At 45.1% G+C, this 72089-nt stretch overlaps 2 protein-coding genes and 1 pseudogene across 2 annotated transcripts; 2 read left to right on the top strand and 1 right to left on the bottom strand.

The window, feature by feature from the left end:
- The first annotated feature begins 20545 nt into the window (after positions 1 to 20545).
- Positions 20546 to 28342, top strand: LOC144115848 (neprilysin-like; annotated as a pseudogene).
- A 32-nt stretch (positions 28343 to 28374) lies between these two features.
- LOC144115846 (uncharacterized) lies at positions 28375 to 29093 on the top strand. Its single transcript, XM_077650355.1, has 2 exons — positions 28375 to 28458; positions 28551 to 29093. The coding sequence occupies exons 1-2, from the start codon at positions 28375 to 28377 to the stop codon at positions 29091 to 29093; spliced, it is 627 nt and encodes a 208-aa protein (XP_077506481.1).
- An 8442-nt stretch (positions 29094 to 37535) lies between these two features.
- LOC144114671 (hydroxyacyl-coenzyme A dehydrogenase, mitochondrial-like) lies at positions 37536 to 66818 on the bottom strand. The gene is made up of 8 exons (XM_077648555.1): positions 66621 to 66818; positions 66285 to 66413; positions 64125 to 64282; positions 59953 to 60079; positions 48777 to 48866; positions 47628 to 47700; positions 40372 to 40488; positions 37536 to 37753 (listed from the first exon to the last, which is right to left on the bottom strand). Exons 1-8 carry the CDS (start codon positions 66732 to 66734, stop codon positions 37629 to 37631), a joined length of 933 nt encoding a protein of 310 aa, XP_077504681.1. The 5' UTR covers positions 66735 to 66818; the 3' UTR covers positions 37536 to 37628.
- Positions 66819 to 72089: the final 5271 nt, after the last annotated feature.

Below are 72089 nucleotides of genomic sequence, written 5' to 3'. Positions count from 1 at the left end.
ACATATATTTAAAATAGCTCACAGAGCGCCTTGTCAAAATCGACAGCCAATATCACCTGTAGAGGCAGGGCGTTCCATTCATCAATCGTTTGTGGAAAAAAAGAAAATTTAAAAGTGTTAGTATGCGCGAAGTATGGTGCTAAGGTGTGATCATGATGACGACGAGTTCTACGCGTTTCTGAAAACTGCACATGGGCGACTGGAGAAATGCCTAGTTTTCCATGGATTAGCTGGTGAAGGAAGGATAGGCGGGCTATCTTGCGTCTGACGTGGAGTGGTTTAATATAATTTGCTGCCATTAACGAAGATGGGGAATCAGTTCTCTTGTATCTATTAAGTATGAAACGTACTGCGCGTCTCTGTATTTTTTCTAATTCTGCTATGTCTTTTTTTGCATGGGGGTCCCAAACGATGGCGGCATATTCAAGTTTTGGTCTTATAAACGTATTATAGGCTAATAGCTTGCAGCTGCTAGGTGCGCCCCTAAGTTTATGGCGAAGAAAACCAAGTTTACGTAAAGCTGAGGATTTAATGTGGTCTATATGGTCATTCCATTTTAGTTGCGAGTTTATTACAATACCAAGGTACTTATACCTTGGCACTTCTTTAACCGGAACGCCATTAATGCAATAGTTGAAGGAAAACGGATTTTTCTTCCTTGTTATCCGCAAGAGCACAGTCTTCTGAGTATTTATTTCCATACCCCATTTTTCACTCCAGGAAACGACACTAAGCAGAGCATCATCTAAATGTTCCTGGTCAGAAACGGAACATACCGGAGTATATATCATGCAATCATCGGCAAACAGAGCAATCTTAACAGCTGGGTTAATACCGGAAACTAGATCATTTACATAAATTAAAAAAAGTAGAGGACCAAGCACACTTCCCTGAGGGACCCCAGAGGTTAAAGGGAGCGGGGGAGAACAACTACCGCCAATCTCCACAAACTGCGTCCTGTGTTGTAGATAAGCTGCAATCCAAGCAATGAGCGGAGGTGGTACACCAATGAGCTTCAGTTTTAAAAGAAGTTTGTTATGTGGCACCTTGTCAAAGGCTTTGGCAAAATCTAAAAATAAAACATCAATTTGGCCTGACTTGTCTAAAGCTGCACTGAAATTATGAATGGCTATTATCAGTTGGGTAGTAGTAGAGAATCCTTTCCTAAAGCCGTGCTGAGCAGGGTTTAACGCACCATTACTGTTTAATATGGCAAGTATATGATTGGCAATAATATGTTCAATAAGCTTACAACAGGATGTCGTTAGAGAGATTGGGCGGTAGTTGTTTACACAGAGTCGATCATCATTTTTATAAACAGGAATAACCTTCCCTGTCAGCCAATCAGGCGGCAAGGAGCAAGAAGATAAGGAAGCACGAAATATTTTGGACAAAAAACGAGACAATGATTCAGCATAGCGCCGCAAAAATGCATTAGGGATGCCGTCTGGACCTGAAGAACACTTCGTATCTAATCGGAGTAGCATTTCAATGACACCCCCATCAGATACAATGTCTAAAGGTTCAAAGAGATCACAAAGAAAACCGTCATTTCCATTTCCATCAGCTGAGAATACAGAGTGGAAATAATTATTAAAAGCTATGGCAATGCCCATTTGGCACCTAACAACGCATCCATTCGCAACTATTTGCTCGATCGGCTTATGAGACTCTCTGATATGATTCCAAAACTTAGCAGGGTTACTTTTTATGAATTCCGGGAGACATTCTGTGAAGTACCGTTTCCTGGCAAATCTAATATTCGAAGAAAGTTCAGCTGCAAGTTCTGCTAAAAGATTTATGTTTGCCCGTTTCGAGCGCTTCAGGCGCTTTACTTTACGTTTTAGATGAATAATGTGGCGATTAATCCACGGATTCTTTTTCTTTACAGCTTTTTTTTTGTCTGGAATGAAATTCAACAGAGAAAATTCACAGTGCTCCTTGAAAGTATCCCACAAAACTGAAACATCTTCACCCGAAAATCTGTCAAAAGCAATGTCTAAATAATCAAGTACTGATTCATCATTTGCACGTGAAAAGTCTTTTATATCTTTAAGCAAATTTTTGAGCGGTTTATCACAAAAAGAAAATATTACAGACACAAGTACCAGTCTGTGATCTGATATTCCCTCCAATACAGAAGACATGTGCACAGAAAACAAGCGGCTGACAAATACGAAGTCTAAAACGGAATTGCACATTCCTCGCACCCTTGTTTGCTCAGTTACAACTTGTACAAGGTCATGAGCAATCATTAGGTCTGAAATTATGTCTGCATTTTCAGAAGGTTCAAAAGATCCAGTACACCAATTCATATTTGGAATATTAAAGTCTCCAGAAATAATGATTTTACTGTTCCTAAATGAATACATATGATCCTGCAATTTGCGCATATAGTCAGGACCAGAATCTGGAGGCTTATACAGCGCTTTTACAGGGACACTGAGCCTTTTTGGAAAACACAGGTTGAAGAAACGCGTGAGAAAGCCGAAAAATGGAAAAGTGCTAATTTGTCTGTATTTGCAGAGCAACTGTGTGCAATTTGTTTTTGATAAGCAAGCTCTGGTACGTGATGCAAGTACTCCACTGCTCACGGTTAAATGTGCAAGAGCTGCACCGTATTTTCGCTATCTTTATATGAGCCTCAAAATGGGAGAGGTGCAGCCGGACAAATTTGTTCAGGAGCGTCAAGGTAGGGGGACTTGGTCTGGGCACTTGTTCATACGGCAGATACTAAACAGATTTTTGTTTCTCCGAGACGTTAAAGATCCCTTTCTACGTACCGTATGCCAAGTCAGGCTCGGGCGTGCTGTGCCAGATTTCATTGTTGGAACGGAGACTGACTGGAGGTATTTTTGGTTTTCTTAAAGAGGTTGTGTTTAGCGTCAGGTTTTCGACGGCGAGGTTTTCAAAAAATTATTTAAGTGGTGTTCAGCGGAAAACATTGTACAAGGATGTACATGACGTGTTATTGCCGGAACCAATGTACAGGGCAATATGCTCCGGAGGCCCAGGCCGAGGTGTCCTGAAACGGGTGAAAAAAATGCAGGTACCACCGGGAAGAAAAAATTTCTTCTTCAAGCTTCACACCGGGACTCTGTCTGTAAAATCTTTCCAAGAAAAAAGGGGTTTTACCTACCTTGGGGATCCCACTGCCTTATAAGTAAACAACCAGAAACAATCGACCACGTTTTCTTGCACTGTTGGGAAGGGGTATATTTTTGGGACGTCCTTCAAAGGACCATCAAAAAAGAATTACCATTGGATCCGTATGAAATCCGATTCCTGCCTATAGCAAAAGAAGATGGCATGCCGTTTGATTTAGTAATGCTCGCGGGCCTCCATAGCATATGGCGCTCGCGAATGGCAGGCTTTCATTGTGACCCGGATGCGCGGCCTGCGCGATTGTATTTCCGTGAGACAGTGCACAAGTTCATCGAGGTGCTGAAAACACAAGCATCGCCCCCTGAGTGGCTTTCAAAGCTCGAACCTTTGACGGAACTCAGGGAATTTTAAACCCACAAGGCCTGCCCCTCTGGGAGCTGTAGGCTACTTTTTTGTAGTTTGGGTGTCTACCCACGTATGCTTTTCGTTGTATTCTGTCGAAGCCCGGCAATAAAAAAAAAGTGTAGTTGTTAGGGAACTCGCTTTACACGCTGAAGACTAGGGTTCGATTCCCGCTGAACGAACTATTTGTTTTTGATTTTATATTTTATTTTAAATCACAATTTGTTTTCGTGCAAACAAGCCGTGGTAGAAAAAAAAAGCCAACCGAAACCGAACTGAAGTTTGTGCAGCGCCGCCTTGCTGCTCCCGTGGACTGCACCTTGTCAGAATGTCCAGAAACTCCGTGCCACGCAGCGCCAATTTTGAATGCGCGTTTATAAAGCACACCCGACGTTACTCTCCAAGCTCCGATCTGTGCTTTTAGCTGATGAGTAAGACAAACGCGCCCTTCAAACAGCGCTGGGAACTGTTTCGTTCAGCTTGACGTCTGCGAACTGCACGGAGTGTGTCACACAGACGTGCGCTGTAAATTTAGAATGACGGCCTTTGGGGTGAGTTGGTTCATGGCTGAAAAAACTGCGTAGCAATGAAGACAACACAAGGAAGAAAAAATAACATATGCTCACACTACCAACTGTTTATTGGAATAAAAGGGGCACATTTATAAGCTCATATTTTTTCTGCGCAACGGCACACAGTCAAAGAAAGGAAGAAGGAAGAGAAGGACGAACACAGCGCTGTTCTCTCTCTCTCTCTCTCTCTCTCTCTCTCTCTCTCTCTGTGTGTGTGTGTGTGTGTGTGTGTGTGTGTGTGTGTGTGTGTGTGTGTGTGTGTGTGTGTGTGTGTGTGTGTGTGTGTGTGTGTGTGTGTGTGTGTGTGTGTGTGTGTGTGTGTGTGTGTGTGTGCGTGTGTGTGCGCGTGCGTGTGTGCGTGTGTGCGTGTGTGCGTGCGTGTGTGCGTGTGCGTGTGTGTGCGTGTGCGTGTGCGTGCGCGTGTGTGCGTGTGCGTGTGCGTGTGCGCGTGTGTGCGTGCGTGCGTGCGTGCGTGTGTGCGTGTGTGCGTGCGTGCGTGTGCGCGTGTGTGCGTGTGTGTGTGTGTGCGCGCGTGTGTGTGTGTGTGTGTGTGTGCGCGCGTGTGTGTGTGTGCGCGCGTGTGTGTGTGTGCGCGCGTGTGTGTGTGTGCGCGCGTGTGTGTGTGTGCGCGCGTGTGTGTGTGTGCGCGCGTGTGTGTGCGCGTGTGTGCGCGCGTGTGTGTGCGCGTGTGTGTGTGTGTGTGTGTGCGCGCGTGTGCGGGGGGGTGTGCGCGCGTGTGTGTGTGTGCGGGGGGGGGTGCGCGCGCGTGTGTGTGTGTGTGCGCGCGTGTGCGCGCGTGTGCGCGCGTGTGCGTGCGTGTGCGTGCGCGTTTGTGTTTGTGTGCGCGTTTGTGTTTGTGTGCGCGTTTGTGTGCGTGTGCGCGTGTGTGCGTAAATACACTTGACCGATGGTTATCTCAAATTCACTTAAGTCTTAATGTAAACACGTGCGGTTTGTTACCTTTCCGATTTCTCAACAGGTAAACATTTCACTGGATTATCATCATCACGTGATTCCTCAGGTATGTTCTCTAAAGTATCTCGGGGTAACTTATGACACCTCTCTCTCTCTCTTGGCGGTCATATATAGATCAGGTTGCTGCGAAAGGGGTTCGGGCAGTAGGTCTTCTGCGAAGGCTGAGTAGTCCACGCTGTGGTATGCTCCGACATGCTCTTCTGATGATTTACAAAATGTATATCCGGTCTATCTTGTAATTTGGCTGCGTTCTGTTTTCTGGAGCTGCTGCATATAAACTGCGCTCACTTCTGCTCTTAGAGCGTGAAGCTTTGCTCCTCTGTTTGGGTCTCCTTAAATACGTGGCAATGTTTGGCATCTTATCTGGAAGCGCGGGTGCTGCCTCTTACTGCAAGGTTTCGTCTGTTGACGGTACAGACGTTTTTAAAATTTTGCGACTCGGAGCAGCATGCATCCCATTTGATCTTCCTAAGGCAGCGAGTGGAGTCTTGGGTGTCGGTTGGTCTCGGCTTCAATCTCCCCAAATCTGTTTCGTTGAATCCTTGCTGGGCCCACTTAATGTGCGAATACCTGAAATCGTTCCGGTGCGGTCCATACCCTCAACTGTGACCATCATCTTCGACGATATTTACCCTCGTAATGCCAAATTACTGCCTTTCTCTTTGTTAAATGGTATGTTGCAGTATTACTTGTCGATCTTATGCACACATGTTGCTATTGCGACTGATGGCTCGGTGTGTGACGAAAAGGCAGGTGTAGGCATTTACGCCAAGTCCCTTGACTGGTCTTTTTCTCTCCGTTTTCAAGATTTTACACCTATCTATCTGGCTGAGTTTCTAGCAGTGGTTCTGGCTCTGCGCAAGGTACCCATCTCTTTATCAGCGGTAATAATAGTTACGGACTCGTTATCCTTATGCACTTCCCTGTCTGCGTGCACTGAATCGCAACTCTTTTGGATACTAAAATTCCTGATCCCTCAACATATCAATTCAATTCGATTTATTTGGGTTCCTGGGCACAGGGGTCTTCTATTAAAGGAATCAGCTGATGCTCTAGCGTAGGCAGCCCTGCGTGGACCGATTGTTGACCCCCTTCCAACAACTGCGTACATCACGGCGGCACGATTTTGGATGTACACTGTAATGAAATAATTTGGCGCATCAGCGCTTACTTCATTGGACGACTTCCAACACCTCCTGTTCCCTTGTAGAAGCAGAGCATGGCGATCGCGCAAACTTGAAGTTTCCTTCACGCGTCTTCGTTGCCGGGTGCCGCAACTAAATTTTTACCTCTACAGGCCTGGTCTGGCGATCTCCCCATTGTGTCCGTATTGTGCTGAGCCGGAAACAATAGAGCACTTTCTTCTCTTTTGTCGTCGCTACTCATCGATCCGGGGGCGACTATTAGAAGTCCCAATGCAGAATCTCAATTTGCGTCTGTCTTCTGCGGTTGTTCTGTCCCTTGGCGCTTCTATGCTTGGCCATACCGATGGGAATGTTTGCTCTGCCGTTCAAAATTATCTCCTAGAATCAAAACGTCTACCATCATAAGCTTTCGTACTGCCCATATCATCATAAGCTTTCGTATTTGGGTAACAACATTTTGCAATTCCTACCTCTCTCTCTCACTCTCATTTTTTTACTGATTCCCTTACCTAATTTTCAGTTTGTTAGGTCGCCCTAACCTCCTGCAACCTCCTCTGCTACGGAAACAGAGTTACACAATTTTTGTTAGGTCATCCCACGCTTGCCATATGCAATCTGCAATTTAAATAGTCGCCGCCTGGTTATGACCAATCCCCCTTATGAGTATGTGCCATTTTGTGAGGGGAACAACAACAAAATGTTGGCCAGGCTGCGGGGTAGCGGCTAAGTACATGGCAGTGTTGCGCTAGCTTGCTAAATTTCTCCTCCTTCTTCTTCTTGTCCGTGCCTACTTGCTCCTGTTCTAGGGTGATTGGGCGCGGGACGAGAGCTTATGTCTACTTCTTCTCCCGGCCAGGGGTTTTCCCCTTGGTCGGCATCTCTTCCTCAAGACCAGCTCCCAATTGATCTCTTTTTCCGCAGTGGAGTTTCGAGCATTCCGGTCGCTTTCGTGCCTTCCGATGGAGGCGCGATCCGACTGAACAACCCGGAGGCAGTACAGGCGGCTCTGCAGTTCACATCGAAGCACTTTATGCACATTACCGATGTCCGGCAGTTCGGCATGGGTGGTATTTTGTGCAGGTCACCGGATAAGGACTGTATTGAAGACCTGCTGATGTGTACGTCGTTCGCCAACCACCCAGTGAGCGCATTCATTCCGCCTCATCTGGCGTGTTCCAAGGGCTTGGTCCGAGGGGTTGACTCCCGATTGAGCCCTGTGGAAACGTTTGAGAACCTCTCGCCTGCAGGAGTGATTGCTGTCCATCGATGCAGCAGGATGGTTGACGGAGTAAAAATTCCTTCGGAGTCCGTCATTGCCACATTTGCAGGAACATTCTGCCCGTCAGAGATTAAGGTGTGGCCATTGGTTTTTCGAGTAGATGCCTTTAACTCTCGGCCCCTTCAGTGTCAAAACTGCTGGCGATTTGGCCACAGCGGCAAAGCCTGCAAATCGGCCTTACGCTGCTGTGCTTGTGGGGAACGTCATTGCAGGGAGGAATGTCCTGAACAGCAAGAGAAATGTTGTTTGTGTAGTGGTGCTCACCCTGCTGATTCGCCTGACTGTCCTGCACGAGCACAAGAAGTTCAGGTGCTTGAGCTTATAGACAAGCGCAGATGCACGCGGAGAGAGGCTTTTGCCGCAGTCAAGGAGAGAGCCTCAGGCTACTCTAGTGTGGCCGCCAAATGCCCACCCATAATGGATTCTAGTTGGTCCCAGGCTATTACAGCTGCAGTTGAGAAAGCTGTTGCAAATGCAATGAATCGCATTATGGAAACCGTGTCCACGTGCATTTAGCAGGTAATAGCTACGCAGATGACCAATCTTCTGCAGGCGTCCACCGCTCCGCTCTTGTCTTCTTTGGCTTCGGAAGCTACCCCTCCTTCTGTAGTAATCGATTCCGCTCCACAGGGCCAAAAACAATGTGAGTAACAAAATACCTCTCAGCCCTCTCCTTTCAACAGCGTTATGGACGCATCCTCTATGGACTGTGTGGATATGGAGTCTGATCTCCGCGCCCAGAAACGAAGTGGCTCTACTTTGAATATTGCAGGTCCGTCTTGCCCCCCAGACAAAGACAAATAAATGTAACGCAGGTCAAAATCGTAAGACCAGGATTCTAGAAACGGCAGTCGCGGCTGTGGCACTCCCGCCAAGATAGGGTTCTTAAGTGTACTCCAGTGGAAATGCTGATCTATATTATCAGCTTCAACAGATTTAAATTGCCTATGCAATCAGCTTCTACCAGATTTAGTTGCATTACAGGAAACATGGCTAACTACAAATTTCAATTATAATCTCAAGAATTACCGTCCGTTCCGGCTTGACCGGTCATCACGAGGGGGAGGGTTGTTTGTGCTCATCACTACAAAGTTTTGCCACAGGGCTTGCATTTCTTTCCAATATGTGGACAATGAATGTGAAATACTTGCGGTCGACCTCAGTGTCCCAGGTTAACAGCCCTTTACGGTAGTTAATGCATATTTCCCGTCTGGTGTGCATGACACTCGGCCCCTTGACTCACTCATGTCTAGTAGCCGTTCTCAGGTTTTATTACTTGGAGACTTCAATTCGCACCATGTGACGTGGGGGTTTAAAACAGACAGTTTTGGTTCTAGACTATTTGATCGGGCTGCTGACAACAACTTGATCTGCAACAATTCCGGATTACCTACGTTTGTTCGGAGTCAATGCCGCTCTGCCTTGGATTTGACTTTTTCCTCCCCAGGAATCTCTGTTATGTCTTGGGCGCCTGTTGACTGTGCAACAAGCAGTGATCATCTTCCGATTAGTTTCAAGTTTTCGTGTAAATAAACTCTTCCTGAGCGACATCAGCGCACGTTAATAAATTACAGTTGCTTTAAAGACACGCTAAAGTCAGCTCTCCAAATCACTTCAGACCCTTGCGCTGAGACAAGTGCCGAAAGCAAGGCTAAACATCTATGTTCAGTACTGGATCATGCAAGGAAAAAGTCTGAATTTTCGGTTAAGGGAACCAAGGGTGCAATCGCGAACAATTGGTGGAATGCTGAGTGCACGCGTGCATATAGACGACGGAAAGCAGCTTGGAAGAAACTTCTCATCAATCAATGCCCCAAAAATTGGTTGGATTATAAGTATGTTGCAGCAACATTTAAGCGCACTGTCGCCCATGCAAAGGAGGAGTATAATACAAATAATTATGATTTCCTTTCGCAATCAGGAAATAAACGAGCTTTGTTTAATTTCATGAGGCGCAACAGGGTGATTCCACCGGATGTCAACATTGAATCCCTCGTTCAGTCCCCTGCTGACATCGCAAAGGCCTTAGAGGACATTGCGTGTGGCCTAGAGCTTCGCTTTACATCTGCTCTTCCTTCTCCTGCTATATTCACATGCACCTCAAGTGATTTCACTCAGGTCTCTATGTCTGAGCTGTCGCAAATTGTTCTGCGCTTATCCCCAGTGGCTCCTGGCCCCGATAAGGTCACTTCATCTATGATCAAAATTCTGTTCAATGAATCTCTTGCAGACCTGTTGGCTCTAGTTAACCATTCTATTAAAGGTCATTGGATACCGCATGAGTGGCGTCTTGCTGAAATAGTTCCACTGCTTAAAAAGCAAGGGGAGGGCTTAACTTTAAACATACGCCCTATTTCATTGACATCGCACCTAGTGAAATTGGTGGAAAGGGTCCTTCTCAGCCGTGTCATGTAATTCATTTCAAAAAATGCTCTCTTGAATCCGTGTCAAATTGGTTTCAGGCCGGGTTGTTCAATTTGGTGTGCCCATACTGACCTAGAGAGTCGTATTAAATTAGCTCGCAATAGAAAACAGTTTGCTGCGCTTGTCACCTTAAATGTCAGTAAACCATGCGACAGCGTTGAGCACTCGACTCGGTTACTCAGTTTACAGGAACTGAACTTTCCAAGCTATTTTGTAGCCTGGATTTCTGTTTTTGTTTTTGCAAATAGAGAATTTTATTGCTGCCAAAATGGTGTTTCCTCAAGGAGATTTCAACAGACAAGAAGTGTACCGCAAGGATCAGTTCTCTCACCTATTCTTTTTAACATTCTTCTAAGCTCAATTCCATGCATTCAAAATGTGAACTTATGCGTACGCCGACGATATTGCATTTTTTGCATCAGCAGGTGACATTCACACTCTTTATCGAACCCTGCAAAATTACCTCAATGTTCTTGACAACTGGTTAAGAAGAATTCATCTGTCCCTCAATGTGAGGAAATGCGCATTGTTGGTATTTCCGGTTTCTCTTCCTGTAAATATCTGCCTGGTCTATAGAAATAACATAATTCCTAAAGTTCAGACGGTAAAGTATCTGGGAGTAATATACGACTCTACTTATCCTGGCGGCCACACATTGAGCAAGTTTCTGCAAAAGGAGTTCGGGCCATTGGCATCCTGCGCAGGCTTTTTAGTGCTAGGTCAGGCATAAGAATGCATACACTTCTGATGATTTATAAAATGTACGTCGGCCCAATTTCGGAGTTCGGGTGCGTTTTATTCTCAGGAGCTCCTGCCTACAAACTTCGCCCTCTTGTGCTCTGTGAGGCGTTGCGCCTCTGTTTGGGGCTTCCAAAATATGTCGTCAATGCTGTTCTGCACCTTGAGGCGCGAATCCCATCGTTATCAGCTAGGTTCCGCCTTTTAACAGTTCAAACATTTTTAAAATTGTGCGACTCACCTCTTCACGCCTCCAGTATAATACTTCTTAGTCAACCGCCTTTTTTAGTGCCGCCTGGTCTCGTTTTCATTCTCCGCAGATATGTTACGTGCAGTCCCTCCTTGATCCCATAAACATTCATTCCACAGATGTCCGCCAAATGTATAACAACTCATCTTCTGTCCAGATTGAATTCGATGACATTTCCCATCGGATGCAAAGCTGCAGCTTTTCCCGCTTCTTCAGGGTCTGTTGCAGGACCACCTAAGGTCCTTTTCCTCTCATGTTCTTATTGCTACCGATGCCTCGCAGGATCGCGAAAAGGCTACGTTCCAATACTCTAGACGTCTAACAAGACATCTAGTGTGACGTCTAGTAAGCCGTCTACATGTCCATGTATTGAAACTTGTCTACTGCTAACGCCGCCTCGCGGCATAACATTGCAACTAAAGCTTATGAACAGTTGTACTGCAATTTTTCTAAAACTGTGCAATAACGATCATTAATAACGTGTTTTCAACAAGTTTGCACATTTTTTTCTACAATGACTGCGCGTAAACCGGACTGATGGATGTGCCTATCGGTCAGTCTACTTGTGGCAGACGGGGCCGCTCTCCGAAGACGACGCTAAAGAGATATGCGATAATTCTTTTATTATTGATGCTAAACTGTACATTCTCCTCGAACGTGCTCGTCCAAACGGCCCTGTAAACATAAGAAAGAATACGAAAGACTGTAATCAATATGCGCGAAATGCGATAAGGCTAATATACACTGCAACAGGAAAACACATGCGTGCCATTAAACCTGTCTGCCGTACGTGGTACTCGGAGACGGCGAGAAACCTAAAGACAGTAGCGAGCTTTAATCCTGCAAAGACTAAAATCAATTCGCAACATGCCGGTGTGTTTGTTCTGGGAGTGTAGAGATAAAAAAGAATGTACGCGAAAGAGTTGATGCAACTAATACAGCAACAGAAGAACACATTTGTTAACCGTCACGCCAGCCGTCTTAACGCCCATCGAGGAACCCAACGACAGCGACGAGTATTAATCTCTAAAATAAAGGTGCTAATTAAGATCCTGCATCGTCAGATGCATCGTCAGATGCCGGATCACGTAAACAGACCACGTAAACAGACCTACAGCGTCCGCTGCTGTAGCAAAGCTCTCAACTGCACGATTTTCTCCTGCGTGATTCACTGCTAGGAATCGCACGTCCACGAAGATTAATTAGCCACTAGTTTGCGTACCAAATAGCATAATGGAATGACTCACATTTTTCCTTTCCTATACTCCGTGTACAGTCCGATGCCCGCAAGAGCACGACTCGCTCATCCGCGTACATCAGCTCCGCCATCTTTAGACAGCAAGTTAACCTGCATCGATGTGGACTTCGGCGAAGCAGTCTTAGACTGCTTCGCCGAGAAATGGAACGCGTCCAAAGATGGCGGCTGTCCGGCTAGACGTCTACGTAGCCGTCTACTTGGGAGTATTGAAACGCAGCCGCAGACTGCTTCCTGTACGTCACACTAGACGTCTTGTTGGACGTCTAGAGTATTGGAACGCAGCCAATATATGGACATGTAGACGGCTTCCTAGACGTCACACTAGACGTCTTGTTAGACGTCTAGAGTTTTGGAACGCAGCCTAGTTATGACCGCGCGCGCTCGTTCTATCTGGCTCGCGCTTCGGCGCCGTTGTGAGAGGAGCCTGCTTCGCGCACGCTATGCTCTCTTCGCTCGTGCATGGACGCCATTGTGAGAGAAGAGCACGCCCGCTCGAGGGTTGTCTTCGCGCTTTGACACTGCTGCGGAAATTGTGCGTGTGCTCTCGTGCTTTAGACAGGGAGCAGCTAGTGTGCGCGGCGTCAGGCAAACAGCCCAAAAGGGCGCTGTTCTCGTCACAACTAGTTTTGTGCCCATAGTGCATAAGCACTTGGCGTATGGATTGAAAACTGGAATTGAAGGCTTCCTTCGAACGAAACTGCTTTTTTTTCTTCGTGTCTTCAAACTGTGCTTGTTCAGTTCGATCTGTTGTTATTGTTACCCTCATTGTTTCCGCCGTGCGTGCAGGTCACACATTTCTGCTACCTTTTTTCTTTTCTCTTTCTGCAGTGTTTCAATGGCTTTGGCGGTAGGCTGCTCCTCTCAGTTTCACAGGTCTAATCCCGCAGCATTTAGGTTTGTGCGAAATACGAAACCACATTTCGCGATGTCGGAGCGCGTTAATGATTCCCATTCTGTTCAAGTTTGAGAGTTTTAGCATTGACGTGCGACTGATACGACCAATTGGGTAACGCACTGCCGTTCCTACCGCTGTCGCGCTTGCCTACTTCTGCCGTGCGGTCGTAGTTATTGCAGATGGCATAATTACCATACAGATATCTAAAAAAATAGAGGACGCTTAAGCTTCGTCTTTCACATGGACACTAGTAAAACCGATGTGTTCAGATCTAGCTCGTTTTAGTCTAAAACAGCTTGGTTCTTTGTATTAAGCACGAATACATGCCTTTCGCGCAGTTATAAGAGCGTTTTGACTAAGTGTGGAACGCGACAGTGTGTTGCAGCACTGCCAGGGAGTCAACGGAACGCCATCGCCTGTTCGACGCGACGCCTTGCCCGTTAGACAAATCCCTCTGCTACAAACGGTGAAACTGACGCGCGGAGCGGCAAACCACGTAGAAGCGCTGCCAGGCGCCTTGCCGAAACGCGCGGGACTCAAGTTGCAGTCGTAGTTCGTCGGCACATCGTTCTCGACAAACCCGATGCCACGAACGCCAGCATAGCTTCCGCGCCGAGCGAACGGGCAGCAAGCCGCAAGCTTTGTGGTGAACGCGCTAAATTTGGATGTGCGCTGCGTTGTTCGCCGCTCACCGCGATTCCTGCAGGGTAAAAACCCTCGGCATTCTTTCAGATCTGCTAGTCAGCGCACGCGTTCCTAGCTTTTAGAGTCCCGTTTCTTTTCCCTTTCCAATCAGTGAGCGCTGTTAATTGATCCGTTTTTGACAAGTTTGTGATTCGATCGTCGATTACCTGCATGGAATCAGCGAAAAACTACAGTCGTCTGCGCGCACAATTTTCGTCGAGGCCGCGTTGAGAGGCTGTGCCATCTGGCGAACTGCGAGGCAACCAATGTGCCTGCTTGGAGCTGGTGCAGATCTCACGTACAGTACCCCAGATGACGCAACCTGTCAAATCTGTTGCTCTGTTCGCCTCGACGGAAGCTACAGAAGTTCTGCGCGCAAACGACTGCATATTCGCCTATTCGGGACAATCCTAGCAAGTTCCAATGTTAAATTACTATAAAAAAACACAGACTATCATAAGCTACCTTGTGGTCTGTAGTTAAGGTAGTTTGCGCTGGAGAATTTTCTACAACCCGGACACATACATTTTGCTAACGCTTTTCTGGAACAGACTACCCTAGCATTATCTTTATTCTGCTGAATTGATGGCAAACTTAGTATTATAAGCTAAACTGGTTTGGTTTGGTTTGGTTTATATGGGGGGTTTAACGTCCCAAAGCGACTCAGGCTATGAGAGACGCCGTAGTGAAGGGCTGCGGAAATTTTGACCACCTGGGGTTCTTTAACGTGCACTGACATCGCAGTGCAGCACACAGGCCTCTAGAATTTCGCCTCCATCGAAATTCGACCACCGCGGCCGGGATCCAAGCCGCGTCTTTCGGGCCAGCAGCCGAGCGCCATAACCACTCAGCCACCGCGGCGGCTTCAGAAGCTAAACTGCTCACCTGAGGTGCTGCATGCTGTTTAATGTCTTTTTGGCGTCATGCATGTGCTTTCTCTTGCGGTGTATTTTGCCCTTCATGCTTGGGCCGCTTGGTGCTCCAAGCCAAATAAAAACTAAAATCCAGACCATCTTGTAGTGTGCACAATATTTCAGTGCCCTTTCATGCACTTTGTGGTACTGAAGGGCTGATGTACCAAAGAACCAAAATTTGGCATTAAGATGTACAAATGCCAGTGCATGAGCATTCTGGAGCTGAGAAATCTCCATTGAAAGGTGGATGAGCTTTTCTGAGTCTGTAAAAGTGGTGCCGATAGATATACGCATCACAGGGATACTATGTGGGAATTGTAATTAAGGCAACTTTTGCTGACCAGCTACCCTGGCTTATGCTTTGTGACATTTTCTCCGCGAACCTGCATGCATGCAGGCATGCAGTAAGGCACTTGGGGCATCTCGGAGCCCTAAACTACAAAAGCCTTAAGGGTGAAAAGTTTTAGCCTTCCAGGGATTTGGAACACTGGGGAACAATGCAGCTGCGCTGGTTGGCCCATCAGTATAAAATCGTGCAGGAATATTTTACCAAGACTACAAACTAGGCGGGGTTCAAAAGTGGCCATGTTTATTCGTTATTCCATGAGCATGCAGCACATGACAGTGATGTATAACTGGCTGATGGATATGCACACTTTGGGCAAAAACATGAATCGCAGGCAAGGAAGAAAACTGTTTTGCTAATTGGCACTGTTTACATTTGATTTTGACCTGGTATTGGATCGTTTCCTGCACGGTCCTCAACAGTGGAATGATATGGGAGATATATAATAATTACTGATTAGCATCTACCCAAGCCAGCCGTATGTATAAAGGAAAGCTATACAGCTTTCACAAAACCTTCACAGTTGAAGAAAAATTAGTTCTGGTCTGGGGATTAAACCCAAGACCACCGCCTATGTAGGGCGATCGCTGTACCAGCTAAGCTAACCTGGACGGCCAGCATGTAGATGGTAGGGCAAGACCGAATTGATCAACTGCACGCTTCTGCACACCTTCGTGAGTGGACAGTATAATTCTCTCCTTTGACTTGCAGACGTATGTACAGACTACTGCAAACTGTATTTGTGGATAAGCTACCTGAACGGCCAAAACGTATTTAGCATAGCACTTTCTGGCTTCATTTATGCAGGCTAGTCGAGCACACCTGTTTCAGCAATATCTTTATTTTACTGTTTGTTGAACTGGCACAATTCAGTTCTCAATTTTGAAACCTAATGCATATTCCTTGGAAAGTAAATAGTTAAAAGCAAAAAAAAACACTTGGGAAAGCGAGGTTTATTAGGTATGCAAATAAAAGAAGCCGTGTCACTCACTGTAATGAAAGCAGGGATGAGTTGTCTGAGCATATACATATGCTCATGCTTTCCTTATTATTTACAGCTTGTGCAAATTTATGTGTGTGATTTCAGAACAAACATTTAAGAAAAGGTAGAAAAGTTTGATAGAGAGTGCATACAGTGCATACAGTACTCCAGCTCTTATCAGTCGTGAATTCTTCGTTATGCTCTGTGGGTCCTCTAACAGAATTTTGGTCAGCTGATTTCAATACAATATGTAACAAGCAGCTCAATAGGCTGCATGTTGCCACTGTGAAACCTCATTTATATATTACTAAAGCCAGTACCGGCATTAGGAACTGAACTGAAATACCTGCATGTACATCATGGACATATCTATAGAAGGGACACAGAAGGTTAGTGTAAGTGCAGTCGTGGCCATATGCAGGGAGTACTTGGGAGAAGTTCAAGCTTCGTTTAAATGTGCAGCCTTTGTCAAAGTCTTAAGGCCATGTGGTTTGCCTTTGAGTCGTAATAGCACTCACGGCACCCATAAAGACCAAAAGGTCTTGAAAGGCAAGGACAAGGGTTCTTCTCACCCTAGAGAAATTTGCAGCTTTAGAGGTGTCACAAGCGCCCCACTAACCTTGCTTTAATTGCTTTCCCTGATAAATGCAAAAGAGAAACTGATAATGGCAGTTACGTTGGCTCAGTTTTCATTGACTTCTCTGGGGCATTTGGTTTCATTAACCACAATATTTTCATCCTAAAGCTTTCTGCATTTAGTATTAATCACTAGAACTCTTCTGCAGTTACCTGTGCAATCAAGAAATAACTGATAACATATTGGGAATTTTATCTGACACTAAAATAATTAATATAGGGTACTGCGAGGCTTCATTCTTGGGCCTCTGCTATTCCCAGTTTATATTAATGACTTACCTCACTGCCTTACACATCTTAAATGTTTTTATATGCTGATGATACGACTATACTAGCTAGTAACTCCTCCCTTGATATGATTACTTCCAATCTCAGCAATGACCTTAATAACATATTCATGTGGTGTTAGAACAACGGTCTACGACTCAATCCTGCAAAAACAATTTGTGGGTTTCTGTTCGTTTCCCATAGCTTATCGTTGTACTATCCCAATGATCTTCATTTATTCCCATCCTATATATATAATATATATATATATATATATATATATATATATATATATATATATATATATATATATATATATATATATATATATAGGAAGCCAACAGTCACCGAAATCAAGGTGCATAGGGGAATGTTTTTTCTGCTGCTTTATAAGTAATTTTCTTTAAAAAAACTAATTGATTGGCACCAGATATTAAAAAAAACATTCCCCTATGCACCTTGATTTCGGTGACTGTTGGCTTCCTCAATATGTTTGTCAAACGAGCCCCTCACTTCATTTGCCTTGTCTGCTAATAGCTTAACGGGGGTCTCGGTTCTGGCAGTCTTGGTGCCATAGGTAGCATAAGAGGGCTCTCGCACAGTTTCCGCCCTCGCCGTTAGATGACGTTCTACGTCACACTTGCGGTATTACAGGACTTGCTACGTCCACCGCTATGGACGAGGGTGGCGCTGGTGAATACTCTCAAAGTTAGCTTACAAGCAAAAATATAAATACTCACGAAAGCAGCAGATTGGACAGCCGTCGCCGTAGCTCAGTTGGTAAGAGCACCGGACGCGATATTCGGAGGTCGTGGGTTCGGATCCCACCGGCGGCATGGTTGTTTTTTCTGCTGCTTTATAAGTAATTTTCTTTAAAAAAACTAATTGATTGGCACTAGACATAAAATAATAAAAATAAAAAACATTCCCCTATGCACCTTGATTTCGGTGACTGTTGGCTTCCTAAATATGTTTGTCAAACGAGCCCCTCACTTCATTTGCCTTGTCTGCTATATATATATATATATATATATATCTTATAAGAAGAGGGCACAGGCGAAAAGCACTTTATTACTAACGTTTCGGCCGGGGTCCGGCCGAAACGTTAGTAATAAAGTGCTTTTCGCCTGTGCCATCTTCTTATAAGCTACATACCCCGGAAACCAACGTCTTCATTTCGGATATATATATATATATATATATATATATATATATATATATATATATATATATATATATATATATATATATATATATATATATATACTACTGACCGGTGTTTGTTTTAGGAGATGAAACTTGACGTCTCACTAAAATTTCACCTTCATACTGCTCTTCTTTGGAAGAAAACTGCTTATGGCATCAGGGCTCTCTTAAAGTGACCGAAGATTGAATTATATGCACCAAAATTTTTTCGGCACAATGGAAAGCTTGCTGTCTAAGGTGCTTGATTCAGCAACAGCTTTATTAGAAATGCTGTAGATTTTTACCAAGAATTTTTCGATTGGTCCATGCTCCCGTTTTTATGTATTACTATGCTGGAAACCATGATAAGCGAGCGTTATGGCGATTGCACACCGGCAAAAGTGATGTACCGAAACTGAAATAAATCTTGTCCTCCAGACAGTATATAATTAGACATTTTTCATATAGAGTAGCACCCATTTTAGTTTTTATACCCAAAACTGTTATGGCACAGTAATGTACGCCTCGTAGACAAAAGTTTTAGTGGACTGTGGTTGCCGCTGCATCCAAGAAATGCAAAACACTGTGGCACCATTTAGTGACGAAAGCTAAAAGCTTTTGGCCCAAGATGCAAAGAGAGAATTGCTTTTTTTCGAAGGGTGCACTAGAGAGAGCGCAACTGCAATAAAACATGATGAATACATCTGAAAGAAAAAAGCACTGTTCACTGAAAACAAAGGAACAATATTTTACTGAGATGTGGTCATGTGGTGGGGTACACTTCAGTTTGTTTATCTGGATTTCAATGCCTAATTAAAATTCTAAATCTTCGTTTCGATATTGCAGTGCTCAGTTCTTACAATATGAGGCACAATCTTTTAATTTCTGCTATAATCTCATGACACGTTTTGGTCGGTGGTTGGTCCCTTTAAAAGCCCCACATTATTTCAATTTGTCAGCTCTAGCAACGCCATACTGTGCTTTCATTCATAGCCATCTTAATTATCGCATCACAACATGGGGTTTTGCGCATCATTTGCATATCACACCGCCACAGCACTCACAAAACCAAGCCCTACGTATCATTCTTTTTGGTCCATACGATGCCAATATATCTGCATTGCTCAGCAACCTAATATTCTTCTGATTTCCGACCTAGTCACGTATAACTTGGGAATTTTTGCTTATCATTTTGTTAATGACCACAATCTTTTCCAGTTCATATATCGGCAAGATTTTACTAATCCCAATGTTTCTAGATTCTCATCAGGAAACAACTTCCTCCTTCCAAAAGTCCGCACTGATTATGGCGTCTTCACAGTTGGATTCGCATCAGTCACAGCATGGAAAATATACTTCTGGATATTAAATCTAGTTCACCTTGCATTTGTTTAATCGCTCATATCGATGCTTTATTCTTCAGTCATCTTACATTGCCACATAATGAAATATTCAATAATAATTCTACAAACGGCTACTACCCAAAAATTTAGTAGTGACTTTTGAATTTGTAGCTGTATTTGTATAATACATTCTTCTGTTTTGTTCAAGTGTTTTTATTATCATTTTTTTATTATTTTTGCAGCTTGTACTTGTGATTGTTGTTTATGATTACTTCAGTTTGGGCTATTCTTAGTTTTCTGCTATTTTTGTTTACTATATTTCCTCTGGCATTATTGGATTTGTTTTATTAACACAATGCATTTTAATCAACACTGTCTACAAATGTCTACAAAGGTAGAAATGCAGGCTAGTTGGTTGTTCATTTCTTAAAACATAGCAGAGGACGAGGGCAAATTTGCAAGAGGACAGAGAGAAGAGATGTCTACAAATGCTGTGTTGTTGCTCATTTCATTTCACATAATTCAAGGGGTCCTGGTATAGTGTTTCACTACGGGACCTATTTCTGTACTTATTTGATACCAGTGTACTAATCTTTTGGGTCCAATAAACTTGAAAACTATATGGCTGAGAGGCACACCATTTGGCTTTTGACCAAAGCTATGCATTTTTTTACAGTTGGTTGCCTTGCACTGTGATGGCCTAATGTGTCAAAGGAACTGAAGGATAGAATATGAACGAAAAAATTGGTTTGGTTTCGTCTATGGGGGTTTAACGTCCCAAAGCGACTTAGGCATTATGAGAGACGCCGTAGTGAAGGGCTCCGGAAATTTCGATCACCTAGGGTTCTTTAACGTGCACTGACATCGCACAGTACACGGGCCTCTAGAATTTCGCCTCCATCGAAATTAGACCGCCGCGGTCGGGATCGAACCCGCGTCTTTCGAGTCGGCAGCCGAGCACCATAACCACTAAGTCGCTGCAGTGAATTACCACTAAGTCACTGTAGTGACTTAGTGGTAATTCGCCAACTTGCGTCGCTTCTTCAACGAGTGCCTGGCGCCAGAAGAGCGCCTCTACTACGAACTGATGAGCCTGTTCTAGAAGTCTCGGCCTCAGTGGTTGGAACACCACGACTGGCAGCAAAATGGCGGCTGCACAGCTATTGCAGGTGCTGGGAAACCAGCAGCGAGACCTGGCCATCGACATCGTCTTCCGACTCGCCAAGGTTGGTCGGTTACCCCAATTCTCGGCGACACTTTCCGGCACTCTATGCACATATTCATTGCTAAGGTGAACGAGATAAGCAGGGAATTATCTGAAGAATCCGAAATCCCAATCTTTAAGGGAATCTCTCTGGAGCTCACAGTCCGAGGCGTTTAATTGTCGTGCTTTACAGCGCTGGCTGTACAGACGGTTACAATAAGAGCTCTCTGGGCGTCGCCATCTCACTGGACTGTTGCGTTTGCCTGGTGCAAGCAGAGTGGACACATTAGCGCGATGCTGTGTGCATTTGCTCGCGCCAGTCCAAAGATTAGGCGTTTTGACACGTGCGTGTACCCGACGTTTGGCCGGTTTCACGACTTTCGCCGTCCGCTTATGTGCGCAGGCTCTGCACTGATCTGCTGCTGTGCGCTGCGCTCTGTTCTGTGCAACAACAGTGGGTACAGCGCACCTGCACTTATCGCATAGCACACAATTAACGCTTTGGGAAAAAGAGCGGCCGCGTGACCCGGGTGTAATCGCAGTCAAAGTCGGGTCGTTCTACTGGGTTATTTCAATGTAGAAATCGAGAATTCTTTTTGGAAACAAATCCCTCTAACCTCGACCATAACCCCAATGTACATCTGATTTAAATCCACAAAATCTTGGTCGCTTGATATATTGTCACGTAGTGGTGACGGCAGTCGAAGCAGCGATGAAGACGGACGAATTGGTCTTCTAAAAGAAAACTGTTTATTGGCTGACTTGCACCCACAATGGACTGAATCACTCGGCGGCGGCGAAGCGACAAGCGTGCTCGGCGGTCGTCGAACAGAATGCCCGCCGCTGTCGGCCGTGCTCAATTTAAAGCTGATAGCGAACTTTCTAGATAAAGCGTGCAAGGTTACTAGAACATTCCGGAACAACGTAGAATCAGCTCTGCCTGGCTGCGATCAATCGAGATAAATCTAGTCGCGTCTTGCGTCGCAAACAAAGCGATAAAGTGGTGTGGCGGCAGATTTGAAAAACGAACAAACATTGCAAATATTCGCGGCAGTATGTTCGTTTTTTTTTTTTTTGGAAGGACATTTTGATGCATGTTGATGGAAACTGAACAGTGCTAGCAGACGGGAGCATGTGTGTGTGTTATTGTCTTCAGTCCCGTCTGTTAGCGCTGTGCAGTCGTTGCTTTTTCAGTCATTACCCGCCGTATTGTTTGGCTTTCGGTAGCTGATCCCAAGGTCGCGGGATCGAATCCCGGCCATGGCGGCAGCACTTCGGTGGAGGCGAAATGCAAAAACGCTCGTGTGCTATGCGATATTAGTTCACGTGGAAGAACCCCAGGAGGTGGTCCAAATTCATTCCAGAGACCTCCACTACAACGTCTCTCATAGCCCATGTGCAGCTTGGACGTTAAACCTCACATACAAGCACCTTTTTAGTCATTAATCACGGATGCCAAACGTATTGCGCAATTACGTACACGAAAATAATGTGTCAAACATTTTTGGGAATGAATACCCAGAAGTTCATCTGTGAGGTTGCGGAGTCCTCGCAATTAGAGGTCTTAGTCTTAGCGGCCGCGTCTTGAATAACCGGAAAGGAACGACTTGGCGTCGTTCTTTTTTTTTGCACTTATTATGTTACATAAGACCTCGACAGATGTTTTCATTCTAGTCAGACCCCAAGCTATGCTGCTGATCTGCTCCACTGTTTACCCTCAAAATTTACAATAGCGCGGCTTCCTTATTAAATGGAGAAAGGGGTAAGAAACGCTACGATAAACTTATTTGCTACCTCTATTTGTTAATAATCAATTAAGATTCGTTTTCTAACTATGCGTTAATCCCCGTGTTCTTGCAAGAACAGCTATGCGCTTTTTATTATCTGCGTAATAATGAGGTGGAGGGTGGTGATTCGGAGGATGTTTTTAGATTAATGGCAGGGGATCGGGCGCTTGTTAAATCTGGTAACGAGCTATTTAATAGCTAGGGGTCTGGTATCGGCCTGACACATCAAACTAGACACTTAGTAAAGGGGTCCAGATATTGCTGAGTACACTGAGCACAACAGTGAAGTAATTTTACCTGTTGGCTGTGAGAATACACGGAGAGGCAGCCCACGAGCGTATTATGCATCCTCAGATGAACGATGCGGTATGCGTACAGCAATGCGTGAAGAAGCTTTTCGTCAAAGCACAGGAATGGGAGAAGGAGAGGGTCGATGTTCTCCTTCGGTTCTCGCCAGGAAAAGAAACCACGAATAATAATTAAATTTTCTGTAAATCAAGTATATAATCAGCACAGCAGCCTCAATATTAAATAGAACCGCGCATGCCCTGTGGCTTTCGCCCATTACCCCTTCGTCGCATTCAGCACTCGTCTGCTGAAGCCCTGCTCTTCCCTGAATTTAAGAAGTAATCATCTCACACTCGGACGTTGTTATGCGCTAGTGCCTCAAGAAGGAGAAAATTGCATGGAGATGCGAGTTTGCAAACCGAATCGTAAAAATATATGTGAGTTTAACGCCCCGAAGCCGCACGTGGGCTATGAAGGACACTGTAGTGGAGGGCTATGAATTAATTTCGACCACCTGGTTTTTTTTTACCACGCCCTGACATCACGGTTGGCCAGCTTTTTCCGGCGCCGCAATGGTAACAGTATCAACAGATGTCCGCCCATACAGGTCTCTCAATTACCAGTAATGCAAAGGATTGAATGGCTACCCCAAAATGCGGCCGCAGTGGCCGTAATTTAATCCCACGACCTTGGGCTCAGTAGCCGAGCGCCAAACTGTAAATAAGCAGTATATGCTCCATACGCGTCCTGACGGACAGACAGCTCCTGCAGGGAGCCGTACCTCCCCAGAGAAGCGACTCCCTCCTCTCCCTTTTCACGACTTTAAGTGAGAATAAGCAAAGCGCAAGAACTTACTGCGGGAGCTCTTTCAATGCAAGGAAGCAAGGACTATTTTCCGAGAGGACCTTGACCCCTGCGCACTCGCTCTTAATTTCCCATGTTTGTTCTCACCATCAATGCTGACACCAGCGGCAGCTCTCGCTTCATCTGCCGCCTTGAACGCCACTAGTTGCGTCCATGTCGAACGTATTTTTCCTTCTCGCTCCGCTAGACATACGTTTTTCATATCCAATCATATCGCGAGAAATATCAGTGCTTATCTAAGTGGAGTTCATGTATGTAACACTTCCATCATGGTCGACCAAACCTGCACGCCATGCATACCAGCCGTGTACAAGACAACTCTTGCCCTATCAGCAGCTGCAACGCTACCATCGTATTTACAATAGTACTCAGAACAATGAAGGTCAGTGTAGTAATCAGTTAGCAGTTGTTGGTATTCGTAGTCTCGGTTTGCAGCCGCAGCGGCGGCTGTAAACAAACCCGTTGATGTTATTACAGTTATCCGCTCGGCTTAAACGAAATAAATACATGAAGCGAGCATAGTCAAAATTCAGTGATTGCTGCTATTGTCAACTGTATACGTCTGTGTGGTTTTAGTCGCAGTCTCTCGCATTCATTCAAGAGTGCAAGAAATTAAAGAACGAACTCAGTACTTGCCTACCAGTTGCCTACAGTTGATGAAGGAAAAAAACAGTATCTAATCGATCGCAATACATTGTCTAGGAAAATGCTCAATGGCGCCGGGACTGTGCTAACATGCCGCAATGTTCTTTATTTCAGGTGAAATCTGCCTCCGGAATTGGTACTCTGCTTGTTATTCAGCAGCCCAATACTGTCCTTGTTCATTCCAAGCAAAGTGCGCAGGACGTGCAGTTCTTGAGACAGTACTCCGAGCCGTTGCAGGCATACTTTAGGAGCTTTAAGACTGACGTGTTTGCTTTGGAGAAGCGGTTGGCCAGCTTTTTCCGGCGCCGCGATTATGACAATATCGACAGATGTCCGACCTTACAGGTCTCTCAATTACTAGTGATTCAAAGGATTGAATACCCCTCTTGCGCGCGGCGTTTGGAGACCATCAGCAAGTCGACCACAGTGATCCTTGGCGCTCCCGAGTACGTGTTTGGACTCGCCGTTGAAGACGCTCTGCCACCACCCAAAGAACTGGTCCACTACATGTTCTTCCGCCTTTCACTTCTTCTGTTGCCCCTGAGTTCGAACAGCCGTGTTAGGGATAGTTTTGCTTCCGTCGGTTACGCCACATTTCCAGAAGTTCATCGCCCTCTTCGCCAGTCGAAAGCCTGCCTTAGGATTTTAAACCGTTTAGAACCCAATATACCCTTATTATCGTCCAGGGGTTTTTCTGAAAACGTCTTAGGTGGTCAACAGTTCATTCACTAACTTCTGTCTCGACTTAGCGAAGTCTTCCGTGATCATGTGCTCAAGATTCAAGTCTTCAGCAATGCCCTCCAAGGCCGCCTTGTCACAGGACTCGATGCAATCGTCTGGGAGCCGCTGTTCCCCGCCATGCTCCTTAACGGCTCGGTGCGAGTCCAGTACGCGCAAGAGGCTTACCAGAATGCCAGCCCGTCCGCGTCTGCTACTGTGCACCAGTGTCTGACGAACTCATCGCGTCGAAGGTTGTCTTGGCTGTGGCGGGGCGGTTTCCTGAGCAGCGAGCCAACGCTGGCTTACCCATACCGCACGCTAGAAATTCCCCCACCCACGTTCAGCCTGAACGTCTACAACGACACGACGGACACGACGACGGGCGCTCTGCAAATCGCTAGAATCGCGCCCCGGATCTACGGTCGCCTCTTCGATGTGCTGCACTTGTGGACGCTCGCGTACGACCAGGGACGCATGGCAAAAGCGCAAGTTCGTGAGAAGCTTCGCCAGCGCGCGCAGCTGCTTCGCGCATGACCACGACCGTATGGCGTGGCAACGCAAGGTTCCGCGTCCTGGCAACGGCAGCTGGCCAATGCAGGACCTGTGGGACGGACTGGCCCTGCCACTGGCGTACGAGGCCTTTCAGTTTTACCTGCGCAAGACGGACACGTCTCTGCGGATAAGCACCAACAAGGGGGACCTGCTGGACGAACCGCGGCCAGTATTTGCGAGAACATCACGCCCAGGCTGCTGCGTTGGAACGCAGCGAACGAAATCAAGAGCCCGGGCTGGTTCCGCGTCAACGGGTCGCTGCGCAGTACGCCGCAGTTTGCCGAGGCCTTTCGCTGCAGGTCGAAGGCCTTCATGAATCCCCCGCGGAAATGCCTCCTGTCTAGCCTGGGTTAGTTGGTGAGCGTCCGAACACGGCGTCCTCTCGAGCACGACACCAACCAAGTCACCAACTGTCGCTCATAAAAGTTACCGGACGGCTGCTTCCGTGTATATCATTTGCATGAAGTGGACGCTCGTTCACTGCTCATTTGACGCATCGCCGGTAACTGCGGAGCGTTATCGGAACCATCAACAAGACACGGTTAATTCGAGTCCTGTTTTTTCTCTAGGTAGTGCTGACAAATGATTTTTTTTTATCACGTCCAAATTTGCAATATTCTTGCCGCCGTCTAAAGCAAGTCTTTCAAAAGTTCCCCCGCTACTTCACGAGCATGCGGCTGGAACAATAGCTCTCAGATGTGAGAGAAGCTTTCCATGGGGTTCTTTTCAATATATTTACATTATTATTTGTTCTTCAAAAGCACGAAGAGTGAAAGAGGAGGCCTAGCGCACAGCTCGGTTGCTTTTTCAGTCGCATGTACGATGAAGCGGGGATTTTTGCGAAGCGCTGACCATATTTTAAGGGCGGTATAGACAGCGATTTATAGTGCGAAAGTACTTCTAGCCTCACTCTCCGGGTTTCAGCTGTGTCCGTCTGTGTGACACTTCCGAGTAGCAGTTTTGTAACTGGGTCACTGGAATGGACACCTCAATCGGGCTGTGAGTAGGCGGTAGCGTCCACCTACGAATTGAGGCAGTTATGCGCCTTTCCGTTTCTCGAACCCAGACTCGGTTGATTTTGAGGAAAGGCGCTTAACTGGTTCCCTGGGTCAGTGGCCACATCAGGCGCGTTTTGAGGCACCTGGTGGTGGTGGTGAAAAACATTTATTGACCAATAATTGGTTGCAGAGAGGTGATTGGGTTGGGGCCCTATTGGCCCCTTCTGCTGACAATACAAGGTGGAGCCCCTATTCCGGGGCCCCATTGGCAAGCAAGGCCTCCCGCGTCCGTTGAACCAATTAAGGCCTTTTGGATCTTGAGGTCTTGACAGCCGAGCAGGGCCGCTATGGCGCTTACCCACGCGGGGGGATTGACCAGGGTTTGGTGGTGAATTTCAAGGAAAATAACATAGGCGATTGCGAGGAAAAAAGATCTCGAGGCATGAGGAGGAAATGTAAAATATTAAAATGAATGAAAGCTAGAAAAGAATAACCGAAGAAAAATAAAACAATATTCATAAACGAGAAAAAAATTTTAAACAATAGAGGTCGTCTTTTGAGATGTGCGGAAGAATTTTGAATAGCATTAACAATTTCGAAAATTCCACTTGGAATAATGTAGTCGCAAGGGTATCATCAAACCCTACTTAACGCGAATCCCTTGGCGCTCGCACCGAACGAAGAACTGGGAGTGACACAGGAAGCTCTAACCTCTAGAGGGGTCCTCCAGATGTCTTTTTCTGACGTGCGAACCGCCGGCAAGGGGAGAGAAAATGTCTATTGATTCAACTTCCCCGCACGTGTCACGCAGGTTTGTCGTAGCGAACCCGCATTTACATAAAAACAATTTAGGCCGTTACCATCGAGGATGAGTCCAGTTTTTAATTTTTCTTTATCGGCAAAGTGGTTAGAAATATCGAACGTCAAAAATACGCATTTGAAAGCTCGTTTGAGCCTTCCCACGTTGAACATTTATTAAACTGCCACTCACATTTCAAATGCAGCAATACAGACGCCGTTCGTGCATTTTTTGACGTAGAAGCAGTTAACATGATTTCGGCGATGATGCTACGTGCAGGGCACAATTTTATAAATACGCAATCCTCCCAAGCAGGACCCTCCCCCTCCAAGAGTTTCCCATAAATCCGCCTATGTTGTGGATAAGCCGAAAACTTTACAAACCGTTGGTGTTGATGTCGTCACTAAGTCAACACGCAGGAGGTGGCAGCGGCGACAGCAGCGCCAGCGGAGACAGCGGTCGTGGCAACAAGCCGCAGTTCTACATCGAGGTGGACGCTAGTGTTATGGTCAACCTGAAGGCCGGCACGCAGTACACTTTGGTGCCCCTGGACTCGGACCAAGCCACGGCCGCCGCCGTGAACTCCATCCCCACAGTAGACATCCAGACGTCGCAAGCACTACCCTGGCCCAGAACTATGGATGTAAGACATACCCATGGAGAAGAATCAAATGGGCACCCCAGAGAAGCCATAGTAGTCTCCGAGGAGGAGATCCCCAGTGACGCATTCGGCCTGGAACAGAGCATGATGGGCACGGTCGAGGCCGTATCAAAGGCCGAGGAACCGGACACGGCGCTAGAGACGGGGTTCGAAAACGCCGACTGCTCCAGCGGCGACAAGGAGATGACGTACACCCGCTTCATGTCGGTCGCCCAGCAGCCGCAGCAACAGCCTCATACGCAGGACGCAGCAGGGGCTGCTGCCGCCAGGCACATGCAACACACGGGCGGCTACGACAGCCTGCGCTACCGCATCAGTCGCCGCCGATGTACGTGGCGGCGCCCCAGCACCAGACGCCCTACCTGGTGCACCAGAGGGCAACGTGGGCCTCCTACCCGGGAACTTCCAACACGCAGGTTTCTGATCGGACATACCTAACGCAATGCTACGTGCATCATGGAATACATCATCCTGGAGGTCTTCCCGGGGGTCACCAAGCATCATTTCGCTGTAGTGGACACACTGGAGGCAGCAGTCCGGGCAAAGCTCCTCCCATCTCCTCGGTTCACCAGGTCCCCCCATATAACGGCGGCTTGCCGGCGGGGCGCCCTCACAATGCCCCTTCTGTGCAGGCGGCCTACCTGCCCCTGCCTGCGTCCAGTCACGCGGCGGACAGCACGGCCGCCAACCTCGGCGCCGGTCCCAGAACCAGCGTAGCCGCAGCTGCAGCGGGCACCGACGGCACCCTGCACGCCGCGCTGGGCGGAGACGACGTGACCGCGGCGGCGGCCGGAGCGGACGGAGCCAACAACGACATCATGGGGGTGACCCGCGTGGCCAACATGGGACAGATGCAGCACATGGTCGGACCTCTGGACAACATGCCTTACTACATGCCCTTCAACGGGCGGGAGAACCACGAGCAGGAAAGGAAGAGGAGGACCCGCATTAAGAACGCCTGCCAGACTCTGCGCTCGCTAGTTCCAGCCCTCAGCGAACAAACGGACAAGGCCACAGTGTTTGAGTTCACCGTGCAGTATCTGTTGCACCTTAGGGGGCATCTCGGCAGTAAGCATGACAAGTCTATTTCCCAGCCTGCTCTGTTCGGGTTCTGGAAAGCGGCATTATCATCCAATGAGTCTGGCACTGGGAGCATCTGTCAAACAGACGATTGATGTGGTTATCACGTGTATACCAGCATACGGCACGATTTCACAGTTGTGTGTGAATTTGTGTGATTTCAACAGGAAACACGACTCTCTTAGTGTATGAAAGAAAAGTTCGACTTTATGTAATAAGGAACGCCTTACAAAGCACTGCGTCGCGAACAACCAGCGGTACAGTCCAGGTACAGACCAGAGGCAGCGGTCAATCCAGAGCACGCACGAGGGACGGAGCGTTCGGCGCTTCTCGTCGTCTTCTTCGTTAAGCGCCAGCCTCTGAAGATTCCAAAGCTGAAGGCCAGTCTTACAATTAATTTAATTAGCTTTGGACCCTCACGTACAGACCACACAATGGGGGACTACTACACAGCTTATATACTAAAGAGGCTCTACCAAATCGAAATACTGTATAGACAAAATTGAGACGGCTGCATGCTACTTCACAGGTCATCGGGCAGTCCTAGTCTCTGTCAAGCAAAATGAATAAAAGATGTGTATACCCAATGTCTCTCATTGCTAAACATACAGTGATCCCAACAAGCTCAGTCAGGGAAACGTGCCTCTCGCTACGTATATCCTGGCATAGCCGAGCTAAGCCACTGCCATTTTTTTTAGTTTTGCATCGTTTTATTAGCGCCTGGTTGTAGTCAAGACGAGGCAGAACGTCCGAAATGCTTCGGCATCAGCTGCTGCGCCGTGCATTTGTGACTAGAGTCCTTTTCGCTTCTTAAAACAATCGTAGCAGCATACTGCCACGCACAGAGAAAAATCTTTAGTTGTCGTAACGATGACAGCTTAGCCTGCAAAAAGTAGAGCTACGACTTGAAAGCTACTGCTACTTGGCAGTTTCGAAAAATGCCTTGTCGGGAAGATATATCATTTCTTCTTTATTTCATTCTCCCATATTCCTTACTCAACATGACTGAACCTCAAATCAATACAGTAAAACGTATTACTAACTACCTTTACCCTCTGATTTCATATTTCTGCCAAGCAGTTTCAGTATCTCTCCCGGAATGTTTCAGCGTTGTAGCGAAAAGACAAACAATATTCGAACAAGTCGCCACAGCCTTTCGTTACAATGCCATGCCGCTGCAGCGCGCACTCTCTGTGGCTCATTTTAAAACCAGCGCCTGCAGTGGCTCCACAATGAGCAGCGCCAAGCAGGGCGCGCTCTATGACGCGTCAATACCTGACAGGCAGCCCGATTACTACGAGTAGCGCAGGAAGCAGAGTTGAGCGAAGGTCCGCCATTTTGTCCCAAGTTCTGCGGGAAAGCTGCTTCTCGTGCGGCAGGAGCCTCACGCCTCACCCCTAGTCGTCCAAATTAATCCGGAGCCCTCCACTACTGCGTCCCTCGTTGCCCATGAATCGTTTCTGGATGTAAACCCCGCAATTTACAAGTAATTATGTAGCGGAAGTTGTATTGGTTTCATGAGATTCAGTGACTGCATGCATAATTAAGCCAAGCTAACCAAGAACTCGAGCAATATATTGCTGATGGCTTGTTTTGTTCCAGGCCTGGATGAAAATATGGAAAACTACTTCGTCTGTTAACAAAGATTGCCTGATTTCTGTTGTTGTTTTTTTGAGCAGGAACACTGAGCTATTTCATTTGCTGTTTGCATTTTTATATGCCATGTCACTAAAGATTATGGAAGTGTTGTGTTTTGCCATAGGTCTGCAGTTGGTTATGAACCCAGAGAAAAAATAAAGGAGCTGAGGGAACTATGAAAATCCGGATGCATTACTGCATGGATTTGTTGGGCTTGTCAAGCTTTTGTTTCATTACGATTGATAGCTGTAACACAGGAAATTACTCAGTGGGACTGTTCTGTATGTGTGCTGGCTGTTTGACGATGTAAGGAAGTGGCCCCTTGGCAGGCAGGCCTCCTTGAATTTTTTGGTATGCCTTTGCAATGTGCACAGCTGGTGTCGTCAATGAATTCACTCTGTACATTTCTTTTTAGGTGCAGCTGTTCAACAGTGGTTTTCAGAGAACCTCCTGGCCTGCTCAACTTCTAAACTTTTGGAAAGCCCTCTTCACAGCTGCCACTGTTTTTTCTTTTGCTTCATGCTTTCTTGTGCACACAGTTTTACAGATTCTGCTGTTTGCTTGGCCCAACCTTTTGGTTTTGTTTAGACCTGCTACAGTTTGACAAAAGAGCAAGAGCTTTGGTTAATTTCAAGGAAAGAATGAAAGAGAGTGTGCTGATTACTTCACCCCCACCCCCCGGCCAGATTGAAAACTGTGCCTTTGTGGACGTGTCTGAATGAATGAATTACTACACGAGCTCCGGTATGCATGCCAGCAGATTACGAATACTGCAAACTTAACATCACATTGTTCGAGTTTTGAAGGCAGTATTAAGTGGAATACTGAAGGGAAAATAGCAGTGCCTTTACAATGACTCAACAAAAAGAAGGCAAATATGTAAGCCTTTCAGAAAGAGCAGTGGTTTATAAAGCGAGGGCAGTTGGACTATTCTCATCCAAGTTTCACAACTAAAGCAAGATTTCAGTTGTTTTATTCTTTCGCTCTACTTACAGCAGCATGCATAAAAATCTTGAACGGAACATGATATATAGTTATTAGTTCCTGGCTGTCTTGTGTATTTTGTGACTGTTTACATGCACGCAGTCAGACACAAATTTTGAGTGCTGAAAATTGACATTAATTTTTCTGTTCACCCAGTAACCATGGCCTCTATGCCCGCTGTGGAGTGCGACTGCAAACATCTGTTTTGGAGTCTTCATGGGAGACATTTGCCTGGTGCCTGCCATGTATATAGCAGACAGCTATCAACTGTTCCTTCCAAGTGACACTTTTTGTTCTCTTGAGGTATTTGTCATGTGTTTTGATTAAACATTTCACTGTTTTTAAGCTTAAGTAGCAGGCATGTTTTATTGAGGCAATAAAATGTTTGATTCTTTAATTGAAGCCATTTCTTGCTCTTTTTTTTTGCACTGAGAACACTGTCTGCATTGAGAACCAACCACATTGGTTCTTTTTATTATTTATTCTGAATTTTATTTGTAGCTCTGCTATGATTACATTTAATGAACATAGTTTGCCTTCCCAAAGCTTTTATCTTGCTGCAGGCATTGCAAGAATATGTCACGTTTGCACAGTTCACTTATAGTTACGCAGTAGCCAAAGGGAAAGGTGCTTTGTAATTTACAAAGAGCCATCTTGATGTCTCACGAGCTATAAGAGCTCAGTTTGGAGAAAACGCGGAGGACCTGCACGCTTGGGAGAGAAAGTGTGTGTATTGAGGGTGCGTGAGAAAACTTGTTGCTGTGCTCTCTTGTTGCTCTTTCCTGGCATTTGGCCAGTTGTCTACATGTTAAAGGAGTGTTTGCACTTAGTAGAAGTCTAGGTAACAAGCAGTCAATAAATGAAATGACGCAGCAGTTTCCTTTGCACTCTTGGCATGCAAATAATTGCGAAAGAAATGCATCATCTCATGAAGTAATTACCTGGCACCTGGACTTCTGCTGAAGCAAATGTGCCTTTAATCTGCAGACAACAGGACAAATGTCAGACAGGAGGAGCAAGAGGCAGCACAGTGACAAGTTTTCTCACACACCCCCAGTGCACACACTTTGTCTCCCAAGCATGCAAAATGTATTTTATTCAGAGTTCTTATTGCTTGTGAGACATCAAGAATGGGCTCTTTGTAAAGTGCCGTTCATTTAACAGCATTACATTGCCACAGATACAAAACGGCTAAAATGCAGATGTATTTTACAGCTAGGTAAGACCTGTATTAGCCAACTGCTAGCATTGAATACCACAGCCACAAAACAGCTAAACCGCTTCTTTATACCTAAACAACGTATCACCTAGAAGTCTACAAGATGTGAAGGAAAACCTCTTGTAGTCGACAGATAGTGTTACATTAGCCTAGGCTACAGGAGGTCTTCAAGACTTCGGACGGATATACAAAATCTTGGCTATGCTTCTTTTAAGACATCAAAACATCTTGGTGTAGATGACTTATAGATTTCTACAAGCACTTCTTGTGTTTTGTGGGTAGCCTTCGATACACTGCATTTTTGGCCAGCGTCTTTCTAGTTACCTAAAAAGCCAGTAGCACTGTTCGCTACTAACTAGACATCTTAGTTTGAATCGCATCCACGTGTCTTTCTGGCTCAGAGCACGAGCATCTCTTACGCCCCGACAATGGATCTCCAGTGTAGCGTGCACTAAGCAGGAAGCCAGACACTAACCTGCAAGAACTCTCCAATGCGCACTGTCAGAGAATATAAGAAAGGAAGAACCTGCAAGAACTCCCCGGTGTGCACTGTCAGAGAATATAAGAAAGGAAGAACCTGCACAATTAACGAAGCCATCGGATGTGCAGATTAATTGTCCAACCGCCACAAACCCGCGTTTGCTCTGCTTTTCCAAATCTTCATTTCTTTCAAGCGGCAGCTTTGAAGCCAACCTCGAAAGGTGCGCGAGCTGTAGCGCGCTATCCGCTTTATCGAGATAAGCAAACCGCAATGTGTTTTCTGGCCCCGTGTGAGTCGCAGCCACTAGTGATATGTGGCGAAACGGTCCTGTCAAGTTAGCGCACTCACCCCGCCATTCAGACACAAGCGAAAGACAAGGCGACTAGTAGTCAAATGGAGCTGCGCTCCAGCTATCCTGAGCAGCCGCAAACATAGAGAGATATTATCTCGGCAACAGTGCCCAACAGTTTGGCAGAATTTTGAGCCTCGGAGGCACTGCACAAACAGCACGACAAGTCCGATTCGAACAGCTCATGCCGAGTGGCCGTGAACCGCACGCCACAGGTACTAGAACGTCCTTCAGATACTTCAGATACACTCGCCGCGAACTGCAAAGAGGACAGCGCAAATAAATGTCCAGTGTAACGTCTTTTCGTGTGCGCATAAGGACGCTCGTGCTTTGATCATAATTATTGGCCATGAGGAAAAGAAAAGGGCAGTAATGTATCGCTCTTTGCTGAAGCACAAGCTGGGTCGAGTGCAGTCCAGACAAGTCGGACTGTTATAATTCGCTTCACAGACGGAGGTGGGAGGGGACGGTTGCCTTGGACGTTTTTGCAATGAGGCGTATTGGTACGACATGTTCTGTATATTTGGAAAAAAAAATAAGCGGGCAAAATCTAGATTGGCAAATCGAATATATGTCCCTCCCGTGTGGATATAATCACAACATGAGCTATTTCCATCATTGGGGGGAAAGATTCTCTAGCCCCAGTAATCGATTGCAAGTGTGAGCGAATGGTTTTTGCGAACGGCAGATGACATGCGCAGTTGTGGCTTTTGATATTGTCATGACCACTGCCAAATATATTACCAAGAGTATGGTAAAGTTAATCTCATATCCTCAGAAGTAGCCATTAGAAACACATATTTGTTCACTGCTTGCCCCGTAGGTCTTTCCAAGCTGCAGTGACATGACACTGAAAAACTTGATGCAGGGCTGTGTGACTTGTGGTAAATAATTATGGCATGCCATTAGGCATGACTAACCACAGATGGCATAAGCATGTCGACATTTCAGGACTGGTAGCCTCTGTTTAAGGTTGCAGTGATCTCTACTCGCATGCAGCGAGGAGGCCCCATGTAGGCACCCAACAAGGTCTCTTATGACGATATGGCAATTTCCCTCCCAATCTCAAACAGTTAGTCAAGAGGCCATTAACAAAAAATTGAGTAAAAAATATTAATTCTCTACAGATCCTTATTCCCTTGCTGTGCCCTCCGCAGGGGAACACTATCAGGTTAAAAGTATAACTGAATGTCTGTCAAAAGCATGCACTTCACACAAATGACACCTACACTGAATAGGCTTCAGTACTGCTTACTCTATCCCCTGTGTTACATCCATAAACATAAATGTGCTGCTAAAGATGAATAACGATTCCACATGCTAAAGCAACTTGTAACCTACGAGACTGCCATTGTGGACAGCTCCAGATTCACCTATAAAAAAAATGACATGCCACACCATAGTTTTTATTTTTTGCTCCCTTTGGAACACTGGTAAAGCGGCTCATGCAGGCATAAAAATCGTCTGCGATCTTGTGCTTCGCAGTAGACTGCTGTGAACAATAATATTAAATGCAAAAAAATCTGTCCACATAATGTCACAAGATGGGCTAATACATTTTATGCACATAAAATAATGAAAGGTTAGATGCAGCTACAGATGGCATAATCGTGCACAGGTCTCTTCATAAGGGGTGCAAAAGTTCATGGTAGCACCCTTTCATGTCTTCTAGGTAGCGGGGAACAATATAGTACAAAATTTGCACCTCCCTTGCCTCCCACTGCGCACGCTTATGACAGATGGCATAAGTGTATTGAAATTTCAAGGCAAGTATTCATTGTTTTGCGTCTCTTATGATGGTACTCAGTCAAGCCTCGTAGAAAACAGGTAAAAATCTTAAAATAGTTCGCTATTGCCGAAACTCACAATAAAAAATTTTATTTAAAAAAAAACACATGCAAGAGCAGCGCATTTTAGTCTGTGAAGGGGCAGCAACTCAGGCGATTCCTACTAGATAAACGGGGAGACCTTTTCCAAAGTTTTAGCGCCATTTTGAAGGTGTTTGCAGCAATTCCAAAGGCTACACAAAAACCCAAAAGCCAGTTAGGTTGACTGCCCCCATACAGAGTCCCAAGCATGCAGCGGCAGTGGGCCAAGCGCCCACTGTGGTGGATTCCCAGCATTACAGCCGTGCCGTGTGGAAAATGGTTCGTCAGAAGGAAAGCTATTGCAGTTTTCACCATCTCCGCGACAGCCATCAAGAGTACAGGATGATTACTGCTAGGCTACAACCGTTCACGCCACTGCTTTCGGTGCATTGTTGATGAATGCGAGAAACGTGAACACGTGCTAACTGCCTGGCTACCGTCTCTCCACGCCACTGTTGGTGAATACAAGTGCAACAACCACACGCAGAGGTGAGCACACGTCTAGAGCTCTCGAATGGTGCTCTGTGGACGAAAATGAAATGAAACTTCAAAGCAGGTACTGAAGATCACACTCGCACTAGAGCGTAGCTGTCTAGACATACAAACTGCATGTGCAGGTGCAAGCACCTTGCCCATAACAAAAGCTTTATTAAAACTGTGCTTCATTTGGGGGGGGGGGGGGGGGGGGTATTCCCTTCTGTCTGTTTCATGCAGGAAGGATCAAGCAATCGCTCTATGGCAGCCCCCCCCCTCCACACACACACACTCTCTCTCCCAAGTCCAGCAATATGAGCTACAATTCACCTGGAGATATACTCTGAAGAATGCAAAAGCTGTGGAGAGCATGGGAACCTCAACCACATTGTCTGGGCCTGAAGCAAGAACCCCTTCAGCCAAATGACCGCAGAGGAGCTGTCGGAGACCGCGCTGCACAGCTGAGACTTCTGGCAACAAAAGTTGTTCACAGACAGAGCTGACCAAGCATCCAAAGCATCAAGGCCACCTAGTAACAGTGGCCTAGCTGTGCCAGAAGGAAGCCTTCCCCTTCAAAGACTCAAATAAGATTTATTCACTTTCTCTCGTTTCATTGGCTCCACAGAAACTCACTCGAGCCTTCTCGACAAGGCCTGTGTGCGCTGGGATATATATATATATATTGCAGAGTGTAATAGAAGTTTTGGAAAGATACAGAAGAGAGGTGCCCGATTTGTCAGGAATAGTTATGACAGGTCATTAGGCATAACAGAGCAAGCATAGCTTAAAGTGGTCGCTAAAGGATTGCAGAGAAAATGCAAGAGTACAAGTTTTTTGTATTTTATAACACTGTTTTCAATACAAATAACTATATGCAGGTTCCCACAAACTTTCAAAACAAGAGAGAGTAGTCTGCAGTGTGCAAAATTCATTTTACGGATGACTGCTTCAGGTATTCTTTTTCTTTGTTCGCATGTTCTTGGACTGGAATGTTCGTTCACCGTATGTTTCACCGATGTTTTTAAAATGTTTCCTTTGCAGTGTGGTTGTGTCCGAGAGATTGTTTTGCGTGTTTTTGCTACTATGATGCTATAAGGAGACATGCTGGATGAAAAAAAAGCCACCAAGATACCAAGACTAAGCAAAGGATTTGGAAGATGGGAAGGCATCACAGTCCTGCTCTGTGTTCTGCCTCAACACTGACACTTGGATGAGCTGTAAACCTTTCTTCACAGAAATGGGTTACATCTTTGAAAATGCACTGAACACTTGGGCCACTTGGAACACTTATGCGTCCTAACACACACAAAGAGTTCAGCACTCGTGATGTGTCAATGCTCAGAGAACTTTTCAGAAAAGTGTAACTTGGTTTACAAATGCCACCAATCCTCTTGAGTGTGCATTGAAACTTTTTACCTTGAGAGCTCTTTTACTTCTTTCATTCCTGTTTCTCCAGTTACAAAACAAAGCCATATGTACACGCAGGAGACATTACGGCACACCACTAACCTGAACCACAGAACATTGCTGTTTATAAAATATATATTTATTTTTCTCTTAGCTAAAATACATGTTCATTTTTGTTATTTCGTGCCTTAGCAGTACACACTTTCTGCTTTACTTCTTGCTATGTTTGTAGAAACCCTCCCCAGTCTTGACTCCAAGCTTTCCTTCTTGTACTAGCTTGTCCAGCAGTGCTGATGGCTTGAATAGTGGGTTTTCCGGAAAGCGTTGGTGCCAACCTGGATAAAATACGAAAGCAGAGGTTTTCTCATTCATTCAAGAGAAATTATAGGTATACTGAACTAATCATGATTGAATTAATGCAACTCTGATGACCCTCTAACCTACTTTCTAATGAAATGAGCTTGCCATAGCCACCCAAGAATCCAAACATCTACAAGGGCAGCATAACATGACCAAAAAGCTGTTATGGTTGCTTGCATATCGCATTTCTTGACGAAGCAGAGACAGCAAATTTTTGGGATGTTTTTTGTTGGTCTCAATGTGCAGGGCCTTAAAAATGACAGAACTGGAGGCGATATGCCCCAGTGCACATTAAATAATTTACTACAGTACAGTTTTCTTGCTGCAGTTTTAGTTATGGTTTCTGCAGGTTTGATGTAGAAAGCATACATAACAGAACACAATTCATAAATGCTCATAGGACAATGACACGTATTCTATTGCTGCATTGTCTGTTGTGAATCACAAAGCCACCACGAGTCACGCGCACTTGCAGCAGATGACGGTGTAGTGACTGCATCATAGTCCAGCGAGCAGGGGAAAAAAAGGGGGGGGTGCGTGAGTTTCGAATGTCAATTTTACATTTTTAGCATAAAGCGATGAAATTTGGCATGCATACTGAGAAGTGCACCAAATGATAAAATACAAATTTTCACTTGTAAATCTTCAGTAGTTTTGACATTAATTTTTATGTGCTTCATTGCTATACTAATCTTGCGAAAAGGCTGGCATCCCAACAAAACATCGTGGGAGCCTAAAAGCACTCTTTACTTTTAGCCAAAGGAATGGTTCATGCAGTGATATTCTCCAAATGTTTTTATCAACTTTACTTTTTCCTACATAGAACATTATATCCATACTTATATAATGCCCTCATTACTCTTACGTCAATTTAGTTGAGTAAAAAAGAAAGTAATTTAAAATTGTAGAAATATCGCTGCATAAAGAATTTATCAAGAAATACAATGCAACAAACCATCAAGCAGTTGTTGAGCTACGCTTTCTGCAAGCAGAGGGGTCGGGTCAGAAAACACTTTTGAAAAATCTGGCACTAAAGTTGCCCGAACAGTTAATGGCCATTCATGCCAGTGGCTTTGTAGAGGCCACTAAATTTTTAATGTTTTTGCATTTATTTTTTTATTGTATACATGTGGTTCGAACGGGAGAACTTCGGTGGAACAAGCTTTCCAATGATACTGAATTTGTTGCAAGTGGCAGCGCAGAAGCGGAGGTGGTATCTTGCTCGGAAGTCGGCCATTTTCGCACAGATTTCAACCAGTTTTTTTTTTTTGCTACCCATGGTCACAAAAGCGTTTTTGAGGGTCACTTTAGGGTTGTTTTCAGCGTACATTTTTTTTTTTTTGAGGTGTGATTAAAAAGGCCTTGCAGATTCCGAATCTGCTGTTTTCTAAAGTTTTTAAGAGATTTTTGCGATTTGTACAGTGCATCCTCCCTTATGGTATTTATACTTTACGACATGTTGAGGTAGACAATATAAGAGCAATTTCATATCTGTACAGCTCTAGAGTGCTCTTTTTAGTTTTACACACATACTCATTTCCAAAGCCTCAGCTGCCTTGCACTTTTAGTGAAAACGTTCTTATCAAAATCGACTTCACCACTGCATTCAGAGATGAAACTATTGCTGGGGCCACCAGAAAACACTTCAGTGATTTGGGACCAACACAGTGCCCTACGGCCATACAGAAAGCCAGCAAGACTTTTCATCCTCAAACTTCCACGTGGCTTTCAATACACTTGTTGGCTTTATAAATTCTCCAATAATGCATGAGTCCACAAAGTCAGTCTCAAAATTAAAGAAGCATCACAATTATAATCAGCAATGAGCATTTATTGGGGCAAAGTTCTGCTTGAAGCAACCAGACTGGCTGCCTACTGCCTCTGCAAAGTTCACTAAGTACAAACTTTTAATGCTGGAGTCCGGCTGCTGTGTTGCGAAAATAAATGCACAAGTCAGCCCAATCTCACTGAAGCTCAGCACAGTAAATTACCAACACTGATTCTGCAATGTAAGAAAATGGAAGCAGAACTTGCTGCACAGTTTTGGTCTTATTGCGAGCTCATTATATAGAATAAAGGTTATATCGACCAAACAACTCCACAGGAAGCTCACTGATGCACCTCACAGAGTGCTGGCCAGCAGAAGAAGTATGAAGTGGAAAAGCAGACTGGGCAAGATGGTAGACTTCCATATTTACAACCAATGCTACAGGTTACAGAGAAGAAATGATTAATATGGCTCAGCACTGTGTTTCTCCATTTCTTCTCTGCCTTGTCTCCTGTAGCGCTGGTAATAAATACAGACATATGTCAGTGGGCACTGGTACTGGAATTTGCAAAGGTATTGCTGCTAGGCTTTCAATTTGCACTATTTTCTAGCTTACGAAAGCTCCGGCTAGGGTAGAAGGGATATATTTGCCATCTTGCGACACTATTCTATCAATCTCGCATGATTTCATGTTTTCTTTTAAAGTCCCCTCAAAGCTGAAGAAAGAAAGAGCCACTACTTCATCACAACTCCTTGCTTCAAGCTGCCAGACAGAAATGCACTGTTCTCTAAAAGCCAACAATGGCTCCTGACTTAGGTGCTTACCATCAATTATGAACTTGGTGACATCAAGACCAACATAGTCGGCCAATTCCAAAGGACCCATTGGGTGACCAGCACCCAACTTCATGGCGGTGTCTACATCTTGTGCACTGGCATCACCTAAAAGGCAGTAAAGAAAAAGATTCTTCTAATGTACACAGCAAGTGTAAGTTTTGAAGCAATTAAATACAAGGGTTGTTGATTATAATGTCATCTACTAATTACCTCTACATGCTACAAAATGTCATCGACAAATGTTTGCAAAATTTAGTTACAAAATTTGGCAGTGCTCAACATGCCAAACAGACCCCTCATCAGTGTTTTATATACAGTCAAACCCACTTATAGCAATACCGGTTATAACAATATACTGGATATAACAATAGTCAGTCGTGGCACAGTCACCTTTACCATGTGTTCTATGGTAGAATAAACCGCTTATAGCAGTCCTGTCATAGCACGTTATCAGTTTTGACAATCAAATCTGGTCATTGAGTGTCAAACATAAAAGAAAAAAAACATGGAAGCGCGACAACCGCACCAGTAAAACCACGCTTACAACACAAAAGCGCACGTGTGTGGAGTCGACCGACACACCGAGCCCGCACAGCGGAGGCTAGAAAGCGAAAGAACCCATGACCACGCACTCAAAAACACTGCCACAGGGCGCACCGAGGATGCTTGTTTAAGCAGAGCAGAAAGTAGGGAGCATGGTAGGGAGCCTTGGTGGAGCAGTCTATTATTAACGTTTCTTAGGGGAGCGTCCCTCGCAGAAAGAAAACACCCTGGCTTGTTTTTTTTTTTTTGCATTCTCAGCTACGGCTGGCACCGGTAGCGTGTGCGTTGTCCCTCTTCCCCTGTTCTTCGCTAACTTGTCCACAGTCCCCACTTCGCAGATTTCACGTGTCCCAAGGGCAGATGTCATCGCGTCAGGTGAGCTGTTGCGTTGCTGCATTGGCCACGCGCGCCATGTGTACTCCCAATCAGTCGGTGCGGTGCATGTGCGTCGTCAGCGTGGTTTTTCTCTTGACCGCTGTCACCGCACCCTTGGTTCTGCATGCTCCTTGGATTTACCGTAAGAATTGCTTTTGGAAAGCGGGCTTGATGCCAGTAACGTGGAGGCAAGTGAAGCTCCCGCCGGTGCAATGATGACAGTGTTTTGGTCATCAGTGAGCAATGATGATTGCAGCGTGTCCAATTGAAGAATTCTTGCATGCTGACGATGCAGTCAAGACAAATGAAGACCTCACCGAAGAGGCAATCATGGCAGCTGTGACCAGCGTGGACAGTAACGAACAGGAACCATTGCAAGTTGTAATATAATGGTAGAAGCTCATAATTCGACCTACATTAATTCGGAAATCCGTATAATTCCAACTGCCAGCACAATCCTGGCCATCGCCCATGTAAGTATATGGCATCGTACGCTTGCTAATTCAGACATTAAAGGCCTCGCACCAGTTAATTCGAAGGGGGCTCCTGAACAGAGGCTGCGTCCAGGTATGACTGCTGGCGTGCAAGCGATTGATCAAATAGCCCTATTCAAAACCGAATTTTATGCTGCAGAGTTATCCGTGCACCTGAAATTGCGTACAATGCTAGGCATGACGACAAGCGCACGGCCCCGTCTCGAAATCAGTCAGACAGCGTAGTTTCGGTTTTTCTTTCCTGAGCATCGGGCAAGTCCGTAGCAGCCAGCGAACCGAGCCCTGATGAGCGCCATTTCAAGCGCCGATTATCGCGATTGCATTCGTACGCATGGTTCTTTCTTTGATTCTTCCAGTACGCCGAAGCTGTGCACTTGTCACGTGCCATTCGCTGTCTGCGCAGTGAAGCCTCCTCACACGCGATACTGTCGCTTGCGAGTGGTGTGACGCAGTAGCGGTGGAGCTCCAGCGCTTGCGCGTCGCACCATGAGCATTGTTGGGGAGGCCCTTACCACTTTTGAGCACTTCTGCTTCGGCGCTCCCGACAGTATGCATGCAATAAACCATTTATGAAAATAAAAAAATAATAATAATTGCCGTGCCGTTCTCATCTCAAAAGCAAGCAACCACTGTCCATTCTTTTAGCAAAGAAATATACCATGATGCAATCGGTTTTTGTTAGATTTTCAGGTTCATTTGATAATTTGAATACTTTTCTGGTCCCTTGAAGTTTGAATTAACGAGCTTTTATAGGCATTAGAACAATCATACCCTTTCCAGGTCTTTCCTGTCAATAAATGCTATAAAGTTTGTCATCTTTTCTTTTTTTCGACACAATGCGGTTATAACAATTATCGATTATAACAATGGTATTTCCATGACAGTACAGTACTGTTATAAGTGGGTTTGACTGTAGTTCTGCATCAAAAGCAATGCACCCACCCCATACCCCACACAGAAGCACAAGTAATACACATTTCAGATGTGTCCATCTTGACAAAATTCAAGTGATTCATGGTCTTAGGCCATCCCCCTTAGAGGCAGGACCTGGCATCTACCAATGTCAACTCTACCTGAAGAAACATCATTTGGCAACAACAAGGTGACAAAAATCGTAACATGGTTCAAACAGAAGGTGCGGGACTTTTATGACAAATGTAAATAAAAGCTGATACCCTGACTTTAATGATACCGGGGTAATGGCATAACAATGTTGAAAAAAGATGACAAATCTTTACTGGTTATGAGCTAACGTTTGCACGGCAAAAATTTTTTGCCAAAGGCGTACGAGCCTTTATGCCTCTACTTTACAGACAAACCTAAAATCACAAGTCTTTGATTTGGGCTTGTTGGTCAGAATGCATAATAATATGAAGCAGTGCAAATAGACAAGGACGAACGCAAGACAATCAGTGCCAGTGCTGTCATCTTACCCTTGTCTATTCGCGCTGCTTCTTACTGCTCAAAATCACAATGCCCACAGTTATCATATTGTTACATTTTGCCAACTAAGGTAAAATTAACTGAATTTATATTATAATGGAGCAGTATCAAATAAAACAAAGGGTGCACATAAAACTTGGGACAAACATGCAACAGTATTTTTGCTTCATGCTGTGAATTTTTTTTTCCCCACAGCAGTGAAAAGTCACATATCCATCATCATGGAAGATTAATTTGCACTAACAAAAGTTTCTTTAATTCCTTCATTACTGAGAAAAAGTCCTGATGTACCTAGCTTCCATCATGAAATTGTTGGTTAGAGGCTCTAAAAGAAGACAGATTGGGATATCAAAATGTTTTCAGGGTACATTTTCAGAGAGTATGTTTTCAGAGAGTGTAATCGTAGAACCTACATCGAGGCTTGTAACATTTTAATTTGCTTGAGAAGCCAAGCTCTTGGCACTGATCGCATTACCTCACAACAGAGGTTGTCAAATAGTAACAGCTATGGCATGCGTGATGTCACTTGGGCACATAATGGTTGGGGTAAATGCTGACAGTGCATCGTAGATTTTCTCAATTATAATGAGTATGTTATAACTGTGCTATAACTTCTTGCACTTTGTCAAAACAGAATAAGCATACATGCCCCCCCCCCCCCAAAAAAAAAAAAACCCTAAAAAGAATGATGCAATAACCACCAGTAGAGGTGCCTCAAAACCCTCTACTCAAGGGGTCCGCTATACTTATTTACACAATACAGGACCTTGCAGAGAGCATTGCTGCCCGTGTCTAACAACTTGTTTGCAGTGCAGTAGAAGCTACGACCATGAGGCAGCCACTTTCAGACCTGTGTGGTTCCAGGCACTTGTGGAAACCTTTGCCTTATGCTTGTATCTTTCACTCCATTGAGAATAAATTGCTGTGATGCAGTGCACTGCAAATAGTCTGCATGCTCACAGCAGCCCAAGCCACCTGCAGCAACCAGACAGTCACTGGTTTTATTGTCACCTGGAGGACCAGACGACGATAACTGTAGTCGTATTCTAAACCTTAAAGTGAAATTTCAGAAAAGCCAGCCCCTTTGAAGTTGAAGGGGACACCTCCACACATGTGTGTTCAGTTCTAACATCATTCCTGACTTCATAACTTGCATTAATGAGCATGAGTGAATTCAGGAACCACGATTTGTGTCTACAAATTTTGCAAAACTTCCCTTAGATATGTAAAAAACTGGGCAGGTCTCTATAAATGTGCAGATGTAAAAACAATATTTTCATTGGCACAACTGGCTTGAGTAAAGAGATGTATATAATAGATCAGTACTATTATAGAGCCTCTCCCATAGATGATCCTTTTGAAGTCTGAGAACAATGATGTTGCATCAACATACTCTAACATTCTTCTTTTTTTTTTTCCTAAATCTATTCAAGACTACCGCTTACTGCCAGAAGCTGCAATATCAGCACTCCCGTTTTCCTTTGATCATGCTCTGTCGCATTTTATGTTCGCTTCTTTGTACATGTTTACGTTTCAATACCAGTGGTGTTCACAATTTTATTTGTACTTTTTGCTTTCACGAATTTGTTCTTTAGTTCTTAAGGAGCAGCCTCCTTCCTTTATCACATTATTTCACTTGTTCCCCTCACCCCTACAATAATGCCTACATAGGGCACTTCGGTACCCAAGCAAAGACCCCCCCCTTCCACAACCACAAAAACAAATCACAAACAGGGCATATAGTGCTCCTCCATAGAACTTTGTACTCTATGCTAAAAAAAAGAAGCACCATAAACATGGCAGAAAGGCGTCGCTAGGTTGCCCACGGAGTTGACATCAACACAGAGGCACTGCTGCCAGCTCGCATGAATATGACCCACACAGAGCGAATGGGCAACCATGAAGTGCATACTCCTGCTATGTGTACAAATAGGCTGCTTCGAATTGCTCCACCAAACCACATCACTGGGAGAAAGAAATGAAAAATTAAAACCCCGAAAAAAGAAAAAAACAGATGAGAAAAATATTTGTCAGCTTGCATTTCAAATTTTTTTTATTGAATATACTTCGTTTCTGTGTATCAATTTACTAAGTTCTTTTCGTATCAGTATCCGTGCAACATCATGATGGCCTATAGTTGCCTATGTGCCACAAAACCCAACCCAACACAGCACAACACAATCACCTGAGGCATAATAGGCATTCCATTAGAAAGCACTACAGGGCCCCGCAGCATTCCAATGCCACAGACCAAAGTTTGTTAGCCTCTCGTCAAGGTTTGAATGTCTCTACCCCAGAATACGTTAAGTGGTGTTTTTGGCAGCTAAACATCATCTGTTGCCGAACCTATAGATGCCGTCAAGTTTGGGCATGTTTATACGGGGTATATGCATTGCCTGATCATTATACTGGCTACTACCTTTATCATACTCAACAAGATGAAGGATGCACCAGAAAAGAAAATAATTAAAACACAAAACAGCAAAATGTGGTGATTAGAGAGTGATGCATGTAAGGAATGAATGCTACAAAAGGGGAGGCTTTGAATGAAGAAAAATATGGAGGCTGCAAAAAGGCATGCAGCCTTAGCAGGGAGGTTACAAAGGAAGCAAGAACACTGCACAAACTGGAAACAATGCAAGGCAGACGCGAAAGAACGGCTATAGTACCAAAAAGTGAACGAAGCAAGAGTTGTGTGCACAGAAACACAAACAATAATCGTAAATTCCAAAGGTGGATGCAGGGCATGTCCAGATCAACTTTTTTCACTTGTTTCAAGCAAACACCATTTGACTGGCAGATCAGGAGCACAGGCTGTGTGTTCCAATAGCAGATACGGAGTGATTACTAAGCTTTGACTGCAACATAGTCAAAAATGCTCTAGCAAAATTGGCAGATTCAACCAGAAATCTGCAGCATGTTTTGTTAGGCACCACTCCACTTCCCTGTCACCCCGGACATCTTCAATACGTAGCAGACAGGTTTATGGTTCACAGGGTTTTAGTGTTCCAAAGTGACTCAGGCTATGAGGGATGGCGTAATGGGGGGCTCCGGATAATTTTGACCACCTGGGGTTCTTTAATGTGCACGGACATCGTAGAGTATATGGTTTAGGTTGGTTTATGGGAGTTTTATGTCCCAAAGCGACTCGGGTTAAGAGGGACGCTGTAGTGAAGAGCATCGGAAATTTCGACCACCTGAGGTTCTTTAACGTGCACTGACATCACACAGTACGCGGGCCTCTAGAATTTCGCCTCCATCAACATTCGGCCGCTGTAGCCGGAATTGAACCCGCGTCTTTAGGGTCAGCAGCCGAGCGCCATAACCACTTAGCCACCGTGGCGGCTCGTACAATACATGGGGGTCTCTAGCATCTTGCCTCCATCGAAATGCGACTGCCACAGTTGGGATTGTACCCGCATCTTTCGGAACAGCAACCGAGCATCATAACCACTGAGCCACCACGGCGGCATACCAAAGAGATAAAAAAAACAATACTACATAGCATATAAAGAAGCAAACTAAAACTCAATATTACCTCGTCAGGAAACATACATTGCTCTCAGTGCAGCCATGAAAAGAGCTTCATGTCTACAGTGTGCACTGCCAAGTTGAGCTTAGCAACTGGCCTGGAAATATGCAAACGTTCAGCCCTTTGTTGACTGTTTTCATTCGCCCAGACAAGAAACCCAAAGCAGATAGCTCCACTGAGACACGCATGCGGCTGGCCATGCAAGTGTTGTGGGAAACACTCTGTGCAGCTACCCTGGCTTGCTCCAGCTCAAGCATAAGTACTATTCCAAATTCTGATTTGAGAAGAGTGTTCTTGTGTCAGATTCAGGCACCCTGTCATGGAGTGGGCAGACTGCTCTGGATCTGCCATTGGAATTCCTGGAACAGGAGTACCAGGAACGTATTGCATATATGCCCTTTTTGATAGTATCTAATGAGTCTGTTCTTTCGCTGTGCATTCACAGCATTTCTCCCGATGGCGTTGCTCGTTGTATGCAGCATTCACTGTGCTTTATTTTCATTCACTGTGCTTTATTTTGATTTCTGCGAGTGTTCAAGGGTGACCAGCAGACAAAACATCGCAACTAAATGGATGATCAACAATTCTGAACATGCTGACAGTCCTTTACTTGGTAATAAGCCTTTCTCAGCTGTGTGTGCATGCACCTTGTCATTATGCCAAAAGACTATTTTTTTTACCATTTAAAACAGCATGCTTAACAAAGAACTGCCTAGTACCAAAGCAGACACTACAAACTGCCATAAATGTTTGAGAGATGTATACAAAGTGCAGTATAAGTCGCTACATATTTCTTACCTCGAAAGAGAGTGAGTGCGTGTGAGAGAGAAAGGTGTTAAAATCTGTCTTGTACATACCTCGCTCCAGCATCCGTACTGCCTCTAGCATAGCTGGAACCAGGAGCCTGTTTACAATAAATCCTGGCGTATCCTGTAAAAATATGCAAGAGATAAAATCTGCATATAGTGCTAGAATATATTAATCAAATACATACTTTCACACTCAAAGCCGACGCACAAGGTCTCCAGAGAGCTTGACATTATCACCACTTTAGCAATAAAGAACAGGCCATTCGTTGACCTGCTATTTGTGCTGATGTTATCTTTTGCACTTTTTTTTAACTGTCCAATATTGTGCCCCTCCTGCCAGGGCCCTTCACTGAGCCTGCAGTATGTTAAACAGACAGATAGACGGACGGACAGAGAGACAGACAAACAAACAAGGTAAAAAAATTGGAGCGGACGCTTAAGCTCCGCCTTAAGTGTATGACGCAAGAGCATAAAGGGTTAATCCCCATATATGCGGAATTGGTCATTCTCTACTTTACATTCGTAGATCCCTGGGAGTCCTCATACCGCTCCTGGCACAGTGCTGCAGCAGTTAAGTGATGTGACACTGCCCTGCGATGGAAAGTACCCCCAACGGTGGGCCTTGTGCAACCGAGGTTGTTCTTCCCAAGCGAAAAATCATTCCACTGTGGTCAGTTTGCTCACAATCCGGTGGGCAGACTGTGGCAACGCCACAAGGTCACATGACCTAGGTGGCCCACCTGCCTCTTAGGTTGCTCTCTGGGGACCACCTGCTAGAGAGCCATGCTCGCAATGTTTCGCTCACAATGGCGACAACGCTGACACCAGATCTTCTGATGAACACAGCTTTTAACACTATTGCGTTAAAATACATCTCAGCACCTTTGCTGCAGCTCGCCAGAAGTTAAAGTTATTGCATTAACATAAGACTCCAAACAGCTTTTCCCTAAGAACAAATAACCTCTTAGTGATGCTCGCTCATGCAAGCTGCATTGTTAACCAGTCATCAATCGCACAACCATTAAATGTTGCCACATAGTAAAGTTTAAAAGGAGGCCTTTTGATGTGCTCCCTCTTTGGTAAGTACGCTGCAGCATCTTTCTCTTCCCTTTGTTTTCGTGTGCTATGGTGCAATATTGAGCTCCACAAACAAACTGCCTTTTCAATCAACCATGCTTCCAATATCAAACTTCTTACCTTGCATATAACAGTTGTCTTGCCAAGTGCCTTGCCCCAGGCCTGCATTTTCTGGAATGTGTCTTCACTTGTCTCAGGAATTCTTACAACCTGTACATTTACAGCCACAGACAGACAAGCAACCCTTACACATTTATCCAAAAACAAATGTAACTGGAGTAGCTGGCACTCCTAAGAGCTCTAAGATCTTTAATAACACTGATTTTCCACATCTTCCTCTTGAATTTGTCATTTTGGTGCTTTGCAATCCAATTCACTAGAGGAACTCTTTTTGGAAAAAACTGATTCTCAACTAGACACGCGTGAATATGACTGCCACAAGTAATCAAGCCTGGAGCTCTCGTCTGTTACCATGTAAAGGTGCACACATCACTATTGCATTGTCAGGCGCCTCCTCATCAGTCTTGTATATGTTACAGAAAATAACTAACCGATTAAAATTACAATTACTCAATCTGAAATGCAACTGATTACAGTGGTCTATTACAGCCCCAGAAAAGTAAATGAACAATTACAGAAAAGTAATGGTTACTATTTCGTTATTTTCCTTCCAACTTTTATGGTTTATAGTTTATGGGGGTTTAACGTCTCAAAGCGACTCAGGCAATGAGGGACGCCATAGTGAAGGACTCCGGAAATTTCGACCACCTGGGTTTCTTTAAGTGCACCAACATCACAAAGTACACAGGCCTCTAGAATTTCACCTCCATCGAAATTCACCTTTTATTGCCATAAGACAAATTTACTCAGACTGCAATGAATAGCTGCGGCTTGCTTGATATCTTGTCACATGTTAATTTTCAAGCGGAGCTGTTTTTTGAAGCTGTCGTCGCTAATTTTCTCACATTTCCGCATGAAGAGATCAGCAGCTACACTGAACACTCTCACAACGTACGCCCACCTTGCGTACCAGCTCATAGTTTCACAATACTTCGATGCTAGCGTCCAAGTCCTCTATGAAGCACCCACTTCGTTGTTGCTCCATGCTTTGTGCGGAAGCCTCTGAGTTGGGTTTAGTGGAAGGTATGCCGCGGCGTCATCGGACAGGATGGGACGGGGCATACGGAGTAGTCACGAGTTATTTCTTGGTACAAGAACTGACGCAGAAAATTCCAGTAATCCGGATGTGTTCTGGACATGATCGCGCGCAATGCTTCTCTGTAGCCGACCTGTTGTTGCTCTGTCACAAAGGAAACATCCTCGCTAGCACCAGTGTTTGCCATCAGGTTGCAGTTCTCAAAGCTGTACCATTGGTTAAACTTGTTTTTGGAAGAAAAGTAATTGATTACCAGTAATGGATTACAGAAAAAAGTAACTGAATTACCTGTAACGCTAGTTTGAAAAAGTAATCGATCAATGACAAAATTGTATTACGTATTACGTATGCATTACGTACAACTCTACTCCTCATGCACATATCATTTACTGCTACATATAATGACAGTCTGTGTTAACAATGGTTTGCATGCTAGGGCCGTGTAAAGTGTTTCACTCTTCTCAAAAGGAATACAACATGATATAATGATATATTTTTTTCTAAATAAAGGAGGGTGGATCACCATCTCAGATCAATGCAGCTGCAGTATACTACTGAAATTAAAGGAAAAAGCTCCATGTTCAGAACAGCACATTACCTAAGCTGTGTTACATACATACTGCAAGAAGATGGACAACACTCTACCACTGCTGCTCCCTCATGTGTCCACAATTCTACATAGCACCTTTTAGGTGGTACAAACAGAAACAAATTTTTTAGTATTTCCTCCCTATAGAGTATAACCATAGGTGACAATGCTCCACGAGGAATGACAACAATCAAAATGGATTGCAGTGCACTTCACGCATGCCAAAACGAGCACACGATGAAAGAAATCAGTGTCCACTCTGCTGTCCTCCTACCCACAGCATACAGACATCCTGGAAATTGGAGTGCGCTTAGAACTAATGCCCAATGGCAAGAAAGCAGTCTGCTGTTAAAGCAGTTTTTGTTACCAAAACAAATTATGAGGGCAAGAATGTTGATGCCTCTGAGTTCTTTGATACAGTGAAATATTAAAATGTTTCGTTTACTGCTGATTGGTTACCAGAGTAATATAACACACTGGGGACTATGGCTGTTGTTGCAGACTGCTATTTTTTGAAGTTGCCCTCTACTGCAGTGGATCAGTTTGAGCTTGTGTGATGTTTTGTAAAATAAAACCTTGCTACCCTTAACTCTTTCGTTACCACGGGAAAAAATGACTCTTTTTGATAGGTCTGAGACATAATTTTTTTCCTGCAAAATATGTGCGGTGTAAGAAAGCAAAATTTATGCGAAAATGATGGAAATAGAATGTGCTTTATGAAGACATTCATTTTAACACAAGTACTTTGCATGCATATTGCAAAAAAAAAAAAAGAATTCGCGAACACACACAAAAGTTGAAAGTTTTTCAAATAAAAATTGTATTGAAAAGACAATATGTCTTGGAGAAAAAATATTAAAAACATCCTGGAATGCACAAAATGTTTCCAATTTATTTATTAACTAGCCACCAAATGTTTGAATTTATATCTCAAAAATTTTTCGAGCTAGAAATCTTTTTGACACTACATGAAAAAAATGCTTTTTCAAAGTGCCTGATATAAATTTTTCACACCAAGTAAAAAATATTCAAAGTAAAATGTAATGTATCAAAAAATAGCTTAATAAATCTACTTTTAGAGTTTATCAGTTCGAGCTAAAGATGTTTTTAAAGAAGGCGAAAAAAAATTGCAGAAACACAAAAAGTATATCCGCCATACCATATTGATGATATACTCACACGAAAATTACAAAAAGTAACACAGTGATACCCCCTTACAGTGAATAGGTAAAAAATAGACTGGTTCGATATAGCCAATATTTGTATTATAAAATTTCTCCAGAAACTCATGCTAGAGAAGCAAAATTTAATAAGCAAAAGAACAGCAACTGGGAGAGGCCTTTCCTGTAGTTTTAGCACTGTTTCGAAACTGCTTGCGGTGATTGCAGAGGCCACAAAAGATACGAGCGGCAAACATCAACTAGGTTGGCTTTCCCGCAAAGCATTGCAGCACGCAATGATCGCTGGTCAAATGCCAGCTAGAGTGGCTTCTTTGCGCTACAGCAGTGTGGTGTAAAAAAATCTGATGCCAAGACGAAAGCTATGCTGTTGTCACCACCTCCGCCCTGTGGCAGAGGATGGCTGCTGGAACGGAACAACAGACAATGTTGTTGGTTCCTAGGCACTATCAATAGGGGCGAGAGGTGCAAATGGGTTCTGACCACCTGGCTCCCAGCTGTTCTCACTGCTATATCTTTTTGTGCCACTCTTGGCAAAAAAAAGATAAACCGTGAACTGTGACGCTAACGCTTGCTGCACCACCACTAGTCACCGATGTAAAGAGGCAAAGCATGCCGCCTGCCATCCGAGTGGGCAGTTTGGTGCTCGGCAGTTCGATTTATCTGTCTTATGGCAAACCGTGTTCGACATATACAGTAAGAAATGCATGTGTTTGTTGAAGATATTTAGGAACAGCTTGATATAGCCAATAACTCATAACATCCATGTTTGTTATAAGGAGGTTTGACTGTAAATTGGGCATTGTCAGGCTGCTGCTGCTGCTGCTGCTGCTGCTGATGATATCGAAGGATATCCACAAAATGTCACGCAATATTTACTAACCAAAATTCTAGCACACCGCGGCGAAAAAAATTTTTGGTTGCTTTTTTCAATTTTACTTACTTCTCGTACAAATAAACAAGACATTAAATATGAATATTTCTAGTGGTTCAACCGTGATTTCTTTCCCTGAGGACGTTCCTGCAGCAACGCCTGCACTCCAATAAGTCCGCCAAGCACATCCCCTCTCTAGGCCTGATTAGAAGGCCCGGCATTATCACCAGTTACCAGAACATTTATTTTGGTGCACTTTGGAGCAATTCTGGTCATTTTTGTAAGGGTGGCGCAGCCAATCTCATTTGGTGCAAAATGGCACAGGAGTTTCAACTTATGCTGCAAGAACATACACCGTGCTTTTATCTACAAGAACACACTTAAGGGCACAGGGTAAGGTAAAATTAGAAAAAAATCGTTTTTTTTTCTTTTGGAATTTTAGAAGTTCAATTCTTTCTACACATGTTCCATGATCGCACTTTCCTCAGAAAGCCATATTTACGGCTGAAAAACGCTTTTTCTGAAACCAAGTAGTGAGCGGCCACGCCCCCTTTCAGGATTAACGTCAATTTTTTCAACCAAAAAGTCCACCACCTGATTTCAAAACTTGTCTAAAATCAGCTACATATAAAAAATTGTCTGGCAACTATTGTACAGCTCTTTTTTAGCCAAGGCAATCCTGAGACGCTTTGCACGTTTTTTCCACGTTTCTGCAACCTTCATGCAGCTGCGTCCGAGTGCTATCCCTTTCGATCAGTATTGTAAATTGTGCCGGTGTTGGTTGCTGCTGATAAGTTGAGATGCCCACGGCAAAGAAGGCCTTCGTCAGGCGTGAATTTCACGGCAACCGCTACGCTCATCGTGAAAAAGCAAAAGGATGTCCACGACCGAATGAGATCCCGAACGCCGAACGCGCCAGCTCCTCGACATCGAAGCTTTCAAGATTTTCTCTGTGCTTCCAGGAAGAGGATGTGCTACAGAGCAGCAGCCAATATGCCTTAATGGACATGGACGGCATTTGTGCCGCAATTACACAGATTTGTGTGTGCAGAGAGTGCGGTGGAAGTGTTGAGCTCATCGAAATTGTGACAAAACGGGTAGGTGTTGCAAGCGTTTACAGTTTGAACTGTGAAGTGTGTAGTGCCGCACAACGATTTGAGACGTCGAAGAAAACTACTTCTGGCCTCTATGAAGCCAACCTCAGGTTAGTGTATGCCTTGAGGTCCATTGGTAAGGGAATGGCTGCAGGAAATATACTCTGTGCTATGCTAAACCTTCCTAAGCCGCCGACAAAGTTTGCGAAATACAATCAAGAGCTTCTAGGTCACATCGAAGCTGCTGGTCAGGAGTCGATGAAAAGGGCAGCTGACGAAGCTGTGCAGCTGAATGAGGGGGATAAAGACATCGCAGTTGCTCTTGATGGAAGCTGGCAGAAGCGAGGCCATACTTCCAATAACGGCATAGTCTCTGCGACCAGTGTAGACTCTGGGAAAGTGCTGGATGTGGAGGTTTTGTCTAAACGTTGTCCAAAGTGCAGCATCAAGGGTACAAACAGTGACCCCCTTCATAGAGAGGTGTGCCAAAGCAACTACCAAGGCACCAGCGGTGGAATGGAAGTCGCAGGAGCACTGAAAATTTTCGGCAGGAGTGAGGAGCTTCACGGCGTTCGATACGTCAAATACCTTGGGGATGGTGACAGCAAGGCTTTTATGGCTGTGAAGGCACAAATGCCATATGGTGATTCCGTTGAAATATCCAAGGTTGAGTGCATAGGGCACGTGCAAAAAAGGATGGGCACAAGGTTACGAAGGCTAAAAAAAGGAAACAAAGCAGGAAAACTCTCTGATGGAAAGAGCCTCTCGGGCCGAGGCCGACTGACTGATGCAGTAATAGACAAGCTCCAGACGTACTATGGTTTGGCCATCAGAAGAAATGTAGGAAACGTGGATGAAATGCGAAAGGCCGTTTGGGCAACCTTCTTCCACTTATCGGCCACAGATGATGACCCATGCCATGGACTTTGCCCAAAGGGACCTGATACGTGGTGTGCCTTCAACAGAAGTCAGTCAGAGGGCAAGCCATTTTTCCACAAGGAGAGTTTGCCTGCATCTGTCTTGGAGGCTATCAAACCCATTTATAGGGAGCTATCGAAGGCTGAGCTCCTAGAGAAGTGCCTGCATGGGCGAACTCAAAATGCAAATGAGTCGTTCAACCATGTTGTTTGGGAACGCGCACCAAAGAATGTGTTTGTTAGGCTTCGGACCCTACGGATGGCAACACTGGATGCTGTTCTTTCATTTAATGATGGTAGCATCGCACGGGCCAACGTTTTGAAGGCGTGTGGATTGAACCCAGGGAGCAACACCATCAAGTGGCTGAGGGAAGCTGACCATAAGCGCATGTACTTTGCGGACCGAGCAACACGACAGCTTACAAAAGAGGCCCGACAGTCAAAACGACAAGCCGAAAAGCGAAAAAATGACGGTGACAGCGACTACGAAGCAGGGGGATATTAAACCAATTACTATGGAGGCGTTTCTGCGAATAAAAAATGGTTTTTCACATCTTTTTTCTCTTTACGCTCTATTATCTCAAAACAGTGTTTTTTCTTACAAAGGTACCATTATTTCCAATGCCTTTCAAGACAGACGGCTGATTTTTTTTTGCAATCATCTACATAAGTGTTGCCAACTACTGAACTAGAATTAAGCAATTTCACTGAGCAGTTATTCTGTTATGAATTTTGAAATGCGCAAAGAAAGGCCAGATTTGTGTACTACCGGAAAAAATTTTATTAAAAATCGAATTTTCAACACATTTCAAATATTCTAGTTCAGTAAAAAGAGCACAAAATTTGGCAAACAATGATATATGTATTATTAGGCTACTGTTATTAGTTAGTGAGAAACATGTACCTCAACATGGCCTAAAATGCATGGGAAGTATAGGGCTTACCCTGTGCCCTTAAGAGGGTTCACCACTGACAGTATCCGTAGGAAATCCATGGGAACTTTCAGAAGCTGTAGCGTGACTAAAAATGGCTAGATTTTCATGAGGTCTGTGGCAGCGTTTTCTTATTGAGTGAATGGAAAAAATGTTGCAGATAGATATTTTTTAAGTTTCATTTTTTTACAAATCAGAGGTAAATATCCAGAAAAATTTCACTTTTAGATATGTCGGTCTTTCATGTCATCTCGTGAAAAAACGAAGCCAAATAGTATCAGAATTTCGCCCACAACATTTCCTCCCTTTTTCTTTCTTGATTGTAAGGCCGCAATTTTCATCCATATCGAGTGTAGTATTTGTGTTTTACAGGCTCTGAAACTTGTGTATGTATTTTCTGTGGGGATTTGAAATTCGTGCCAAATTTAACTAGCGCGACATGGCTCCATCTGGCGTCAGAATATTTTGTCGCTACTACACTCTGCCACCAACCTCTTGGTTGTCTGTGTTCGTGCGCACAGGTTTTTACTCAGAACTTGGACAGACCTGAGCTCTTTCTTTCCTTTTTTCTTGCTTGGGCTGTATTCCGAAAGGATTTCTGCGTTTCTTTTTTGCTCGAGATCTTGGTGCGGAAAGGAAGTGGAATGCAAGGCCACACCCAAAAGAGCTCCCTTCCCCCTTTTCCCCTCCTGGCAGCCACACAATAAGGCATTGTTAGTGCCAAAACACAGGAAGGGAGTTCCCTATTCAGGACAGTGTGGGAGAACAGCATTGTTCCTTGCCCAGGGCAGGGGCGCAGTGAACCAGGTGTCGATACGAGTCAAGAATGAAGCTGCAAATATTCCTCATAGGAGGGCCTCGAGCCGATAGCGGCGCTAAATGAACCCACACGCCTGGTCGTTTGAAAGCCGGTACTGGTACGCACGCCGAGCCGGGAGTCGATGGGTCGGGTCCAGTCAATTCCGCCGCAGGGGGTAGGTGACTCAACTCGGCCCTGAGCCGATGTGCTTGTAAACGCTGTTGGGCCGAAAAGTAGGGTTATTGAGAGGGGAGAGGATAAATGCGAACTTACTTTCCACATACCGTCGCGCCTCTGATACAGCGATGGCGTGCCTCAATCTTGGAGGCTGCTACTGCTTGCTCGACACTTGGTGTCGCTACAGCTGAAACGGTCTCGAATCGATAAAATCGAGTTCATGTAAACACGCACAGGTTGAGTTGGACTTACCATGCTCAACCCGACCCCCAATCGACCCGACGCTATCGGGTTCATGTAAACAGGGCTAATGGCGTAGACTGATTGTCATGATGTAGCGATTAACCTCCTTTCACAGAGGCACTTGCCAATCACCTGCAATTTCACGCTGTACTTGCGGACAGCTATGTATGGCAGTGCAACAGCCCACATCAAGGGGAGAAAGGACCGTCTCCTTCCTTTTTCTGCTCAGCCTCTGCTGCACTGCAACTGCGACGTCATGAGAACCGGTCGAAGCCAGCGTTCGCCTTTGGCTCCAAGCTAGTGAAACCAGAATGTGACAGATCGGCATTGAAACTTCAATTCTCTAACGAATCTTTGGTCGAGTGTCGCTCTTTTTCCCCAATTCTCCTCGCGACCAGGCATATCTCTGCCAAAATGTTCGCATTATCAGTGCAGGTACTGTCCACTGTACGTGGGTAAGCATGAGTGCACCTTATCTGCACAAAGGAGCTCGCGGATTTCCGAGCCCCCTACTCCAGAATAGACATCTCTGTGGTGTAAATAACGTGATGTCTAACGTTCGTGGCCTGGCTGGCAAAATCATCCAGTTTTGCTTCTGAACCGGTTTCGCATGTGTCAAGCGTTCCCCAACCGTCTTTATTCTCCCAATTAGATACACCTCGGTATGCGCTGCACCTAGTCTCACCTTCTGCACTACGCTTCCAAAAGTCGCATATTTCAATCAGAAAAACGCTTGGAAGGGGCGCTATATAAATACATGTATAAAATATATAATACATAAAACTACATAATATATAAAACATGTAAAACATAAAAAGCAGAGCTCATAATGAGACTTTTACGGAAACCATAGTAGGTGTGGAATTTTCACTTTCAAACCCCTGACGTCATGACAATTCAGGTGCGCTGCCGTTATTGTATACAGAAAGAGCACACGCGGTTCGCGTGGCTGCCACGGCCATCTTCTATTAAATTGCAGTTTTTATTATTTTTAACAATAAACCACTAATAGCAACTTTGTTCAGAAAAGTTGGTAGTCGCTTGTGCAATGGTGAAATTCGCATTCAAAGTCACCACGAATAGCAACAGGACAATCTCAGTGCTTTTGCAAACCACACATCTCACACTTTTACCCAAGTCTGATTTGTTCCGTGGTGAAATTATAAGCAGTGAAGGAGACATGAAAAGAAGTATTTCAACAGTAATTTAGTTACTGAAGTGACTATCGATCATAAATAAACTGAAGAATTCGGCGAAGCCGACAGCAACAAACGTGCTCGGTGGTCATCGAAGAGGAACCTTCAAGATAAGGCGCTAAAAACAACAACAACGCAGAATAATGTCGGAATAGTTGCGCCTGGCTGCAATCCTTTCAGCTAACGCTGATCGCATCTCGCATAACAAAGGGATATTCCTGTGCGCCAACGGTATTGAACTCGAACAAACAAGTAGTACAACAGTTTCGCGGCACTCCTTTTGTCAAAGAAGCATTGGCCGGATGCTTAAAAAAACTGTAAGGTCAACAGCAGCAAAGACAATGCAAAATAAACACTGGCAGTGTAAACAATGAGAGCGCAAAAGGCTTTTCATAGAGGCCGCATCGTCGAATCGGCGTCCACAGTCGTACAAGGTCACCAGGCTTGTATTGCGTGTGGCGACGGAGGAATACACGGAATACGGAATAGCCAGCAAAAGTGCGGAAGGGGAGGTGTTCCCAAGGTGTGTCAAAAGATTACTCACACTCATCTGCTCTGGCTAGGTGAAACCAACACTGCTTCTAACTGCAGGCTGTATACCCCACCCTATTATTGTAAATGTATCTTTGCAGAAAAGATGCGAGGGAGCTTAGGGGGACCCAAACCAGAAAACATACTTTTCCTTGGGGCAGCTGAGTGGTGGGTTACTGGAAAAAGGTTCATTCTGCGACCACCACCCCTTGAGACGGCTTATTCTTTTGTGCTTCCGTCTCACTCCTTTGGCATGATATACATAAAACGTTCTCGGCCCTACTTTTTGTTCGCGGAAGAACTAATACTTTCGTGTTGCGGTAGAATTTACACACCTGGAGGGGTAATAGAAGTTCCCTCCTTTTTGTGGTACTAAAGTGCTGCCAGCTATCGACAGAAAAAGTTCAAATCTGAGTCGCCTCGTAGCTGGTGAGCACTCTTAACAAGCCACAGCATAATCTGAAACATTCAGGTCTTGCTTATAATTCCTAGATGCATGCCGTGGCTGTGAGGAAGTGGAGTTTTCCACAGCATTCAGCCCTAAAAATTTCTGCTGCCACCTGTGCCCCGTGATATTTTATCTTATTCAGTATAACCCTGAAGGCTGTAGGATACAAGCGCACTCCACTCGCCCCCTGAGCCAGTGGCGAGCGCATCGGGCTCGGGGGACAGCGTGCACCAGCCACCGCGACTGGGGAGAAAAGGCACTCCTGCTTCTCGCCCCGCTTCCGACAATGACATGATGTCATGGCGGCTCGCTAGCCACTTATGGAAGGGAAAATTCCTAAGCTTGTGAGTAACTGACTGCTCCTAGTTGGGCAAAGCCGGAGAGGTTAAAACAGGAGCTAGCAACAGGAAACAGCCTCTTGCCTGCCTGCGGTCTGTGAGCCCGGATGGATCCCTCCCTGCCTGCCAGTCCATGAACCAGACATCGGTCGACGACGACGACAACTTGATAAGCCTATCAAACTTCTATTTTATCTGACAGAACATTCTTCCGCAGTGTGCTTTAAACCTCACGTTGCGTTAATAAAATATTTCCTCGCATGCTCTGCCATTTCGTTCGAACCTGCCGTGGCTGCAACTCTGCACCACGGGTTGGGGAAAGATGTCGCATACGAGTAACGCCTGTGCATAGCTGGAACGGAAGCTCGCCTTCCTGGCCGGCTGGATGCAGAGTGACCCCGTAAAATTTATTGACTTGGCCAATTGTGACCAACATTTTTAAGTTGCCATTTCTGCCTTCTTTATTTTGAGTGAAGAGTATTTTTAGTGCAGTGGTCACAATAGTTTTACTTCTGACACTACCCAAGATCATTTTTTAATGCTCAAGTTACTCAAAGAGAGGATTTATTGGAACATACTGTCAAAACATGTCAAGAGAAAAAGATGTACTGGTATCGCCAAACAGAGGGCTCCTTTCATACGTGAAAGGAAAAGCCTGCAGACGTACTGTAAAACGTGTACCGACTGCCATGGCTGCTTTGCTGCATGCATATTACTGAAGACACGAGCGCAAGCTGCTGCTTTTCATGCTGAGAGGACATGCAGAAATAATGTAAATGAGCAGGGAGATCATGATACACTGCACTGAGCTGAGAGTAACCAACCTCTAGAAGCTTCATCACTGGTACAGGATTGAAGAAATGAAGTCCACCAAAACGATCCTTCCTTGATGTGCTGCTAGCAATGTCTGCGATGGGCAGAGAGGAGGTGTTGCTTGAAAATATGGTGAGCCTTAGAAAGGAACAAATACAAAAAAAGAGCAATATGTTATGGCACATAGTCCTACAACCCGATGGCCAAGAGGCTTTGTAAACAACGATAACATTGTGTAACATGTTAAATAGCCCGGCTAAGCACACTTTACGTGCGAAGGTAAAAGGTGTTATTTGTAGCGCGTGTGCTAAAATTCTACCAGCACTAGTCATAAGGGATGAGTTTAGGGTCTTCTCTGTAAGGGCATGGTTAGGCCTTCACGTCCAAGAGTCTCGTTAGGCCTGTTTGCAAGGCCTAGCTTGTTAGCAAGGTCCCTGGGGGTTGCCTTCTTGGGTGGTTACGTCCCTTGTCATACTCCGCTCCTCTGCATGATCAACCTTCTCCCATTTTCTGCACCTCACGAGCAAATGCATGGCGTTGGAAAGTTTCGCCCTATGGCCCTTGTACAGCATTCCTTCACCCCATAGGTTGAGCTCGTTTTTCTGCCACAAAGAGGCATGATGTGCACACCTTCCTGTGGCATATCACATTCCGATCATTGCAGTCACTGTTGCTGTCACACATTATATCACATGCCATATTATTTTAAGAGAAATTCTTATCAAGTACCCACAGTAGCAAACGGCAGATGGTCACTCACTATTCCCACTACCAGAATGCTGCATCCTGCATCAGGGATGCACACTACTAGTATGCATGTGTTTCAGCAACCTACAGAGGGACGGAGCGATGATGTATTGGTATAGATTCACCTGCTCAGTGAACTACTAGACTGTGCACAGACAATGGTGCATTTCCTGAGTGTTTGCATGACGTGCTGGAATGCATGTGCATGCGTTTAGAGGACTGCATTTACCTTAGGCTTCTATCATTTTTATTAAAAGACCTTGGTCCATATTGCGTGTTTCTGTTCATTTCGACACAGTCATTTTCAGCCATACCCGGCTGCTCGAAACGTCAGAAGCGGATGTCAGTTTGGCTGCGACGGTGAGCGGCGGCAGGATGTCACTGCATTCCAGTTGCCGCAGTGAAAAACCAAGAAGCACTGCTGCTTCTTGCCGATATACGAAATGCGACAAAAGAAAACTTCAGCCACATTTTTAGTTGAGCATCAGATGCCACCGTAAAGAGGTAATCAAAAGCTGCTTAATTCACCGAGTGGACAAATGTAAACAATATTTCAAATGTTGTTCTTTGCGCCATAAAGGCTGAAGGTCTACTTAAAGAAAATTAATGCATGCAACCACAAACGACAACGTAGTGACAGGTGGTGGCCACCGCAGCCGTTGGTCGTCGATGGTAAACAAAACACAGCTAGCTAGTTCACAAAACACGGCGTTTTACATTTATCTCGAGGGTTAAAAGGAGCAATGCGCACTCACTTGCAGCACAATGTGCGCCTGCTGCCATACTGAACCCGCAAGATGCTGTGACGACTTGCCATCTGCTACATCACTAAACATTAGCAGCCGCTGTTATCGGACCGTTGTGCAGATGGTAACTGACATCTTTTATTCCTTTTATGCCGTCATTGCAAGAACTGTGAGATGCCTGCTGTCAGGCTTTTCATTTTTGCGCAGTGGATAAACAAAAGGATGAGCCAAAGAAACTTCTTTGTGTTTATCTTCATGTATGCATTGGGAGAGTACACAGACGAAGTTTTCAAAGGTTCGCCATGGCATGATGCATTTGCATGCCCACTGACACCTGAAAACTAAACTTGCGAGCTAACTTGCAAGCTCAACGTAGAGCCACATCACCCTGGCCATTCAGAACCGTAAGCGACGCCAAGAAACCACCTCTGGCATGTCAGTTGCATTGGCATAGTGACGCGACGCTAGCAACTGGCCATCCACATGATAAGCGAGTTTATGCTGCCAGACACTGCACAGATTTGTGATGCAGGATGCTCCGACAGCTAACAGAGAGTTCTAGAACAGCGAATGCACATTTGCATACAGTAAACACAACCATTCTGCGGGACACAATGGTAACTCTAGTGATAGTGTTATCATCTGGTTTTCATAAAGTGAACCATTTCTGCAACAAACAGGTGCTTGTTAGACCCAGGAGCTACCGAATCGTCCAACAAAATAAAAAAAAAAGGCCAAATGTATCATCCATCCACTTTGTTATAGGCAAGATAAGACGAAGCAAAAGCTCTGTACCCAATTTATAAGCAGCTGATATGCTGAAAAATGTAGCAACACCAATGAGTTCATGCCGAAGTGAGAGGCCCTGCTTTAGAGCGCGCCGCCATGTTGGCTATTCATTTCGTTGAGGTCCTTGAGCATCTGCTGTGGGAGCTATGTGTGTGACATCACCGCCTGGCTTCCTCAACTGTTTTCACCGCATCCGAGACATCATATTGTCACGTAGAGGTGATTGCAGTCCAGTGAGCAAGAAGACAGTGAAAATGGCTTCCAACAAAACTCTTTATATAAGCTGACTTGGACCCAAAAAGAACTGAACAACTCGGCGGCGGCGTAGTAATAAGTTTGCTCAGCGGTCATCGAACAGAACGCCTGTCGCTCTTGGCCATGCTTAATTTAAATTAAAGCTGATGGCGAACATTCGAGATACGGCATGCAAAGTTACCACAACAGTCTAGAACAACTCAGCATTGGCTCCGCCTGAATGCAATCAATCGAGATAAATCTGGTCACATCTTGCATCACAAACAAAGCAACAAAGCTCCATGCCGGCAGCGTTGAAGAATGAACAAACAAACAGTACAAAGATTCGCGGCAATATTCTCACCCAGCGTTTCGACCAATCGGGCGTGGTCGAAAATGATGGGTTCGAAAATGACGAAACATGAATTACAAGCCCTTGATGGTCCTAAACAACCCAGGTAAAGTGCGAAACGAGACTTTTTTGGAGAACGTCGTGATCTGCACGTACCTGTGTTGCATTATACCCTCATCCACCTACACCTGCTTCCTTTGTCCAATTCTTTCTCATTATCATAACTCTCCTGTTCTATTCCATATTTCTTTCTGTTTCCTGACCTCTACATATCTCGTTCTCCCTTCTGCAGTGCAATGACAGGAAGAGACAAGTTACAAGCAATGTGTTCTTCCTTTCCTTTCTCCTCAAGAAGCACCAGCCAATCACCTTGGTCTGTGATTTTCTTGCTTTAACTGGCGGTTAAGTCAGATGTTGGAATTCTGGCTGAACCAAAAAATATAGCCAAATGTTTAAGCTGACTGCAACACCCAGTTATGCAATGGAATGCCACAATCACTTGTATTGATTCGTATTGCTTTCTGGAATGCCTGGAAAGGTGCATTTGGAAATGAACAATTGGCAGTTGTGTGTTGCAGTGTGTGTCACAGCAACAGCTGTCAGAGGCACCTCATGTGGGATCCACGTAAGTGTCATGTGAAACCTCTACATTTTGTGGTTAATTCTCTTCAGGCAAATTTTTAATGCCTCCACTCATTTCAAGAAAAAAGTCATGGGCATTTGCAGAGCCCAAAAAATGTGTTATGTCTAGCGATTTAAATTACTAGACATAAGACATATATCATAGCAATACTGCAAGAATGCATTGCAACTGTCACTGTCATGCATAATGAAATTTCTACAAATGCCAAATGATTTTTAAAAAATGACGAGCAGCCTTTCTTGACAACTTTTTGCCCACAGGCATCGAATGCCACAAAGCTGTGAGTAGTACTCACAAATTAAAATTTCTGGGCAACAAACCTGTTTCACTAATAAGAACACTTTGCGCCTATTCCAACACTTGGCATGATGAACACAGTGAATATGCCACAGAGACCTTTGTATGCCATGGAGTGGGGACCAGCAGCATATCTTATTAGATCCTTGCTAGTGTAGTGAGGTGCCAAACCTGTGCTGCCCAAGTGTCTACAAGACAAACGAAGCTGCAGAACAGTGGCATAAATTGGGCATATTACTCATGTAAAGCAGGAAATTATCTCAAAGAGAGAAAGAGCGAGAGAAAGAAAATAAAAGGAACGGTCAAGCCATTATTTTGGATCATTCAATGATGCAGCACCATATTCTAATAGGATTATGGCAAAACAATACTTACGGGCCTGCAACTTTGTCAAGTGCCACAAAAAGCTTCTTCTTTACATCAATGTTCTCAACTATAGCCTCCACAACAAGGTCAGTATTCTTGACAGCCTCCTCTGCAGAGGTGCTCACTGCTATGCCAGCCAGTGTTTTTTGCACAAACTCTTCCCCCGCCTAGAAACACAGGAAAAGATGCACCATAGAGATGGCAATGTTCAACGACAAAAAAAAAAGTGTTTTACCACAAGCAAGCAATGGAATACATAACTGCACAAAGCAGCAGATATAGGTACAGTCATGGACAAGCTAACCTAAAATGACAAAGCAGCAACGAAAAACTGCTGGTGATGCCGTGCAGCCACGGGAACACAAATCAAGCCCGTGTTGTGTGCTGTTTTATGGCGCACAAGAAACTAAGGCTATCATGTGCCAAACACGAGGTTAGATGTATCCACTTTGTGGGAGAGACCTAAAACATTTTTTAAAATGTCATAACTTGTTTAGGAGGAAGTCAACAACGGCACAAAAGTGCTGCCTGTATTTTCTTTGGATGGAATAATCCTGCAGTGACAATGCTTGTGAAGATATATTTGTGAAACCGATTGACAGAGAAGAGAAACATACTAAAAAAACTTCCGATAGTAGAATATTCCCATGGTTCATGTACAAAAAGCAGACAGTATGTCATCTGCAAGCAACAAATGCCCCAATATTCATGGAGGTCATAATCAAGTATGTGATAATCATGGTGCCACGCAGATTTTGCATGGCACCATAATTATCACATACTTGACTACATCCTGCATGAATATTGGTGTATTCGTTGCTTGCAGATGACAACACCACTGCAGCAGCTACATTACACTATGGTGCAGAAACGTGGCACAACACCTGTGACTAGCACCAGTGTAAAAACAAATACAACTGCTATGAGTGCAGTTCTTACCATTATTTCTACTATTCAACTGAGAAACATGGGGGTAGAAAGGTCATAGAAAGGAGAAGGAAGAGAAACAGTACGCAAAAAGAGTATAGAAGCAAGCAGGGAGGGGAAAAAATATATGGACACATTACATGAACGACACATGTTGAAACACGTATATCTCAGAAACACTTGCCCTGCAAAACTGAGAAGGAACAAACAAGAAAGCAAGGCAGCAGGGGTCAACGCTACAGTGTCAAAGCATAAGGGGCACGTATGTGAATAGTCTGCAAGTTCATGTGTATATTAGCAGCAAGTGTTTACAGGATGCATGTTTGCATAAAAAAAGTTATTGTAGCACTGCCTCACAACCCAGTCACCTATTATTGTTACCAGCAGATGGTGCATGCACATCCCCTCACACCTTCAGACACTTCAGGTGACTGCCTGACGTGACTGAGCAGAAACAAATTCTTTTCAGTACACTCGTATCCCTTAAACTTTTGCTGCCGATAAGACATCTCTGTATAGTTCCGGAAGCCACCATACACTACTGTAACAAAGCTCGCCCCAACCTTTTTTGCCTCATCACATGGCTGTGGACATTTCTTCACCTTGTGAACAGAATACCAGTTTCAAATTGCGGTGGGTATAAAAAGTGCAATGAGCATTAAAAAAAAACACACTTATACTAAATTTAAGCTTTATGTTACGAAACCATCAAAACTTCACACCTCATGAAGGTGATGTAAGAGGTGCCAGTCGTCATACACAGGCTTTGTCAAATGTATTAAGTCCAAAAGGTTTGCATCTGGGCCACACAGTGCCGCTCATTAAGCACCACCAGTATTCCGAACCACTCGAAAGGTGCGAGGTACTCTCGTCCACACCTGTTTGAAAGTTATAACTTCCATGGAAGCTAAATGAGCCCCACTACACGGCTTAAAGGAGACCTTTGGGAATTTACTTGTGCCAAAGGTTGTACATCGTAGCTTTATTGCCGATTACACTATCATCTAAGCTAAATGACACAAAATAAGTGAAGCATCAACCTTTTCACGCATTTCGGCGGATGCGAAACGCAAAAGGCACGTCCGTGTGATGTGCGATGTCTGCGCACGTTAAAGACACGTTAAAGACACCATAGCGGCATCTCTTACGGCGTAGTCCATGTGTTGCTTCGGTACGTTAAACCTCATAGTTCACAGTCATTATTTGTAAGGCCCCCCTACAAACACGCACATATACGCGTACCTTCTTGTCATCGGCAAACTTCTTTTTCGCGACTCGTTTTAGACTTTCTTCGATGCGAGCCTTGGACTTGTCGAGGACTTCTTTCGATACGTCAACAAGGACAACCTGGTGACCGGTTTGGGAGGCGACCTAGGTAAAATAAAGCAAAACCCATTGCAGACAACTCAGCTCATTACGAGCGCGTATGACACGAACTTTAATCATCGAAAAGGTGCATGACAGGCATGGTAAGAAGCAGAACGACAATGTCCCTCAGGTCAATGATAACGGCCGCCCAAGGGTCAAAGTACAACAGGCAATGAACACCGGCGGAAACACCAAATCTTAACGAGTTACCTGTGCAATCCCGGCTCCCATAGACCCGCCTCCGACGACAACCACATGTTTGATTGCCGTTCGGACAATAGAAGACGAAGAAAAGGCACGAAAAGACAGGTAGGTCGCCAGCATGATTTGCGCTCCTAACCGCGTGCTTCGCGCTGAAAGCAGCCAGCAGCCAAACGGGCCAAACCAACAGCTGCGGAACTTAACGTACATCCATAGTGCAAATATCTTAAAAAATAATTGCTTCGAAACAAACTACCAGATTGTAGCGCCACCTGTGAGAGTTTAAATTGTTTATTATGCCAAAATTCATTAATAAAGTCAACGAAAAATAACTAGTTATAATGCTTGTAGGTAGCGCTATGTTTAATACCTTTCAAATGTTTGTTGGAGTGTTTTTTTTTTGTCACAGGCTAACCGTAGTTAACCAATGGGCAGAAAGCTAGCTTCGCTGCGCTTTCGGTTTTGAAAGAAGCTTGCGTTGCGGGCATTTGTTTATATCGCTGAGCATGGCTGAAAGCTTCCTTCTCCACGACCTAAACAGTAATAATGCGATAGATTTCACCACAAACCATTTAAGTACGTGCATTTGAGCGTTAAAAACACTCGAATTGTTATTAAGCCCACGAAATGGCGAAAGAAATCCTAGCTCCGAAGGAAAAAAAAAATTGGCGGTGGTTTAGCTCTGGCTAAACCTGGATCGAGTGACGCAATAGCTAGGGTAGGATAGGATAAATTTTGCTGCTCGAGTTTCTGTGCACTTCAGAGTGCAGAGGTCGTCTACATCTTGCGATGTCTTCGCCCTCTTCAGCGACTGGAGCCCTATATTCCAGGGCCCCATTGGATCTGGCAGCTTTCACAGCATGTTGTACCTGGAAAGCGCTTCCTCCCACTGCTCCCGACGCGGTTCTTTCTGATTATGGAAACTATAATTGTCCTTGCACTCGCACGGTGTGTGATACACCGTGGGTCTGCCTCCGCATTGGGGGCACGTGTCCCGGCCTGTACTGCGTTGGATACATCTTATTTAATATGAAAAGATTAGCTATAGGGTTTCTGCTTGGAGCCTCCTCCATATATGACCGCCTCTTCCTTAGTCAGGCTGGAGTGCGGTTCCGGATATCTTTTCCTTACCCCCCCCCCCCCCCCCCCCCGTAGTAATTGGTGATTTCTGAGAAGGTGGGCATTACGTTTTCTGAGGCCCCCTCCAGCCTGAGTGGATGAGAGGCTCACTTCGTGTAAGCTCGAGCGGTCTCATCGGCCCTGAGGATGCCCCACACTTCCGCATGTCCGGGTACCCAGAAAATAACATGCCTCGCCTGGTCCTTTTTTTGGATCCACTTGTGCTAGGACCTGTCTTGCACATTTACTTATCCTTCCTTTCATATGGTATTTCCTGCACGCCTCTTTCGTGTCCGTTACGATGGTTAAAGATTTTCCGATCCGGTTGCCTTCGGCGATCGCTAGAGCAACTGCGAGTTCCTCGCCCTCATCAACCGTACCGTTTTAAATGCAAGCGCTAGCAAATTCTGCACCCTCCCAGTTGAGTGCTACCGCTGCCATTCTCACGTCTCTTCCTCTATATCTGGACGCGTCCATATATACTGTATTTTCTTTGACCGCCAGTTTCTCTTCGATTTATTTTGCTCTCGCCTTTCTCCTAACCGGGTGGAGGTTTGGGTCCATGTTTTTGGGAGCGAGCAGACTTTTATAGTGGCTCTGATGTTGAGAAAAGGATAGTGAGAAAAGGAAGCAGACATCTCCGACGCGATAGCTACAGCCATAGCCTCCTTTATAGAGTATAAAGGAGGCTATGCTACAGCTGGCCCAGTGGAACTTGGTCACGTGACCAACCACGTGACAAACCACGTTATCAGCAACTGTCACGGAGAAAGACTACGGCGTCTCTCATAGCCTGAGTCGCTTTCGGATGTAAACCCCCATAAACCAAACCAACCAGATGTATTACACCACCGGTAACGTAAGCATGTGCCTGAAATTTGGCGCATATGTGCGCTTAGATGCCTGGAGTCTGTATGAAAAAGAATAAATAATTTTATTGAGCCAGAGCCGAGAAATCGAGCATTAACCTTTTGGGGCTTTCCCTGGGACGCACAACTTTTTGGACACGGCTAGTTGTGGGGACGTTTTTTGGATGTCTTCGGGAAAAATGAGCACCTCGGCGAGATTCCAAATGTCCTGATGGGCTATTTCTGGGCGAATTTAAGGAGGTTTTGTGTTTGTTGGTGTGTTCCAGGAAAACGTGCCCCCTCCTTCCCTCTAGCGCTGTCGCGACCACGGTGTAAGATGTGGTAGCGACATTGGCTGATCAACGTCCGCCGCTCGTCCTGCGTGCTTCTTGACGACGCACCGACGGAGGCACGTTAACAAGCAAGTCGCCGCTTCGAGGTGCCGTGACCGCAACAAAAGGACGGATGGTCCCAACAAAGCCGCAGGCAGCCACCGATCCCTTACAGGACGTAGCGAGTGATATGCTTCATTTCGATTCATTTACTTAATTACTTAAAGGCCCCTTTCGGTGTATCACATAACAGCCGGCGGGGTAATCAAAAGCTCTGTTAGATTTTGTCACGCTGATACAAGAATTTCAATGTTGGCGTTGAATGATGATGGGTAGGCGAGCAGCAACGAAGTGGGAGAGGCCGTTCCAGTCTGACGCTGCTCGTGGAAGAGGTTACGGTACGGGCGCGTGGACGAGTAACTAGAAGGGGGTGACTAGAGTCACTAAATAAAACTTCAATAAATAAAAGTCAACAAATAAAACTAAATAATTTTTTTATTTAGTGACTCTAGGGGTGACCAGTGCGATGGCATATGCGCGGCGGAGGTGCGCAGGTGTATCGTTCATGGCCGAGGGAGCTGTAACAAAATTTATGAAAAAGAGGCAGGGTTGCGATGCGACGACGGCAAGAAAGACTTCGTAAGTTGGACTGTTATTTCAGGGATGACACACATCACTTCGTATGAATATTGGGAGTGAATAAAACGGGCGCCGCGATTTTGGACGGCTTCAAGTGCATCGATTAGATATGCTTGGTGGGGGCTCCAAGTGGGAGATGCGCCGTATTCTATAACTTTGGCCTACCTGCAGTGATGCATGATGTATTTGTATGTACGGTGGACTTAATTGTTGTTGTTTTTTAGTGTTTTTAGTATGCCCATGAAAGGTCTTGATTGACTGCTTGCTTGTGTCGTGACTTCATTTCTTTCCTGTGTGTTCGAATTGTCACAATTGTCATTCCTATGCATATATCCACTCGCGTGTGATCATGTGCGTGGTCTAACATTGTTTATGTTCACTATTCGTTTATCTTAGTCATTCTTGCGGCTGTAAGTGCAGTTCTGCTCATGTTCAAAGCTTCAAATAGTATTTTACGCTGAGTATCCGATGAAACCAGTGCAGGAAGCACGAACCCGAGTAGGACACTAGAATTAAGGCGCTTCTATCTGCCCTCACGTTTTCTTCGCTGTGGTTTCGTTATGCAAAAGGTGTACGAAATAGATAGCATTGCCACATCGTAATAGTAAATGTGGCATTTTTTTGCCTATTCACCTCTTATTATGTATCCGTGTGCATGCGGGTACAATTAAGCATTTCTGTAGACGCTCAATGTTTACATTTCTCGTGGTTCATGTGACCCCTTTATTTTTATGGTGTCGATCTGTACATTTATCTGCCCGAAACCGTTTGTTCTGTTTATTTCTTCACAAGTGCACGCGCCGGGTGCCGTTGACCCTATAGTGACGGCACTGGTTTGCTCTCGCGTATTCCTATACGGACTCTATCTACTTTTCAGTTATACCCAATATCACAGCAGTCGTCCCAGCCGACAACAGCAGCGCCACCGCACCTTGCTAGTGCAACTGACTTTCGGGAGCAGAATGGCGTACGTGCATACTCGATCTTCAGTGAACCTGACGCTGTAAAACTAGGTTAGACTTGCGTCACTGGGAGAAAATCGAAAAAAAATCCCTCGGTATAACCGCTCGCTTATTCGGGCTCAAATTTATAGCCCGTTCGGGTGGAGTGCTTACCTGATTCGATCAGAATTAATCCAAAACGGTGATGGCGGACCAAAACAGCAAGCAGCAGTGGCACCGGTAGCGCCATCTGCGCTCACCGGAGGACAACGAGCGGTCTACCGTCACGGCCGGTCTCGAGCCGAGCGCGCGCTCCGCGCCGCCGCCGCTACTCGAGCCCGGCCGTGCTACCTTTGAAGCTGCAGAGCTGCGGTCTAGCTGCGGCGAAACGCATGGGGGAGAGTAGTTGCGCGGTTGGTTTGAAAGTGCTTTTTCGGCTACTGTACAAAAATTTGGTGTGAGAGGCCGATATGGAGGTTGGAGCTAGGTCTAGTCTGTCATCCCTGTGCGAGCGAGTGCAGAAGATTACAGACCAACCGATTCTTTTCCCTTGTCTATACGGGGAGGGAGGGAAACCTCCAAAGTTCTGCACCAAATCCGGGATAACTGCTAATCAGGATCATCTCATTTGGAAATTCCCCGATTCTCCCGGGCATATTGCTGGACTCACAGAGAAAGAAACCTGGGGTGCTCTCCTCCGGGGCCGGAGCAACAATCTCGAGCAATCCGTCTGGCACGGGACGCTTTGCGAAAGACGTCCCCCTGCGGGGCTCCCTCTCCCTTGCAGGACCCCTAGGGTCTGACTGAGGGAGCGGAGGGGCCTCTACATTGACAACAGTAAAGTTATCTTGAACTTGAACTAAAATTTGGCGCTAAAAACATACTGCCCTCCTCCCTGCACATTTTTCTCCCTTTCACCGTGGTTTCTCCGCAGCCTCCCTGCACGGTAGAGTGCTCGTTTGTCCGAAGGGTGCTTGATGGCGTTATCAGCATCATAGCTGCTCGCATTATACACAGCGTGTTTCGCAATTAAACGCGCGCCGCAGAATGCATCTCAAATCTAAATTGGTGAATTGTTCGAGCCCAAATTTCGCACAGAAACGGCATTTTGTCGGCAGATTTGTTTTATACCACATTTGTTCGGGGTACGCGCCTGAATCAATAAAAAGAAGTCAGATATTCACATCGCCTTCGCCGACGGCGAAACGAATCGGGCAGCTTTGCCAGCGATTGCACCGGTGGCGCCATCTTCTTTGTCGGCCGTGAAATTCGGCAAAGGAAGTGGGGGAGTACAAAGCGTACAAAGATAATCGGAAGGGCCAAAGACCAGAAAACACGTGAGGTCATCGAAGCCTGGCAGATTGATAGATATGGGCCTGAGAAGTGTGTAAGCGAGGCTTCGGTCTATCTGTACAAGAAGGAGCTGAAGTTCTTGAACTCGATAAGATAGAGTTTGCTTGTTGCGCATGCGTAGGGTTGGTGATGGAAGGAAGATGTGTTTCAATAAACAGTTGCAAGTCCGCGCTCGTCCTGTCTACTTCTTCCCTGTGTATCGTCCTTTGCGTGGTTTTCGTTCTTAGTTCGGGGAGTAGCGACCCA

This window comes from Amblyomma americanum, chromosome 1 (genome assembly GCF_052857255.1).
Source record: "Amblyomma americanum isolate KBUSLIRL-KWMA chromosome 1, ASM5285725v1, whole genome shotgun sequence".
Lineage (NCBI taxonomy): Eukaryota > Metazoa > Arthropoda > Arachnida > Ixodida > Ixodidae > Amblyomma > Amblyomma americanum.
The sequence above is the reverse complement of the archived record's forward strand: the minus strand, read 5'-3'. Positions and strand labels throughout refer to the sequence as shown.

What these genes read in the sequence shown, in the direction of transcription:
- LOC144115846 (XM_077650355.1), top strand. Translation starts at nt 28,375, where the DNA reads ATGGAATACATCATCCTGGAGGTCTTCCCGGGGGTCACCAAGCATCAT. An exon ending in CACTGGAGGCAGCAGTCCGG is followed by an intron (nt 28,459 to 28,550) that starts GCAAAGCTCCTC and finishes CCTTCTGTGCAG; the next exon opens with GCGGCCTACCTGCCCCTGCC.
- LOC144114671 (XM_077648555.1), bottom strand. Translation starts at nt 66,734, where the DNA reads ATGCTGGCGACCTACCTGTCTTTTCGTGCCTTTTCTTCGTCTTCTATT. An exon ending in CTTGACAAAGTTGCAGGCCC is followed by an intron (nt 60,080 to 64,124) that starts GTAAGTATTGTT and finishes TTCCTTTCTAAG; the next exon opens with GCTCACCATATTTTCAAGCA. An exon ending in CACCAAGTTCATAATTGATG is followed by an intron (nt 37,754 to 40,371) that starts GTAAGCACCTAA and finishes TATTTTATCCAG; the next exon opens with GTTGGCACCAACGCTTTCCG.